This window comes from Lissotriton helveticus, chromosome 3_1 (assembly GCF_964261635.1).
Source record: "Lissotriton helveticus chromosome 3_1, aLisHel1.1, whole genome shotgun sequence".
Classification (NCBI taxonomy): Eukaryota; Metazoa; Chordata; class Amphibia; order Caudata; family Salamandridae; genus Lissotriton; species Lissotriton helveticus.
In genome coordinates this window covers 1954810268-1954882356 of record NC_136061.1, presented here as the reverse complement: position 1 = coordinate 1954882356, position 72089 = coordinate 1954810268, and the positions used below count along the sequence as shown (strand labels likewise).

General features: G+C 43.8%; 1 protein-coding gene across 1 annotated transcript; it reads right to left on the bottom strand.

The window, feature by feature from the left end:
- Positions 1–34060: 34060 nt before the first annotated feature.
- C3_1H15orf61 (chromosome 3_1 C15orf61 homolog) lies at positions 34061–64396 on the bottom strand. The gene is made up of 3 exons (XM_078683052.1): positions 64261–64396; positions 51256–51591; positions 34061–35835 (listed from the first exon to the last, which is right to left on the bottom strand). Exons 2-3 carry the CDS (start codon positions 51587–51589, stop codon positions 35708–35710), a joined length of 462 nt encoding a protein of 153 aa, XP_078539178.1. The 5' UTR covers positions 51590–51591; positions 64261–64396; the 3' UTR covers positions 34061–35707.
- Between the last annotated feature and the right edge of the window lie 7693 nt (positions 64397–72089).

The following is a 72089-nucleotide window of genomic DNA, read 5'->3' as shown; positions in this document are numbered from 1 at the left end:
CCTCTTTAGTACTATTCTTCCAGTCTTCTTCTGAAATGATAGTACTAATTTCATTGACAGCATCTATCAATGTAACACACTCTACATCTTCCTCAACAGAATCTTCTTCATCATTATTGGATATAGCCATTCTGGATAAGCAATCAGCCCGGAATTTTTTTCCACCTGCTATATGCTTAATTGTAAAGTTGAACTCTTGTAATTTTGATACTAGTCTCATAAGTCGAGCTGATAAAGATGGGCTAGGTTTGGTAAAAATGTAAATCAAAGGCTTGTGATCGGTCACTAGCTCGAATTTCCTCCCCCAAATATACATTTTAAATTTATGAACAGCCCAAGAACAAGCTAATGCTTCTCTTTCTATCGTACTGTATCTTTGCTCAAACTCTTTCAATGCTCTTGAAGCGAATGCGACGGTTTGTTCCTGACCGTTCACTTTCTGGGTAAGAATTGCCCCTAAACCAGAAATACTGGCATCCACTGTAATAGTAGATACAGCATCTTCTCTAAATGCATGAATGGCTTTTGCAGAAATAATCATTTTCTTAACCTCACTAAAGACTTTATTTAACTCCTCAGTCTAAATAAAAGTCACTCCTTTTCTTAAAAGCTGTCTCAGTGGTTCTACTAACTGCGAATAAGATTGTACAAACCTGGCGTAATATTCCGCTAGCCCAAGAAACGATCTCAGAGCGTCTTTATCTGGGGGTGGTTTTGCATCTTCAATAGCCTTAACTACAGAAACTTTGGGAGTGATACCTTTATCTGAGACAGTATGCCCCAAGTATTCAATCTCATTTACTGCAATTTTACACTTTTCTTTATTAACTGTCATATTTCTAGACATTAGAATTGATAAAACTTTTTTAAGTATTTTGTTATGTTCATGTAAGGTTTCTGCAAAAATTAAAATGTCATCCAAGTAAGCTTGGACCCCTTCAATTCCCTGGAATAGCTCATCCATCAACTTTTGAAACACACTACCTGCAGACGCCAACCCAAAAGGTAGGCGCATAAATTTGAACGCTCCGAAAGGAGTAATAAAAGAAGTAAGTTCTTGTGACTCCTTTGACAAAGTCACCTGGTGATACGCTGACCTCAAATCTATCAATGAGAACCATTTTGCTCGACCAATGTTAGCCAGTAATTCGTGAATTCTCGGTAAAGGATGGCAGTCGATAATAATGTTCTTATTCAAAGAGCGTAAATCCGCACACATCCTAATTTTATTTGTCTTTTTTTGAATGACTACGATGGGTGCGACCCATTGTGAAGAATTAACAGGGGAAATGACACATTGTTTACATAAATCATCTAACATTGTTTTTAATTCCGTTCTAACACTTAATGGAACAGCCCTGACTTTGTGTGTGACTGGTTGAGCCCCTGGAATTAACCTGATTTTATGTTCAAATCCTTTCACGCTTCCAATTTTCTCTTCAAACACAGGTTTAAATTCTGATACAATGTCCTGAATATTTACATTAGAACTCTCTATGTTTGCTATAGTTGTTTTATCAGAATTTGTTTTAAATTTAGGCAAATCTCCCACTTTGATGGGATTTTCATCACCAGGAACTAAATAAAGACCCATCAAGGCTAAATCTTTCCAACCTACAATGTTTTTACCTTTTTCAGCTACGTAAATTTTTGTAACTGTTTCCCTTCCCAAACACTGAACTAAACCTTCAAAATAACCTAGCATGTTAATATCCTTTTCTCCGAATGCTCTTGGATTAACATCAGATTCTATTAGTACAACTCTTTTGTCCCATTTCTCATAAAAGGTGGAATCTCTGAGAATGGTGTAAGGTGACCCGAATCCGCCATCACCTGTAATTGAACATTATCAATAATGGCTGAACATAAAGGGCCCTTAATAGATTCTACATCACCATTAGCATCAAGAGTTACAATAATGTTTTTAAAAGAATTAGCACAATCATCCACCTCAATGTAATTAACATTAGAATTGTTCTTTGCAAATCTACAAACACCTTGAAAGTGTCCTATTTTTTTGCAAATTGAACAACGTTTTTTAACAGCCGGACAATTTATAGCATTTGCTAAATGGTCCCTTGAACCACACCTGTAACATATAGTGCTTTTTTTTTTTTTTTAATTCTTGTTGTAACTTTTGTTTTTAGGATTAATAGCACAAACAGCGCTTTCCTGGTCTGAATCTGAATAGTCCAAAGCATTGATTCCTTGTTTAGGTGGTTCCATTACTACCTTACTGGTTGAAGTAGATCGTTCAATGCTGAGGGCCAGGTCGATGACTTCATTCAAAGATGGGTTTTTACAACCCAGGATCCTTTGCTTAATTTTCCTAGAATTACAATTGAACACAAACTGATCCCTTATAAATTTATCCGGAGAAGGTTCAAAATCGCAAGTAATAGCTAGAACCCTGAGTGCAGCAATATATTCCTCCACCTTTTCTTCCTCTTTCTGTTTCCTAGAATAAAAATTGTGTCTCTCAAGCATAACATTAGGTTCATCGCAAAATTGTTTTTTTAGTCTGGCAATAGCTTCAATATATACATTCCATATATTATCTCCACTTTCATCTTGAGAAACAGGAGGAGCGATGGGAACCACACTTTTAAAGATTCGTTGACCAGCCTGGCCCAAGCAACCAAACAGTAATGCAAATTTTCGTTGCGCAGAGTAACTATTTGCGTCGATGGCCACCAAATGGTTCTCAAACAAGTCGAACCACTCTGACCAAATGATGTTAGGTGTGCCTGGTTTGTTCAGGAAAGGAGGTGGTTGTGTGATTTGATGCCATTGATTGTCAGACATGTTGAAAAGTAATTACTTGTATAAATATAAATAACTCTAAATTTTTAGCAATAACCAGAAAATAATAACTTTGTAAATACCAAGTCTAAATAAACCTGTAATGGATATTATTATTTCTGAAAAGAATAATATATCGTAGTTTGTAGCCTTAGTTTTGAAATGAAGAGTATGTACCACTTTATAGCAATGCCACGCAGTGTGTGAGTCACAGCGCTGATCTGTAGAATTTAAATAGTATGAGCGTGCGTATCGCTGTAGAAATACGCCGTTTGAAATGTTCACTTATGCGCGATGAGAGAAAGCATTCATGTGCGCGTTGAAACGGGTGCACTGTTCGAATGATGTCGGTGCACAGTAAAGTAGTAAATGTATTTATAGCGTGCGTATCGCTGAAAGGGTACGCGTGTCAAATTTAAAGTAACGTTGTTTTAAAACAAGGACCCACCAAATGAAATATAAACAGTACCTTGTTCTGGTAAAACGTCTACCTCTTAGTTTGTTTTGATGAGCGCTTGTCCAATGAAATGGCGCTTTTGTATTTGTCCAATGGGTGAGATTCGTTTTAAAGAAAATGAATGAGTAGCGAATCCATGAAGTCGTTTGAATCTCAGCGTCCCTATTGGATAATTATGCGTGTTGAAAGCTTATCATGCTGAAGGGCTCCGTCATGTAACCAATGGGAAGCCGGTATATCCGAATAAATTAATGAAATTTCCTCTTCGCGTGGGAAAAAAGGGTGGAGTTAAATCCCCAGCGTCGCGTGGTACTCTCCATGCACGAGATGTTCCACGCGGCGTATGACGCTGAACTAGAATATACATTACATTACACCCTCATTCTCCCCAGTCAGTCAGTTATCTGTAGCTCCTATCAAGCTACTAAGGGACGTCAGGGGATTCTCTATGGGTCTGCCTCTTCAGAACGGAATAGTCTATCTGGTTTGAAAAGGAAATCTTTGTGGAACTGGTGGGCCAAACACGGTGCATGCATAAATAAATCTGGTTTCCAGATCTTTCAGAAAAGTCACACCCCTTCCAGGCAACCAGATACTTCAACTACCCATGACTTATTCTGGAACCTACAAGACTCAGCCTCATACTCTGGAGTCCCATCCAAAAAGGCAGATGTTGAATAAGTCACTGCCTCTGCATTAGCATGTTTAACCTGAGAGTTGTGTACAAGATATGTTGACCATTTCAGTAGCAAATATTAATCTGACTTCTGATATCCCTACTAATCCTGAGATCTTAAAATCTCACATCTGGGTGATGTGATTATTTTGGAAGAGATCCTCGTTTAAAAAGAAACACAGTGAAGAGCCATACAGTATCCCCGGATGATATGAAAGAGTGCTGACGATGTAGATCAGCATGTTTGTAATCTGCTTCACTTTCACTAGATGTGGCTGCACTATCTTTCTGATGCCTTTCAGCAGATGCAGAAGACAGATGTGGAGGGTATCTTGGAGGGGGAAGTGTAGATGGGAAGCATGTGGGATGAGTGCCATATGTGCAAAACAAAGGGATGGTCCTTTAGAGCTAGGCAAGGAGTTTTTGTACACATATTCCACAACAGCAATCCACCTAAACCATTTGGACAGATAGTTCATTAGGAAGTGTAAGAGCTCGTGTTATTGGTTGAGGGGGGTGGAAGCCACTCTCTGGCAACAACAACATTCCTAGTCAGGGTAACCACAAAGGTCACTAAATTAACCTGTGCTTAACCCTCTGGTAGATTGGCACAAAGCAGTGAGGCTTAACTGAGAGGCAATGTGTAAAGTATTTACACAGCACACAAACAGCAATAAAATGAGACCATAATACAACAAAATTCCACACCAATTTTGAAAAAGAGTACATTTAAATAAATAAAATAATACCACAACAACAAAAATTCAATCAGTAGAACCGAAAATATGCCAAAATCAAAGTTTTAAGTGACAATATTTCTGGGAAGCACAAAGCGCTAACTGCGGTTATCTGTTTGCAGTGGACAAAGTCACCACAAGTTCAGGCCGACCACGATAAGGCATGGGCCAGTTACAGGGACCAGATCAGTCCACAGCTGAGAGCTGTACCTAATGTGTTTGATGTGTGGCGTTGTTTTGGTTCCAATGAGGAGCTGCAATTCCCTGTATCGAGTTGCATTGCACTGCGTAGTGTCCAATCAAGCTGATCAGGAGTGGTGATGAGAGGTTATGTGTTAAGTTGCGTTGCTCTGCATCAGTTCTGATGAGGCTGCCTATCAGGAGGTGCGAGGCAAGGTCCTGCAATGAGTTGCGTAGCCCTACGTCAGTTCTGATGTAGTTCACAATTAGCCTGAGAGGAGTAAACTCAGATGTCGTCCAAGGCTCCTGGACTTGGGGTCACCTCTTGGGATCAGGACTCACTCCAGCAGAGGCAAGCAATAGGGCTCAGTGAGGTCCAGTTGCAAGACCAGGCAGGTCTAGTTGCAGCAGGTCAGCTGGGAAGTTGCAGTGAGGAATCTGGAGCTTGTTCTGTCCCTGTCGTTCACACAAGCCAGCTAACTGACCCTTGGAATCAATAAGGTTAGACTGGGATGAAGGTAAGCAGATACAGTCTTCCTCCTCAGATAGTAAGGTAGTCCTCAAGCAGCAAAGCAGCCTTCTGGTAGCAGCAGGACCATCCTCTGGTGGCAGGACAGTCCTTCTTCTTTAATATCCACAGGTCCAGGAGTGTACTGAGTGGCTCTGGAGTCCAATATTTATACCTGGTGCCAGCCTTTAAAGTGGGGGTATTCCCTATACTACCCCCACATCTGGTTCTGGAAGTTTCTTCCATTCCCCGATCAAGGCTCCAAGAAGTCCAGGTTGACAATAGACATGGCAGGTTAAGTGTCAGATACCTGCGTATGAGCTAGAGTCCTTTGAAGTGCAAATGGGGCAGATGCAACCCTTCTAAGTCATCCTGCCAAGATGGTCCATCCAATTCACATCTAAGCCCCCTTTGTGTTACTATCTGAAATCAATATCCAAACCCCAACAGCTGAGTCAGTTACAGTCATGTGACCCAGTACACTGACAGAATTCCCAAATGGTGAGGTCAAGAAATGGCAACGTTTTAAAAGTGGCATTTTTAGTATTGTAACTGAAACTCCGATTTTACCATAAAGGAAGATAATAAATTACAGTTCATTTGTTTAACAAGTATATTTCTATCTGCTCCCAAACTAATGTTATCACTTATTAAATGTAAAAAGGTAACCCAAAGTTGGTCAATGGGAGAAGGGTCTAGTGATGAAGGAGAAATCCTGGATACGGTGTTGATAGAAAAAGACAAATCCAACTTCCATATATCTTTGGCACTACCAAGACGAGGACACTCCACTATGTGCTGTCCTTTTGAGCTGTCCATTCCAAGACTTTTCTCTAAAATGTGAAAACCTAGAACTAAGGTTTCTGACACTTCAAAAAGACATTTCTTCGACTTAGCATATCGGGAATATGTTAATAATTTGGCGAGCGATAATGTTATACGTTCTCTGAATAGATCATTATATTGTCTAAATACACCATCATGAAGGTATCCAACAAGCTCCACAATGTCAGGCAGGAAGTGTTGAAAAGCCGCTGGTGTAATAGATAAACAGAATGGCATAGTGAAGTATTTATAGTGCCATATCACGTACCAAATGTGGTTTTGCATTCATCTGCCTCTCTGCTTTGGAAGATATTCTTAGCTTCCCTTAAGCCAGGTTTAGAGAATATCTTGGCGCATTTCACTTGATCCTGTAATACAGAGATGAGAGGAGGAAGCCAGCGATTACAGATAATGATAGCATTCAACTCACAGTAGTCTATACAAATGAAATGAAAAAGATGGCACACGATATGGAATCCCTTGTATACGTTTTTCTTTAAATATTGTTTAAGCATTTCATCTTCTCTAACTACCAAGGCATATATCCTTTCTTGTGGAATCTTTGCTCCAGTGACAAGATGAATAGTACAGTCATATTCTCAATAGGGTTGAAGGCTGTCTGCCCCTCTTTTACTGAGGACAGCTACAGAGTCAATATATGATGCAGGAACCCAATCTTTAGTCTTTCTCCTTCTTCCCTTTCTAATGAAAGTTGTTTTGGAGTGCCAAACATTTAGTGTAGGATAGCACTTCTTTAAGCATTATGATGCTGAAAATGTAACGGACCAAGTCTATCAATCTGTTATTGAATTATGGACCCTCAGCCATGTGATTCTAAATATAATGGTAAAAGTTGCAGATTATATATCAAACTAAATTCTTTTCACATGCCCAAAACGGTACTGATGCCTAGAAGTCCTGTTTCTTCTCATATCACCTCACAAGGGAGCAATTCAACAAAACACTCTTTCCTTACAAGCGATCAGAAGGTCAGCCTGTATCTTCGTGATGGTTGGAGACTACCTTGCAAGAGAAAGAAGGGAGAGAGAATATACAGTGGTGCTTGCTGTGGCAAGACTGCATCGGCAAAACTCAGGATGGTATAGTGTCTACTTGTGAATTAGGCAGACACTACTTAAATATGTCAGATGTAGCCACAACAAAGTCAGCGTGCTTGATCGGAAACAAGGGTTGATGATAAGGTCACGATATGTTGAGCCAGATACTGAGGCTGATCCCATGAAGTAGAGTCCAACAGAATAGCAGAAGATTAAAGCGCTCCAACATGAAAGAACACAAAGACAAGACAAAAGGGTTTATAGGGCGGGACTAATGCAAGTGAACTAAGAAGGGTCAAAACGACAAAGGTTTAGTGGGTGAGCTAAGTGAAAGTGGAGAGCCTATGAAAGTATCAATCATTGCCAGGAAAGAACTATGGGTACACAACCGCTAATAACCAAAGAGTGAATTCATGGTCTGGAAGTTCTCATCCCTGCTGTTGTTTGTGGTCTAACCATTCCACTTGTCATTGGTTAGTCTTACAGTTTCCACTTTCTTCCATATCTGAATCTGTTATGTGGGAATCTAGGACCCTAGTGTAATTTTTCCCGATTCATGGCCTTATATAGGTGTAAACCATCCAGTCCTTATATAGGCATAAAGAATCATTGCCTTATTTAGTTATAGCCTGCACAGCCCTAATACGGCATTGCTACTTCCATTAAACTCCGAGAATCCACATTGATTTTGTGGCAAAACCAGCCTTCAGCAGCCAGGAACCTCCCCCTGCTTGAATACTAATTTATCCAAGAAATCCGGGAGTTTTCAAGGAACTAAGGCACTAGTGACGATATTATGTCCAATCTTACGTCAGACTCGGCACCTTCAGGGGTATAAATATGCCTACATTTGCCCAGTCAAACACACGGTGGTTCCGGAGCAGATCGACTAACTACTTGCCCGACGCCCTGCTGCTGCAAGTGCTGAAGGAAGCCGACCCTCCAACTGACGCACTGAAAAGACGCTGTCTTTTCTCCTGCCGAGAAATCCAGCTCCAGTGTTTCCAGGCTACCCTTGCGGGTGGCTGGGAGATAGAGTCCCGAGAGAGAGATACAAGCCTCTATCATTCTAGAAACCAAGGTACGGAGCTTATTAGATCCCTAGAGAATTCTTCAACAGATTCTTGGCAGAGAAATACTAAAATTTAAACTACTCCTCACTTATTCCTCCCTCATACTAGGCTTAAGTTAGGTACACCGGGGTAGGCGTATGTTAGAAGCACCAGTTGAGTACTTTTAGCCACTATTTTATCATTGTATGTATTTTATGCATTCTATGTATTTTATATATATGGCTCAGAAACCATATAATGCTTTTACAGTACTATTTTATAATACTATTCGTATTATATGCAGTGTACTTCTTAACTAGCATTTCAATTGTAGCAGTGCATTTCTTAAGCTTCAGAAATAAGACTGATCAATAAATACTTTTATTGAAAACGCCCGTGTCTCTATTTCTAAGCAACTCTGGTGAAACGAAGCATGCACATCTGACTGAGTGAAATAGCCATCTATTGTTTCCGCGACTCTAGAGATACGGTTCAGTCTGGGGAAACAAAGTTGTCATGTTATATGGTTGTCAGAGACTAATCCCTTCTTGTTTATCCGAGAAAGTTTCTAGTGACCTTTGAGCTAGCTGGCACCACAATTAAGTCTAATCTATTCGGCAGAGACCTAGTCGACTTCAGTCCTACGTCTAAGCTGCAGGATAGATTATTGGGAATATAGGAACTACACTACATGGCGCCCAACGTTTGGTAATGCGATAATTTAACGCTAGATACTAGAGTAATTCAGTCGTGCTTTTCACACAGACCCCTTTTTCCGGTAAAAACTCCAAAAGACGTCTGGAGTGGGTAAAAGGATAATATCCGCCAAAACTGAGTAGGACGAAAAATCCTATGTATTAGTTTTTTGGTTTATTCAACGTTGAAGCATACAGTGTTCCAAAATATTGTGCACCTAATCTTTGTTTCCTTGAAACTTATTCTGCAAACTCTCAGCCGACAAAAAAATGCCGGATAGTGATATCGAATTAGAGAGAGCTGCAGGAGCAGCTCAAGCAGCTTTGGATGACGCTGCTACCATAGAAAATGACAGGGATGCTATACTGCTCCCGGTAAATGTAAGAAAAAGTATAACTTACAGACTCATAAATAATGGAGTATCATCAAAAGGTGGCAGAGTAATCTTTGTCATACAGGCTCACGAATATCGCCAGACAGAGGTATTCTATTCATGGATTCAGCAGAAGTAACCATAGTTCGCAGGATCCTGAAGGATCGTCTGGAGACAGTGGACTTGAATGAAAACATTCAGGTAAAAACTGCTGACACCAGGGTTAGTGACCCCATAAGTTATATGAAGTAACACTCCGGATGGAGGGGGACATAACTAGAAAAATAAAAGCTCTCTTTTGGGACAAGCTTTCCAAGGGATATGACATACTTCTAGCTGAAAAAGACTGGCCACCTGCAGTTGTTAGGGAGTGCCCACACGGCGAAGAGATAATTATGCCAGCCTTCTCAAATCACATTCCAATTCATAAAAAATATACATATGCCAGGAAATGGACAGTGGCCCAAGCCCCAGCATTATATAAAAACCATGTAGGATGGGATGAGGACTCGCCTCATCACAAAATCCAGTTAAAACAACAACCTGCTGCTCAGAGGCAGTATCCAGTAAAGCAAGAAGCTAAAAAACAAGTCAGAGAGATATTAGATCAACTTGAATATCAAGGGGTGATTGAAATATGCACCTCATCTATGAACAATCCTTGTTTCCTGTCTCCAAACCAGACAATACATATCGTCTAGTTTTGGATTACAGACACCTAAACTCTTGTTGCAAAACTTTTGCAGTACAAAATGCACGTAGTGCAGCACTGATGAATAACATTGTGCGCAAAAAATATAAAACCACATTAGACATTTCAGTCAAAACATTGCAGCAGAAAGCAGGCATTTGACCGCTTTCTCAATCTTGGGGTCACAGTGGCAATTTTGCCGTCTCCCCCAGGGATTTAAGAATAGTCCGTGGTTATTTTCAGCCAAAGTAGCAGAAATACTACAAATGTACGATGATGAGGCATTATCTTATGTCGATGACATCTATCTTACAGATGATGATTTGGACGTGCACTTGAAAAGAGTGAACACCATAATATTTGGGTTTGCTTCTGAAGGGTATAAATTAAATTTTAAGAAATCACGAATTGCACACGTCAACGTCCTATTTTTAGGATACAAGTTGTCAAGTGAAGGCAAAAGCCTGGCAGCAAACTTTCTTGAGAAATGTGCGCTGCTCCAACCTCCAAAAACGCTGAAAAACATACAGTCAATTCTAGGTTTCTTGAATTTTGGAAGAACTTATGTTCTAAACTACGCAGAAAGGGTTCCAGCTCTCTACGAATTAATCAAACCTGATTTCAAACCAACTATTTGGACACAAACACATACAGAAATGTTATGTTCAGTACAAACAGACATGTTGACTAAAACAAAATTAGATACACGCAATGATGTGTGAAATCTCGTGATCAGTGTCATCCCAGGGAGATGCGGATTCACATACCTGACCTTTAATGAAGGAGAAAAGGTACCAATTGCATTCAAATCACACTTGTACACACAAGCTGAAATGAAGTTCACTTCAACAGAAAAAATTCTGACAGCGGTTCAAACTGCAGTAGCAAAAGAAAGAACTCTGGCGGAGGGTAAACGCATATTGATTGTTACACCTGTACCTGCCTTAGCAGTAACAAAGGCAAGCATTCCTAATGCTAAGGCTGTACATCCAAGATGGATACAATGGGTTAATTCTCTTGCTGCGACAGACGTTGAATATGTCTTTCACCCTAATTTAAAGACACAAGAATTCCTACAATACGAATACGAATGTCCTATGCTGACCGAAATTCTGCCTCTAGAACATTACGGATGTATAATATATACAGAGGGATTGGTGTCACTACAACGCGGGTTTTTACAACGCATTCCGTTACATCGGAATTTTTACAACGCAGGATCCATTACATCGGATGCCATTACAACGCATGGCATTACATAGCAGATGCTATTACAACGCATGGCATTACATCGTAAGTATAGGTAAGTATATCTTTTAAAAAAAAAAGTAATTAAGTTAATTTAATTAATTTAATTTAATTAATTTAATTAAAATACATTTTAAAATAGTAATTAATTTAATTTAATACATTTAAATCTATTTATTTAATTTAATTTTAATAAAAATTGTAATTAATTGTAATTAATTAATATAATGAAATTAATTTAATTTAAATATTTTTAAAAATTATAATTAAAATAAATTAATTTAAATATTTTATTTAATTTAATTAATTTAATTAAAAATGTAATTAATATAATATAATTAATTTGATTTAATAAATATATTTTAATTAATTTATAAATGGTAAATATAATTTAATTAGCCCTAAGCACAAACCCAACCCTGAACCCTAAAACACCCCTGTACCCCAAAACCCAAACCCTACCCTGAAACCTAAAAACACCCCTGTACCCCAAAACCCAAACCCTGCCCTGAAACCTAAAAACACCCCTGTACACCCCTGTACCCCAAAACCCAAACCCTGCCCTGAAACCTAAAAACACCCCTGTACCCCAAAACCCAAACCCTACCCTGAAACCTAAAAACACCCCTGTACCCCAAAACCCAAACCCTGCCCTGAAACCTAAAAACACCCTTGTACCCCAAAACCCAAACCCTACCCTGAAACCTAAAAACACCCCTGTATCCCAAAACCCAAACCCTACCCTGAAACCTAAAAACACCCCTGTACCCCAAAACCCAAACCCTACCCTGAAACCTAAAAACACCCCTGTACCCCAAAACCCAAACCCTACCCTGAAACCTAAAAACACCCCTGTACCCCAAAACCCAAACCCTACCCTGAAACCTAAAAACACCCTTGTACCCCAAAACCCAAACCCTACCCTGAAACCTAAAAACACCCCTGTACCCCAAAACCCAAACCCTACCCTGAAACCTAAAAACACCCCTGTACACCTGTACTTATTTTAAAAATTACTTTAATTAATATAATAAATTAATAATATTAAAAAACATAAATAAATATATTTAATTATAATTAATATTAATAAAATTAAAAAAAATTAAATACTTACCTATACTTACGATGTAATGCCATGCGTTGTAATAGCATCTGCTATGTAATGCCATGCGTTGTAATGGCATCCGATGTAATGGATCCTGCGTTGTAAAAGTTCCGTTGTAAAAGCCTCCCGTTGTAAAAGTTGCGATGTAACGGTGCATCACCATACAGACGGATCAGCACAGCCCGCAATTGGGGGTAAACAAACCTATAGTGCTGCATGCGCGATCGTTAAAGGTCGTTGGCGTGAAGGTAAATTCCGACCGATGGTCACTAAAACTCAATCACTCGGGGACTGTACAGCTCAGCGAGCTGAACTACAGGCTTTCAAGATGGCGCTTGAAAATACCGATCACGGACTCCCCACACTAATAGTGTGCGATTCGTATTACTGCGTTCAATCTTACAATGCGTATCTACAGAACTGGGTTCAAAATGGTTTCAAAGACGCAAAAGGTGGCACAATCAAGCATAAAACGCTTTGGGAACAAGTAGTTCTATTACAGAAAGAACTACAAAAGACTCACGTGATTCATACACTGAGTCATCAGCGTGATGGCGTTCATGTTGCAGGGAATTCATTGGCTGATGAAGCCGCGAAGGCAGCTGTACAAACGGCTTCCGTAGCGGCGATCACAAGGTCAAAAACAAAAATAGACAGCGAAATAATGCAAGCTGTCACTGCTTCAGTTAAAGACAGTGGTTAGACACTCCCGAAAGGCTTTCTAATAAAGTACTCATATATAACTGATGCGAATAATGTTCCTTTTGCTCGAATCCCTGGAGTGGGGGATAGGGCAATTCCAAACATGGAACACAGGTTAGGACTCATCTTAGCAGCACATGAAGGGCTCACCTCTGCACACACAGGAGTTTCTGCCACAGTATCTTTATTAAAACAGAGATATTGGTGGACACGCATGAGGAAACAAACTAGAAACTATGTTCTAGAATGTAAAATCTGCCAGAAAATAAAAGTATCAACAGTGAAACATCCTGCACAAACGCCCCTCATGATTTCAGATAAACCACTAGCGTTTGTTTATCTGGACCACTGTGGTCCCTTACAAAGGGATGGTAACTATAAATATATCATGGTCGCAGTGGATTCCTGCACAATATTTATTTGGATGTGGCCACAGCGCACGGCTGATGCCAGAACTGTTATAAAGGATTTGCGAGTCTTTATCGGCACATATGCAATTGGCACGCTACATTCTGACCAGGGTCCTGCGTTTAGCTCTCGAGCTTACAAGGAGGCAATGGCTAGCTTGGGCATTGCATTGCGGTACTCTAGTCCCTTCCATCCTGAGGGAAATGCGGTAGTGGAAAGAAAAAACTGTGACATAAAGCAATCCATAACAGCTAAGGTATTAGGTTCGGGTGATGGGTGACGGGTGAGTCAAACATCTAACAAGTATCCAACGTAGTCCTAATAATCTGCCAAGAAATTCTCTGGGTGGAGTCACTCCGTATGAATTAATGTTTGGTACTAGAATGATAATCGAAGACCTCGATAGTCAGACGTCAGTGGTGGAACAAAAACCCTTTGATGTCAAAGATCGTTTGGCTATTTTACAGGACTTAAATGAAACAAGAAAAAGTCTGAGTAATACAATACAGAAGCAAACGCCCACTGAAGAGAAACCACCTGTCCCAGCAAGGCCTGTCTGGATTCCAAAGATTGGGGATCTGGTCAGGGAGAAGATCGCGGTGAAGGAGGAATTTGGGCCTTCTTACAGAAAAGCAGTGCCTGTCTTGGCCATCCAAGGAACAAGATCAGTAGTACTACCGCCCCTTGCTGGTAAAACGGAGAACAGAGTTGTATCTATCGATCTGGTTACACCACAATGAGTAGGCCCAGTGGATTCCCGAGAAGTAGCAGACAACAAAACCTTGCTACAATCCAAGAGGTTCAGACTGAAAGACTTATCACCTTTGATAAACCTGCAGTACGAACAGAAGGACTATGTAACAAAGCCATGGAACTTGTGCCTCTTGAGACCCAAATAACAGTTCGTCAAGAAACACCTGTCTACAGTGATGTACCGTCTGAGTATACAAATATGACAAAGAAAGAGACAGCTCCAGTGATTTTGAGTAATCCTGATGCGATCCCAACAATTGACAGAACTGCTTCTGTAACTTTTCTGAGGATCCCAGTGAACCTGAAAACGAGCCAGCAAAGACAAACTTCAAGAAAAAAGTAACAGAACTCCTTCATCTACTAGAAAAAACATATCCGGTTTCACCATGGGTGAATTTTGGATTGGATTGGGTGTTCTTTTCCTCCTGCTCTGGCTCGTGCTAGTATTGAGCTTGAGAAGGATGATTGATGGAAAATACAGTACTATGGACACAGCAAGTAAGAAAATCAACTTGGTCCTGAAACCTTACAAATCATCTCATCGTGAAAAAAGAGGACTGTCAGCAGGGAACATCACAGCTGTTCCTATACCTGGTGGTATAACATGGGATAAAACTGATTATGACATCTATGGTCCGGTTGAGCTTTCGAAGCTTCCACACCAATTTAAGGTTTCTTTGAGTGACTTTGCCGCACCCAGTGAATTTTCTGATGATTGGGACTTTGAGACTATTAACAACATGATGAAAGATTTAGAAATATCAGCTAAATTTACAGAACATGACTACTTAGAAGGGTCATCAGATTATGAACAAATGTATTGTTTTAATCATTATGGTCACCATTATTTGCATAAATCTGAAAGCCCTAGAAATATATTTTATTACAATCAATGGGAACATTGTCCTACACCGCAAAAAGGCAGTTCGAGAAAATTCGTTGAGAAATGTCCATACTTTACAGGGTTCAATGTTACAAATCCAGAAATGTTTTATTTTAAAAATATAAATAACACAGGAATGAAAACAATGTTGACCAATACTAAACAAATTTATTCTGCAACATTTTATGCTCAACTGTCTACTTTAGGATTTGACTATTGAAAAGACAAGATAGAGACAAAAACTGTCTGGGGCACGAAAGATTGGCAGGTACAAGGTTTAGAAGCACTATTCAGAGCCTACATTATACCAGAACAAATTTTGTTTTTAAATGACACTGTTCAACAGACTACTTGTCTTGGCTTAGCTAAGATAAAAGATTTAAATAAACCATCTTTACCTAAACCTGCACCGGACAGTAATAACGCTTCAGGTGAGGAGGTAGACATAACATATATATTAAAACAGAACAGAACTGATCCTAACTGGAAAAAACGGTTAATCTGGCAAACAAACACTAATAACTGTCATAAAGGATTCCTGAACAAATCACAAGGATTCAGATGGAATAGGCCAGATCCAAGATATTCCCAGAGACAACATCCAGGGATGGTAACTACTTACAGTGTATGGAAGCATTGCCTTCAATGGCTTCAAAAATCTACACTTCCAGAAATAAAACAACACTTGTCTTTACTTAAAGAAAGCAATGATTTGCGAGATTTCTTTTTGGGACCTCGCAATCCAAGGCCAAAACATTTCATATACGCCGGTATATATGTGGCTTACAACGAAACTTGGAAAGTGATGCAAATAGAAACTGCAGAAAAAATACGAGAAATTGATCGTATTAATTTGGAGAAAGCACTTTCAGTAGTGGACAATGTGTTAACGACTCTGTCCTCCAGAATATATTCTATGGACAGCATCGTGTCATCTGTTATAGACATCATAGAACAAGACTTACTAAAATTACAACATGGTTAGTCTCAATTGCGTTCTATCATGCTGTTAGGCTGGACGTTGCAAAATCTGCGTTCTGGCTATGTGCCATGGCATCTAATCAATACAACGTCATTGTTTGCTGTATTTAACCTTACAGATAAACAAATCTCTTTGGCACAAAAAGGAGCAGACTATACGGTGCTGAGCATTGAAAAACTAGAAAGATTACAATTGACAGTTTCCGAGAAACCTGTGATTGAGTGGATAATTTATGGCTCCATTTCAATTCCAGTCACAACATTCCAGTTTCAGTATTGTCTAGAGCATGTACCAGCGGGCCTGTATGAAAGGTTGATTAAGAATACATTAAGTCGACTTGGGTTTTACCATATACACACAAATGTTCGAATAGGGGACATGAAGTTTTCCTTAGTGGCAATAATTGCAAAAAGTCACTAAGTGGGACACTTCTGTGTGATGAAGTTATTTTGCATAGAACTTGTGATGGTTCTGCAAATAACCTTTCATGCCACCTGCATGCTTCGCCCTCTCCTACAATAATATCGGTTTTCAGGCAGCTATCCAATGGCAGTTACGTTATGTTGAATGATCACAGCTGTTATGGCATGTTGCCAGGAAAAAGTTATCTCGTAACTGTGTCGTCCACGGTCACTTGTTGTATGCAAGTATTGTATCCAAAAACAGAGACAGAAAGGGAGACGGTTATATGGCCTTCACTGAATATCTCTTCTATACAAATTGATACTTTAAGCAGAATGAAAGCAATTCTTTTACAAAAAAATGTGCCACTGACCTCGTCTAGAGAAACGTATGATCTGCAAGTAGCAAGGTCTTTAGCAGAGATACATGCATTATTATCAACAAACTGCCCAGTGCATTTCGCAGGAATGTTAAGCCAAATCTTAAACATGTCTGATACCAGCGGTATCACACATGTATTTAAGACGATTTTTTCGGGACTGTTAGCACCAGTTGAAGCAGTCCTCGGCATTTTTCCAAATTTCGTGCACTCTGTGTTCGGCGGCCTGCCTCTCATCTTGGGACTAGTAGTAGGAATTCTATTTTTATTCCTTCTGCTCCGATATGGCAAGTCCGGTCACCAGCAACACCGAAACAACCATGGAACAATGCCTCCTTGCAATGAGATATCGTGAAAGGATTTCACAGATTCTTGGCTTGGCTCGTTTAAGAGATCTGAACACGACCTGGTTTCTTTCGTTCAGACCAATCTGGCAAGATTGCATCTTACCTGTTCTTCTACGCCTGCTTTGCGGACAGGAATGCGTGTTGGACATTTGTCTTACACTTCCATCAGTACTGCCATCGGATGTCGACCCTTGCTAGGTCCTGTAACGGCTCATGCATCGTGTTGCCCCCAACGGCTGCCAATTCTGATGACGGCATTCATTGAGGTCTCACCGGCAAGTCTAACTAAGGGTGAGATACGAGAAACTACATGCACACAGGTACCATCCGCTACGGACATTGCTAATGCATCAAACGCTGACAGTGATGATCCCCACTTCTGCACTTTTGATCTGCTAACTGGAGTGGTTCCACTTTCACCTAATACGGTGGACGGTTTCCTTGCGAGCCTTGACAATATGATGTTTTCTCCTGACTCTACTGACACTCCTGAGAATAATTTTTGATTATTTCACACAGTGTTCCCAGAACTCTGCAATTCGGCCTTAGTTTTTTCAAAACATTCCACTAATTTGAACTTTTTCCGAATAAGAACTTTGGCACAGAGTAATCTGCTTGAAGTAGAACTATTCTTAGAGAACAAGATTTCGTGTTTGAACTTCCCAAAAATATTAATATTTGGCTTCAACCTCAGGTACAAGGATAGTTAAACAATTATGCTATGGGATTGATCTCAGGTATCGATTAATGACTGTACTTTCGTTTATATGATGAAAAGATATATGCTCATAGTTTATATTTGATTTCATAATGCCTACGATTTTTACATGATGTATGCTCCCTTCATGCGAACAAGCCTATTCACAAATGCATTTTGTATTTTGGGGTGGGATTGTACACACTTTTGCTTTGCAATATGTTCAGTGCTTATGTCTTATTGAACTTAACATTTGTGGAGTGGGTGTTATGTGGGAAACTAGGACCCTAGTGTAATTTTTCCCGATTCATGCCCCTATATAGGTGTAAACCATCCAGTCCATATATAGGCATAAAGAATCATTGCCTTATTTAGTTATAGCCTGGGCAGCCCTAATACGGCATGGCTACTTCCACTAAACTACAAGAATCCACATTGATTTCGTGCTAAAACCAGCCTTCCGCAGTCAGGAACCTCCCCCTGCTTGAATACTAATTTATCCAAGAAATCCGGGAGTTTTCAAGGAACTAAGGCACTAGTGACGATATTATGTCCAATCTTACGTCAGACTCAGCACCTTCAGGGGTATAAATATGCCTACATTTGCCCAGTCAAATACACGGTGGTTCCGGAGCAGATCAACTAACTACTTGCCCGACACCCTGCTGCTGCAAGTGCTGAAGGAAGCCGACCCTCCAACTGTCGCACTGAAAAGACGCTGTCTTTTCTCCTGCCGAGAAATCCAGCTCCAGTGTTTCCAGGCTACCCTTGCGGGTTGCTGGGAGATCGAGTCCCGAGAGAGAGATACAAGACCTCTATCATTCTAGAAACCAAGGTACGGAGCTTATTAGATCCCTAGAGAATTCTTAAACAGATTCTTGGCAGAGAAATACTAAAACTTAAACTACTCCTCACTTATTCCTCCCTCGTACTAGGCTTAGGTTGGGTACACCGGGGTAGGCGTATGTTAGAAGCACCAGTTGAGTACTTTTAGCCACTATTTTATCATTGTATGTATTTTATGCATTCTATGTATTTTATATATATGGCTCAGAAACCATATAATGCTTTTACAGTACTATTTTATAATACTATTCATATTATTTGCAGTGTACTTCTTAACTAGCATTTCAATTGTAGCAGTGCATTTCTTATGCTTCAGAAATAAGACTGATCAATAAATACTTTTATTGAAAACGTCCGTCTCTATTTCTATTTCTAAGCAACTCTGGTGAAACGAAGCACGCACATCTGACTGAATGAAATAGCCATCTATTGTTTCCGCGAGTCTAGAGATACGTTTCATTCTGAGGAAACAAAGTTGTCATGTTATATGGTTGTCAGAGACTAATCCCTTCTTGTTTATTCGAGAAAGTTTCTAGTGACCTCTGAGCTAGCTGGCACTCACAATTAAGTCTAATCTATTCGTCAGAGACCTAGTCGACTTCAGTCCAAGGTCTAAGCTGCAGGATAGATTATTCCAATGCGCAGAGCCTATTGGGAATATAGGAACTACACTACAAATCAGGTAATTAATTCAGAGATGTACGGAAGGGCAAACAGAATCATAATGTGACTGTCAATACACAATTTGGGCGTGTCTCGGTTTAAACATCAGCCTCTGTGACCCCTTCCTTCTTAGACAGAAATCCAGAAATTGACATCCATTCAACTATGAAGAAGAAGCCCAAGTTAAACATCCTGTCCGCATCAATTTGGAGTCTCGCTACAACCCTTTGCACACTTGCAAAACTCCACTTGAGTGCAGAGCGACCAAGGTGACAAGGAAGCTTTGTGTTGGTCTGAGTGCAACATTTGACAATATGCCATTGAAAAGCACACAATAAACGTTTTCCCCCTCGGAACACAGGAGCTCTCAGGTGAGCACATGGTACTGCCTCCAGCATCAATTCCAGCACAAATGTAACAGTACTGTATGCCCCCCTTCAATCTTCTGAGAAATTAACTGATCAGGGTGACACTGAAAGAAATGGAAAACGAGTACATGGGCAAGAAATTAAATGAACGAGCATTTTCCCAAGAATTCGCATAAGGTGGGTAATCCTTCCACTGGATCAATAACAGAAGCTAAATTGGAAACATTCAGCAATCACACATTTCTTGAATGTCATATTCACACTGTCCTTGTACCATAACGGGCGAAGATTCAGGTGTAAGTCGATAATTAGAATCGTTAATACAGTTTAGTTGAGATGAATTAAAAACAGAATGAATATCTAAGTATAAGACAACTTCGACCAGAATGCCACAAGATAGATTTGATGAGTTATCAGAAGAGGAGCAAAATAATGTGGCTGAAATTATTGGCAATGAATGACTGGTAGAAAACTAGAAGAAAACCACACTTTCTCTGTGGGTAAAATAGAAACAGAATTTGATCTCAATTTATGAGAATATTTATTTTGCCTTTAGAATGATCTAAACGTTTTGAAATAAGTTTTCTGTGCTTCCGCAACTGATTCATTCAAGCACTCTGTAGCTGCAGATATAGAACCCAAAGTTACTTCTTAAGTCTTTCAAGACTGTTATTCAAAGTGGCACCATCCAGATCAATAAACATACCACAGCAAAAGCTATCCCAACAATGCAGAGGTATTAATAATGTTTCTGTATTTATTACAGATGGTGAGAGGGACACTGATTATCAGCATTATTCAGAAAAGACCCACTATAAGGGAGCTAGCGCACGTCTGCCTTCTTTCCAGAAGAAGATTGAAAACTTTCAGCATTGCTTAATGGCAGTTTAGGACAGGGCTAAATCATTTTTAGCATCTTTACAACAAAAATATAACTAGCCTTACGCCAGGGTGTTTCTCTGTCTCAGACTCAAAGGACCTCTCACTGTTCCATCCGGCCTTTGCTCTTCTTTACACACTGGGTCCACAGAAATCTCATGTCGACAAGATGAAAGTACTCTAGTGATATTTGAATTACTTTCTTGGAACTTCCTTCTTTCCCTTCTTCTCTCTTGTAATCAATACTCAATCAAAACTGCTAATAAGTTCATGAACAGATTTGGAATGGTGTGATTGATTCCGTTTATCCTTATTTTTCTCTTTTAAGCCTCACTTAAACGTCATTTGAGTTCTTTCAACCCAGATAGTTTAATCGACAAATTGATAAAAATGAGTCACAAGTCAATATAGCCATTACTTATTGCAGAATATCACGCAAGGCCTATTCAGCTGAATACACCAAATTAAAATGTTTAAACTTCTACTTAACAGGGTATAGGAAGACATCATAAGACCTAAACAAGTATCTGAGTTAGTTACTAATAGAGTTTCACAAGCCAATGCTGTCCCAGAAGGGCAACTAATCAGGCAATTCACATTGACTTTGTCTTGATTTGACCTTGACTTACATTTTACACAAAAGGGCAGACCTTCAAACTGCAGCCTGCTTCGAATCTGCGTGCCTGTATGTCTGCAGTATTCCTGCCACCCCCTGTGATGTGATGGGAGGAGGAAGCCCTGCTGATTGCGGCTCGCTGCCCCCTGGATTCTCAGCTGACCGATCTGGACCCGACCAGCGGCATGGGTTCCCTACTGGCATGGCCGCACTGCGACTCCTGATCGTGGGGAGCGCTGAAGCGGGCATTGTGTGTGAACCTGTGTCTCCTTCCTTGTGGCCCGGACACCACCCATGCTCTTGGAGACAAGCATAGCCAGTATAAGCATTCACCCTCGATGAGCTTGCGCGGGAGCCGCCATGTAGCCCTGGGGAGGAGGAGATCACACTCCCAGGCAACTCTTGCACTGTAACATTGCTGTCAGGTGCTGGAGTGCCATAAGAGGTTCTGAGGGACGCGCGCTTGAGCAGGCCTGTCTGCGCCCGTCAGTGCCAGGAAGAGCAGGGGCAGGGCCACCCCTTTACATCTGAAACCAAAGGTACTGATTTTGCTTTGTTTTACTGTTCCATCCAAGTCTTAGATTTATTGGTTTTATTGGCCGTATTGGATTTATTGGCTCCTCAGACCCTTTACACCCTGATTTTTTATCAAGTGCCAATGGGGAAACGGAAGGCTACACCAGCCCCTACTAACCTCCTCCGGTTTCTACCCTGGATGGCTTTTTGCAACGAGCTGTGGGGGGTTATTAGCAGGGAAATTGACTTGGCAGAACGACATTTGTCCCTGACATCCTTGCCTGATACCTCTACAGATCTTGCAAAATCTTCCTTATTCTCATGTGTGCTGGACCGTCTTCCCTTACTCTAGCCGGAGAAATATGTCAAATGTATTATCTTCACTTACTGCATCTTTGGATCCTATCATGGATAGATAGGCAAGGTAGAGGAAGCCTTGGCTAAGTTGAGGTATACTATACTGGTGCCACACTCTGTAAGTCCTCCTTTGCCCAGTTCTCTAGGGTGCACCACTGGCAAGGTTCATTCAACTTACCTCCCATCATAACCCATGGTTTCTGGTGGAGCGACCACAAGGGGCACTGTTGGTAGCTCTCGTCTGGTCATGCCCACTCATATACCAGGGATTTGCCTACTGAACTCTTTGGAGGGCACTAGTGGAGACCAGGCACAGCAAGCTAGTTTGGGTGTCTTTGGTAGTGCGTTTGAGGGTTCCAGTCAGCGCTCTGGCCCTTCTAAAAGCCATACATTGCAACTGCCCCCTCAGGCCACCCCCTTTGGTCTTATCCTAAGAAACGCAACTCCAGAAAACAAGAGCTCAAATGAAGATCACTTGCAATTGATAAATACAGTCATACATTGGATAAATAGACAAGCGGGTGGTCGCTTTTTAGGTCAAAACCAGATAAATCTCGTGAGCAGAGTCCCTTGGGTGGGCAACACGCCAAAACCTGATGGAAACAATTGTATTGTTATCAGTTTTAAGGACAGAAGCGTGGCTAATGATACCTGATCTAAGCTAAGCTTCACTTGCCTTGTGCCAACTGCCATTGAGGCTCTTCAGCTGGGTTATTCCTATAGACCCCAGGGGCGTTTGCCCACCCTACCATTATCTGAGCCCAATCTGTTCACCTCTAACAGGTTTTCTCCTCTTTCCCAACTGGACCTACAGGACTGACTTCCTGATGCAGTGACTCCCTCTGGTCCAAGTGATCCACCGCCTCAGCCTGTGTTACCCATGACTTAAATTGAATCTAGGCCTCATGTGCCTATCGTGTGTAGTCCTGCCCCCTTTAAGGCCACTGTAAGTAATTCCATTCAACCACTGTCCATAGCTTACTGGAATGTTGCTGGTTTAGCCAGTAAGCGTGACAGGACATTTTGGCTTAATTTCATCAAACGCCATGCTATTATCGGTTTACAAGAGGCGTTGCTTATTGACCATATCTATGTGGATGGGTACTCTACATAGCACACTTCAGCATTTGCTAGCAACATGGGCAGGGACAAGGGTGGTTTGATCAAACTTGTTTCTCTCTCCTTCCCTTCGAAGATGCTATGGACAAAGTGTGACTCGGTTTACTACCAGATGATTTTGTTTCAATGTTCGGCCACAAGCCTACTGCTGATAAATGTATACAATAACATTTCTGACCATTCCAAGGCCGACATAGCATGCTCTTTACTTAAGAACATCGAGAAATGTACTTGCAACAAACAAGGTGATTGTGATTTGGTATTGTGGGGGGATTTTAACCTGAAAATTGGTCAATTCTCCCATGAAAACAATTGCGGGCTGGAGGATGAGGCTGGGCTTCCTATCACCCATTATGAACATTGGCCTCTTGGTGCTTAACTAAACCTGCGCCTTGAGACCCTCACGGGTGAGTAGCGCGCTTTATAAATCTCTGACTGATTGATTGATTGATTAAACCTGCTGTTGGACAAACTCAATCTTAGTGTCTCTTCTGATACATATGTTTAACAGCTAAACCTACACCCACTTTTGTGGGGTGAGGTACACAGAGTCTAACTGACTTCATTCTCTTTTCTAAATCACTAAGAGATTGGGTTTTGGGTTACAGTCTGGCTGTTTCCCCCCTAAGTGTCCACAGGCTCCTGTCTCTCTCTTTTCATGGTTCACTAATTACCAGGGTTCCTCAGGTGGTTCATCCTGCACGTTCATCATCTTCTAAGAATCATGGGGTATTAAAAGTATGGTGCAATGTTGACAAACCCTCTCGTTTAGCACAACTAGTGGTTTCCACTTAACCTGATTTTTTTGCCTGATTGTCCACAGGGTTGGGGCCTTGTGTTCCTCAATAGCTTTGATCAGATCTGTAGAGCAGCATTTGATCTCCTCTTGGTTTCACACAATAGGGGACGCAAGCCCCCTGTAAAGTGGTTTGATGCCAATTGTACCTGGGCATACAATCCGTTACTCGCTATTCTGAGACAATCTCCCAGAGAAGAGGGCACTGTGCAGAAATGTAGACCCCTGTATAGAGATACCCTTAAAATCAGGATGAATTCTATCACAGATGCAGCAGTTTCTTCACTGGTTCAAGTAACTGAACTCAGGGACTTTAAGAACTTTTGGGAAACATTAAATTGCAGTTTTTTATGCCAAAAAAGAGCCTGGCATTGACACTGTTATTCCATCTGAAACGTGGGTTGCCCATTTTACAAAGATTTATGCTGATCCTTATCCAGGGAACCTAGAGATCGCCGATCTTGTTCCTTTCGTTCCTTCTGATCTGCAGACCAGCACCCTAGATATGCTCCAGTGTCCTGCTAAGTATCCTGCTGGTCCGGTTATTGAACTGGAAGAGGTTATGCGGGCTGTGGCTAGGTGTCATGTTGGCCATGCTCCGAGTCCAGACGGGCTTCCCTCTGATATGTTTAAAGCTAATATCGCACTGTGTGCCCCTTTACTGACAAATGTCCTTAATGCTGCCTTAGTAAATGTCCCTCTTAAAACCTGGACCTATGCGACCATTGTTCCTATTTTTAAAAACGATCGAGAAATGACCCCCACTGCTATTGTCCCATTACATTGATTAATTCCACCGTGAAGATTATGGGACTAATACCATTGGATCGTTTGGAGCTTTGGGTCCAGAAACAGAACATTCTCTTGGATCTCCAATTTGGCTTCTGTACCGGCCTTGGTACAGTCCAGCAGTCCTTAAATCTATATCTGTTAATTGCCAAATAGACTCTGACCAAGTATGGCAAGTTCTATTTGGCTTTTATGTATTTGAGTTCTGCTTTTGACTCTGTAAATAGGTTTAAAGTGTGGGACATCATGAGGGATATTGGGGTCAATCTCTATATTGTAAACTTCCTGTGGTGTTCTGCATATTACTAGTTTGCATGTTACAATGTCACCTATTATTGTTATTTGTGGTATGGAATGTTAATATTGTCGAGAACCTCTACCTGGTGTGATTCGACATTGGAATGTGAGAGCACAGAGGTTTAGAACACCTTATCTGTCAGTTGGTGCCAATCGTCTGGGCCCGTTTGACCTGCTTACAAGTCTTGCCAAATAAAGCTTCTCTTAAGACTACATGCTGTGGACCCCATCTTTTCATTTGGCGACAATCTTGGGACCTAGAGCCAGCTTTCATGGGGCGGGCTGATTCTCCATTTCGAGCGAGCTGAAGCAAGCAGAATTTTCCTGGCAAGTTTTCGTTCATCCTGTCCTCAGTTCATCAAGGTACTGTCTCCTGGTTCTGTATCTCAGGCCCAGAAGCGTTTTTTTTTGTGGTGTACATTTTTGTCTAGGTTTCCTGTGGACGTTTCCCATTCTTACCCTGATATTCCAGATGGTATTGAAGAATGTATCATTGCTATTGTTGATGACACTGTCATTTGCCCTGACATGTCACTTTGGCAAAATGCCCTCACCAATGACACCATCTTGAGACAAGTTATGGATTTTGTCATTGAAGGTTGGCCTAAGGAAAGATCTCTTCCCGTTGATTTACAACCATACTGTAAAATCTCTGATGAACTTTCTATTGAGCATGATTTATTGGTTAGAGATAGCAAATTTATTCCTCCTGCCATTTGTAGAGTGAGAATAATGGAGACTATTCACTCTGGTCACTTGGGTATGAGGGCCACAAAGCGTAGGATCAGAAATGATTTTCGGTGGCCGAGCATGGACCGAGATATTGATAATTTAGTCAGAAATTGTGTCCGGTGCTGTTACAGTGACAAACATCTCACCACCAGGTCTCCTACTCCCAAACCTGTGTTGTGCCCTTTAGAGTCTGGCAAAGAGTTGCAGTTGATCTTCTTGGTCCTTTTCACGTTTTGCCTAACTGCACAAGGTATTGTTCTTATTGATCATCTTTCCAGGTGGGTGGAGGTAAGAGGTGTCTCTAATCCCAACTCCAAGGCTGTCACTCGTTTTTTACAGGACGTTTTTTCTAGAGAGGGCGTCCCAGAGGAACTACTTACCGACAATGGGATACAGTTGCGATTCTCATATTAACATGACTAGAGAACCTGGATTTCATTAAAGACTCATAGAGAGTCTAGGTTTCATCATAAACAGGGAAAAATCCTCCCTGACTCCTCGAGATCTCTAGAATGCCTGGGCTTCCCGGTCGACACAGTTCGTTGCCTCCTCCTTCTTCCCTCAAAGAAAATGTCAAAAATAAAGAAAGAAATAAGATATGTTCGCAGTCATCAAGACCTATCCCTCAGGGATTTGGCCAGACTCCTAGGTCTTCTGTCGTCCTCCATCCAAGCCATCTTTTCCAGTCCCCTAAATTATCGAGCTATTCAGAGAAACAAAGCGAGGGCCCTGAGATCGGGGCTTTGGTACGGCGATCGTATCTCCCTAGACTAAGATTCTCGTTCAGAATTGACTTGGTGGTTAAACAACCTGGATGTAGATCTTTTCGCAAGCAGGCGGACCTCCCATCTCCAGAATTATTTCAGCTGGATTCCCGACCCGGGTGCTCTGGCAGTCAACGCCTTCCTTCAGTCCTGGAAAGAAATCCGAGGATATGCTTTTTCCCCTTTTGCAATGATTCAGAGGTCCTTCAGAAAGTGAGACGAGAACAATGTCTCCTTCTCTTGATAACTCCCTTCTGGCCTTCACAGGCGTGGTTCCCGACCGTCCTAGAACTGACTTGCAGTCTTCCTTTTTTGATCCCTTCCATAGGGAAACTCCTCACAGACGTAAACGGTCTAATTCATCCTCTAATCCAGAACGGGAGTTTATCCCTTCTTGCCTGGAGAGTGTCAGGAGATCTAACGAAATCTCAGGCCTTTCGGAATCGGCTTCAACTCTCCTCAAGGAGTCTTGGGCACCAGGCACACATTACCAATACATTAGAATCTGGAAACTTTGGGTTCGTTGGTGCTTGGAAAGGGACCTGGATCCCTTGGAGGCCCCTATCGTTGACATAACCAACTTCCTTGTTGAACAATTTGAAAGGGGACTTAGTTACAGATCCATCAACTGTTTTAGATCTGCTATCTCTGCCGGTCGTACCCTTGTCAACGGTAAGACTATTGGTAAAAATGTCATCATCTGTAGAGTTATGAAAAGTATTCGCCTAAGGAGATCTCCTAAAGCCAGATCCAAAACGCTTTGGGATGTTAATTTGATTCTCAACCTCTTCAACAATTGGCCTTCCAATTCTTTACTTAACAGGAAAAATCTCTCTATTAAACTAGCTACACTCTTATGCCTCGTCTCTTGCAGAAGAGCTTCTGATATCAAGGCTCTAGATATTACCAATCGTTCTTACTGTAAGTTTGGCGTCAAATTTGACATCCATAAAAGAACGAAGACGATGTCTGATTCTATATTTTATCCTCGCTTTGATCTTTTTCCCAATCTCTGCGTTGTTAGATGCATGAATGAGTATGATCTCAGAATGTCTGATCTCCGTCCTCAAGGAGTTAATCAATTACTTTTTTCCTTTGTTAAACCCCACAAAGGAATTAGATCCTCTTCTGTTGCTATTTGGATTAAGACTGCTATGAGCTTAGCTGGTATTGACTTGAATATCTTTCAAGCTCATTCCCTTAGAGGTGCTATGGCCAGTAAATCCCTCTGGTCTGGAGGTAAGTTAGATGACATCCTGAAACCTGCAGACTGGTCTAATGCCAGTACTTTTGCTCGTCACTATTGTAAACCAATTCAACATATGTCTGATGTTCTTCTAGATAGCTTCCAACATGCATAATGTAGCCTCCGGTCTTGTAATGAAATTGTGATTCTCATATTAACATGACTAGAGAATCTGGATTTCATTAAAGACTCGGAGGCTGACATTATCCCTCCCGTCCCACCTCTGGTAGCATTCAATTGACAATGCATTGTATAATACATTTTTATTTTAATGCTCTTTATACTATGTCCTTTATCTTATTTAAAAATACTTTTTAAGATTATCCTTCCTTTGGACTAATTGTCTTATCTTTTCAGATAATTCCTGACTGCGGTTGTCTTTGGCAAATAATCTTGGTTGCAACCCTTTCCATGGATTCCTTCATCTCCCTCGTTGTTGTGTTCTACTTATGAAGAGTTTTTCCAAAGTTGGACATCTCAAGTTTCTTCGCAAGATCTTATCTGTTGTTCATTTAAAAGAGGCTGATTGTTGTTGCCTCTTGACCTCTATCTGTTGCCTTTGTTCTATATGGAACCTTTTATTGTGATGTATGCGGCTGCTTGGGGTCTGCATTAAAGGTATACTGCATAATGTAGCCTCCGGTCTTGTAATGAAATTCACCTCAATCTCCATGCAGGAATTTCTTGTCAATATGGGTGTTGAGCATCTGGCACACCTAACACCCTCAATCGAATGGTAAAGTTGAGAGGTTTAATAGGGTTTTGGTTGAATGTGTGCAGTGTTCTCTCAATAGCAATGATGATTGTGAAACTGCTGTAAGAAATATGATATAGGTCGTATAGAACTACTCCCCACTCTGTTTTTGGTGTTATTCCTTTTGAATTGATGAGGGGCAGAAAAGTTTCTTCTTCCCTGTGTCCCTTCTGGAAACTGAATGCCATCAAAGCTGACTGCAATGTATCTGTTGAGGCTTCGAAAGCTAAAATTACTTCTGATACTTTCAATCGCTCTAGATTTGAGAAGCTCTGTCACTCTGGTAAGAGGAAAGTGATTCATTTTGTTGTAGGAGACTTAGTCAGGGTCAAATACCCTTTACTTTTGCAAAAAGGGAAATCAAAATTCAGAGAACCTCATCATATTGTCGAAATAAGAAACCATGCTGTTTGTCTTGATAATTGTCAATGGTGGAATGTTTCACGTTTAGCCAAGTTTTCACAATGTGGTAATTTGTCTAAATCAAGTTCCTCTTCTGTTCCTACTTTAAGGGGAAGTTGCAGAGCTAGAAAAGTTCCTTGTAAACTGTGTGATTAGTTGTTTTTGTTCTTTTTATTTATTTTCATTTTTTTATAAAAGGGGGGAGATATCTAGTGTTCTGCATATTACTAGTTTGCATGTTACGATGTCCCCTCATTGTTATTTATGGTATGGAATGTTAATATTGTCATGAACCTCTACCTGGTGTAAATCTGCATTAGAATGTGAGAGCACAGATGATTAGAACACCTTATCTGTCAGTTGGTGCCAATCCTCTGGGCCCATTTGACCTGCTTACAAGTCTTGCCAAATAAAGCTTCTCTTCAAGACTACATGCTGTGGACCCCACCGTTTTATTTGGCGACGATCTTGGGAGCTAGAGCCAGCTGTCTTGGGGTGAGCTGATTCTCCATTTCGAGCAAGCTGAATTTTCCTGGCAAGTTTCCCTATAGATCTGCAATGCGATGTCACTGCCAGTGTAAGGTACGGTGCAGGTGGAAAAACTACACCATCATTCAACCTGGCTAGGGGGATATGCCAGGGCTGAGTACTGACTCCCTTTTTGTTTTCCATTTATATAAACAGCTTGGAGGATAAATTGGCTACACTTAGGGCACACTGCCCCCATGTAGGCGCTCGGGGTATCCCCACATTATTCTATGCAGACAATACTGTCCTAATTGCTAGGACTGCAAATGGCCTACAACGTCTGCTGGACGTTGTTTTCGAGTTTATGGTCAGGCTAGATCTTAAGGTCTACCAAAACAAGACCCACATAATGGTTTTTGGGGGAAAGAATAAGGACAATTTCTCCTTTGTAGTGAACAGAAAGAAGGTTGTTTCTGTCCCTACTTTTACCTATCTTGGTATCCCCCTTGCTACAAGTCTTTCGTTGGGGACCTCTGAAAACCAGCAGAGCTGTTGCCTTCTCTAGATCAGTGGAGCCCGTTCTCAATTGTGCCCAAAAACTTGGTCAGAACCCAAAAAGGGAACTCTTGACAGTCTACAAAGCCAAATGCTGTGCTATTGCCTCATAGGGGGCTGAGGTGTAGGGCATTGAAGATCAGGGGGCTCTTGAAAAAATTGAGAACAGCTTTATCAAGAGACTGTTGGCTGTACCCCGAAGCACTAGTGCCTTTGTTTGCCACACTGAGGTAGGGGTTGGTGATATTAGTGAGCCTAACACTCAACCGCTGTTTGAGTATTCCATGGTTGCCGTATATAAAGAACTTATGTTGCAGCATGGTTTTTGTTTACCTAAACTAGCACTGCACTTTCCAGCTCTTATAGGACCCTGAAGAATGCGTTTTTAGAGGAATGCCGGGAGAACAGAATGTGGAGTGCTGTAGACAAACCAAGAGTCCAGGCTTATATGGAGATTTTTCCGGTTGTAAGCCCTGCACCATATTTAGTATGGGTGGGCAATCTACACCACACAGTTTTGTTGATGAGACTCAGGCTATGCAGTGCACTTTCATGTTGCTTTTCCATCACAACGCATGTATTTTTCACAACTTCCTTTATTTCCTTGTGACAACCAATCCCCACAAACTACTTTGTTTATTTTACTCTGCAAATTGTACTCACTGTTGAGGAAATGTTGTGTTGCCTATTTTTAGGGATGCCAATATTCGTTATTGTAGAGCCGCTTTTACCTACCTGCAAACTTTACCCACAGTCAAGTTCGGTTTTTGTGCTGCTACATATATTGAACGTGCCATTAAGCATAGGACTACTGTTCTTATGTGATGTTTTATGAATTGTAGTTGTTTTTTAATGGATCTCAGTATTTTGATTGCTGTACTTTTATTGTTGAATTGATTGTCCTCAGCACGTCGGCTCTCCTGCTTAGATATTCCAGGGGGACATGGCGGACCCCTAATGAGTTTCTTTTAGGGACTTCTTCTGAGGTTTTTGTTCTATCTGTTTTATTCGAGCATTGCAGCAATTGATTTGACAACTGATGCTGTACTATTATTTATTTTTTACTCCCATGAACTGATACTTGTATTTATAATGTTCTTTCACTATATATATTGTTTTGTATTGTGCACTTTTATGTTTCAACTGAGCCTAAATAAAGTTGATTTATGAGTCGATTAAAGGGTGTAGGGTTTCAAACAGGAACTGATATCACAGGAAGAAATGCTGCAACGCAACATCTTGGATTGGGAAACTCCAACATCCTGCTGTGGACAGACCACCATCTTGGAAATGGCTATGCATACAATCTGGTTCCGCAGCATTCCAAGAGCTCATGTGGTCAGTTAAACTATGAAGAAGCCAGACACCCGTTACACTGTGCAGAACTCTGGAGTCCCATTGCTGCCCTTCTCAGTACTCGCAAACACCCCTCTGGGTTCAGCGAGCACAGAAGCGCCAGAAGGGCTAGATGCCAGGATACTCACCATTGGTGTAACAATGTGCCAATAGCAAGTGACACACTTTATCCTTTTTTTCAACTCAGGTAGTTTCAGATGACTCCGTAGTACTGTCTTCTCTGCAGATCCTAGCACAAATGTAATAACTTGTTTTTTGACTGAACAAGCGTATTGCAATTCGCGTGTGTCTTCTTTTACCATCATGTTAAGAGGTGCATATATAAAGCAGTACGGCTGGTGCCCATTTTGGTCCTATTAGTCTGTAAGGATATTGGTCAGATTTGAAAATGTTATTAAGTGATATCAATGAGTTCAGTCGATGTTTTGGTGTACATGATATATTTGGTCTGCACAAGTGGTTATGGTTTGTGTTACATTAGTATCTAGGGATACTAATTTATAGTGATGCCCCTTGGTATGATGTCAAGCTTGTTTAGGATAAGGATTGTTTAGGGAGGTGGTGTTTCTATCATGAGATTATGAAAGTCAATGTACTCTGAATCAAATTCACTTGAAGATGCCTTTTTGCATATTTTGTATACAAGGTAAAAAGCAGTCATTTAGGGTTTAGTTAGCAGATATCTCAAAGTGTAGCCCTCCAAAAGTTCTAGTTCTAGTCAAATTTGTAATTTTCTGTTGGTAGGGAAATGCCCCCTACAAGGTAAAGGGGAAAGTACTACTTCCTTGATTGCCAGAATGTGACAGCCAGATTGGCCTCCCTACTTTCTTTTTGGTCCTAGAGCCATGATAATGGATCACAGACCCATCCATGTTAATGCAAAGTCAAGAACCTTTTCTGATTCCTAGAGGGGAAACAACAAGTGTGCCGTCATAGTGGTCATAGGACTAATCTCAATGCGACGGGTTAGAAAAATATAGTGGTGAAAGCAGTGTACCATATTTTACGACTCTTTAATGTGAACATATCTTTTCTCTGTGTCAGCGAGTGTGGTCTACTGATCCATCTTGTGACAAGTTCTACTATTATGTGAACCCAAAGAACCTTGCACTGACATCACATGTGTGAACATAGTGCATGTACGAACGTAGGAAGTAAGTTTGAGCACTAGGACCAATATTATACATTTTGGGTACCTCCAAATTAGAATGGGACAGCTTTCCTAGATAGAGAATGTATACTGCACACATTTGTGTAGCTGGTGGGTGGAGAACAAGACACTGAAGGGAAGAGGATGAAAACAGGCTTCCCTTCGAAATTCAATAACAACTTTGTTAGGAAAAGACTGCCGATTAGTTTCTCTTGAGCACCTCCAGCTGGTAAGTAGCAGGTGAGGGGTGGAGCTGCGGTTTCTTCTGTTCAAAGTAATAAAGTTTCTAGGCAGGGCCTACCCATTCATCTTCTACTCGAGAGGTTGATGGCAGTCAAGTGCAAAGATCTCACACTTCATTGGGCCCCCGTTTCGGAGTCCAGCTTGGAGCCAGAACAATTGCTACCTGCTGTGACAGCCATCACTTTGAATAAGGGCTGTGTTTGAGGAACAGCCAGAAAACGATTTTTGATGGAGAGCCAACCCAAGTCCATTATGAAGCAACAGACAGTAGATCCACATCCCCCATCTGGAGAAAGAAAAGTGTCCAAACCACCCCACTCTGTTCTAGTTCCAGTTTCTCTTGTCCAGGTAAGGGGATGTTCTACAGAGCAAGAGCTGCAGTGTAACCAGGACTGGTGTTAACCATACAGCCAGTCTCTCACAAGTGAGTGTACATCATATTACGTCTGCTCTTTCTGCTGGAGAAGCTGAGGGTCTGCCTAAAGTGTCCAGATGCCTGTTTGCCTGCTGAGAGAGGGAAGGAAAAGCCCAGCATGCTCCAGTCATAGGGAGCACCCAGAACATGCACACTACCAGAGAGTGAAGCCAGAAGCAACCCATCATGTGACAAGGTCCTCTAGTGTCCCTGAGCAGTTACCATGTGAACTATGGAAAGACTTTTTCAAGACCAAGTCCTATGGTGTTCCTAGGTGTGCCCAAACGACTGGCGCTGCCGACGTCAGGAAGGGGAGGCATAGCCTGCCACTGGAACAAGAGACTATAACACACTGAAGGGTCCGCCATATGGACTTGAGACTTAGTTGCCTGAGAGAACACAAAGATTAAAAAGACTTCAAAATTCAATTGCACAATTGATCTGGGGTGGTAGGTAAATAATCTTCCCCCCTTTCCTAATCAATGCCTATGCCTACAGTACACTGGGGACTGGAGCCATGAGATATCTCCTATAGCGAAGAGAGAAAATACTGGCAGGGGAGTTTAGTGCCTTAAGGAGAATGTTAGCAATGTAACACAATGGCAACCCAGTACACTTATTAAGAACAAGTGAAGGTTGTAGCGATACAAAATAATTCTTCCCTGCAGACTTATTTAAATCATAGTTTCAGCAATATGTGGATACATAATTTGCCCAAAAAAACACATTCAATCCTTAGAACATAGTGTCCATTCAATCAGAAACAGATTAGTTTAAATACATTTATTAGCACATATGCTACCTTACTGACAAATAAGTGATCACACAATGCAAGAAAAATTGTTTAAATAAGTCCACAGTGAACAACTGTTTCACTGATAATCCTTACTTCAGATGCAACCCTTGTAATTGCATTCCGAAGGAAGTGTATAGTATTTAGTTATACTGTAAGATTATTATACTTTCTTTTATATTGTGTCTTGTGAATGGCTAGTATGTTCAGATCTCTTGTCCCCCCACACTTCCTCCCTTGAAGCCTTGGACTGATTACCCTCCCTGCCCTGAGTGTCACATGCAAACGAACTCCCCCGCCACAGTCCCTGTCTGCAACGTGCTTCCTCTATGCCCCACAAACCCCCCAAAAAGGGTCAGATAATTGAGTTCTATTATTTTTTAATTTCCTTATGAAGGTTCTGATGTGATTATTAGTTTGGATTGACACAATGTCATAGATTAATGACTCTATTATGTTCTTGTTCATAGAGAGTGAAGGTGTTGTGTGCATTTTATAACTTTGCTGTTTAGCCCTGATGGTTTGTGAGTTGGGTATGTAAGTCTATAGCTAGTTCCATGAAATTTCGAGCACTACCTGTTCAGGGGCGCCTTGAGCCTTTGCACAGATACAACAAACACTGCGGCAGAAGATCTTATCCATATTTTTCTCTATGTAGATACAAATGACAGATTGTTCCACTTCACTTTTCAAAAATGTCTTTGTAGATATGGCAACTGGGAGACAAAATCTTTTCACTTTCCCCTGTAATGTCGTCAAGAAAAATCTCCCTTTTGGAGGCATTCATGGGCTTCTTAGTGCTCCCATGTACTTCTCAAACACTTTCTGATTGCTGTTCTTAGGCTATACAGATTCGTGTTGCAATTTGGTTGCTCTTACATGATTTCCATGGGGCTCAGATGGTCTCCGCAGAAGATTCAGAGGTTTCATAGGGCCTGCTCGGGGGTTTTCACAGAGGCTGATGAAGGTATTCTCAGTAGTTCTTTAATTATTTTAAGAGGAGTTTTGGAAACTGCCCAAGTTTTCTCAAGAGTTCTCCAGATACTACTCAGGGACGTCCCTTGGATTCCATATATTTTCTTGAGGGCTTTTCGGTTGTTCCTCATGTGCTTTTCTGGTGCTCCTCCTTGGGCTTTTAAAAGGACTCTTCATTATTTCTCTTTCACACTTTGAGGGCTCCGAGGATGCTAATCAGATGAATCTCGGGAACTCTACTTAATGCTTCTACCCAGGTAAGTGTGCCTTTTCTGAAAGCTTCTAATGGGTTTCTGCTGAGACTCTGAGGAACTTGAGGTACAATGCTAGCCATGGGCTGCAACAGTGCTTTTCTCTGAAGGTGTAACTGAGGACATTTTAATCTGACAGGACGCAAATGGGACAGGAAGACGAAAAAAACAGGATAACAGTTTTGTTCCATTTTAGCTTTTCATTTAAAAATAAATATACTGTCTCAACAAACAATAAGAGTGTAGTTTCCCAGAAGAGCACACATAGTAGACATTGGTGAACTCAAATTAAACATGCAAGAACCAAAAACACAGGATCACGTGCTCTCGCTCTTTCCAAGAGAGCGGAAATGAGTTCTCTAACTCTCTACAAGACGTCTGCGCAGAAATCTCTTCTCAGAACATGGCCTCCTCATTCTCTTTGTAAGCAAAGTAAATGGTGACTGAGCCACTGTTGGTATGGACAGTCTCTGTGATTCTAGCAAAGAACCAGGAGCTGATCCCATACAGTAAAGTTGGAATGCCTGTAAAAAAAGATAAATGTATATTATACATATGTATATATAAATAAATAAATGACCCACAATTACACAGTACACTGTTGTAGTTGCATTTGTGTAGGACGTCTGGGGTTGTGGCTTGCACGGGTAGAGTTTTGATGCACGTGAGCACCAAAGTTGTCGTATTGAAGTGAAAATGAGTATGAGAAGATGTTCAAGCACATCGGGCGAAAGCACAAGAAAGATGTGCTCCCATGGATATTATCATATGCTGGGTGCTTTCAGCTCACTGTGAATTAAAAACCTCATTCTAGAATCATCTGCCAGGCAAGCCGAGGTATTCTGCTACTTAGGTTACTGTGGCACTCTTTGCAAATGGCATTTATGAGGTCGACATCAGAAGGTCAATTAACCCGTTGTGTGCTCATGACAAGCTCAGCTCGTCATGAGGCACGGTCGTGCTGTGCTCATGACGAGCCGAGCTCGTCATGACCGTTGCGTTGCGCCGCGCCCACGCGCGGATAATTCCTCTGCTGTGCTGGGCGTTCCATTGGAACGGGCGTGGTCATGATGAGCTCAGCTCGTCATGAGCACAGCGCCACCGTGCTGCATGACGAGCCAAGCTCGTCATGAGCACCGGGGCGTGCGCACGCCCCCCTATCCCCCCAGCACAGCGGGGGAATTAGCCCCGCAGGGGAGGGGTTAATTGTACAGAACTCGTCCCAAAACACATCTTAGTTGGAGCTTGAAAGCACATCATCACCAACTACATAGTGCCCTCACTCAATGAAGTACTGGTTAAATGTTTTGCAAATACAGTTTCTCTCAGCTATTCAGGTGCTTTGAATCACACTTAGTGCAAATCAGCACAATGCCGTAAATAAAACTAAACACACAGGGGCGTATTCACAAAGGCAAATGTATGTGTGTACACATACTCATATTTATATTTACTACTAAACCTAGGTGAAAGTCTATACTTTTTTCCCCTTTCACCATTTCAGAGTGTAGTTTTGCACCTAGGCGAAATCTTAAAAGTCTCCTCTCCTCCATAGAGGGGTTGGAGCCTCCGCCTAAGGTATTTACAACCGTAAAGCTACAACAAATAACTTTATGATTATAGTTTATGTTCTGCCTACTTGGTGAACATGTCTGTCACCAAGGTGCAGACCTCAGTAAGTGGCGTGGGACTCCACAATAGAGATGGTGAGTCCTACCAAAGGAATGGAGACCTCTGAATGCAATGGCATTAGGCAAATACTATAAGATTGACCCAAATCTCACACACACAACATACTTTCGCTTCAAATCACATAAATATAGCCCACATTCTAGGCTCAGCACGTTTGCCATTCTAATACATGACTCAGCAGTCACTGGGAACTGCATTCAGCCCCCAAGATGCAGACAACACTCAAGAGGAAAATGACTTTTACTGAGAAGAAGGCCATTGCAGTGAAATTTGTGGTAAAACACCACAAACAACTGCATGGTCTGCCTTCATTCACCCTAAGTGGACCACACAAGACAGCCTTGCGGTATGTCACAAGCTCTGTTAATGCACAGGCGGAGGAGGCATGCACCACGGGGGACATTAAGAAGAAATGGCTTGTGAAAGAAGTTCTCCAGGATTCAGCAGGAAAATCTATTTCTGGATGAGCACCTTGATATAGGCTGTCTCATCACCCTCAAAGTCTATCCTCTCCATGATGCACCCTTGCCCTTTATATGGATTGCCTTTTGCAGACAAACCAGATGTTAAGCCAGATAAGAACTACACGCTCCACTCTAGCCCTAAAATGTATCCTACCACCACTCACTTATGTCTAACCTCCCAACCAAACACTGTTTTGCAGATATATATATCTATATATATATACATACACACACACACATCTATATATCTATCCCGCACACACTACCTCTGACACACACCCTTTGACCCCGATGTTTTAATTTACTTGTATTCTTCCTTCTCTCATATAGTCACCATTACAAGTAAATGCGTTGCTACAATTGGGGCAGGAGTACTTCCAAATATGGCAGGGCAACACAGTTTTCTCAACTCTAATTTATATATTCATTGCCTTAACACTATTTTACTAATACACTTTTTATTTTAATCCACTCTTAAGAGTCTGAGATGCCGACTAATCCCCCACCTCTACTTCTGCTCCGAACGTTGCACCAAAAACCAGACTGGTTACGCACTGCACACACGGTAGAGACTGGTATTTATACATATAAGTGACAAGTTAGTAGTACGAATACTGTCCAAGATCCCTAAATCAAACCATGTTCATATTTACTCAATTGCGGTGATGTCATCTGTTAATTTATTTTATCTTTAGGCTTGCATTGTAAGGGTAGCACATAAATATTTCTTGTGTTACTTAAATTGGTTATAATTTCAAAACTGTTTTGTTAACCGTGTCTGTAGAAGTACTGAATAAATCTTTATTTTATGTATTTCAACTGTTTTTATCTTCCTCGGGAATGGAACTGGGAACACTGAGCCCGACAATGGTGCTGCACAATCCACAAGTGGAGCAAAGTGGACAATCACAGGGGGGCTAATCAAAGTTCCTCTGGCAGTCAACATTGCACACAAAGAAGAGGAGCACGAGATGGTTGAGGATGAGAAAGGGAATAAGCAGAAGGACATTGTTACCCCACCACAAAAAACCATAGACTAGGACCACATTAAAAAAACACAAGTGTCTTTGTTGCAGTTGATGCCAGTTATGCTCCCCCCCATCTCCTCAAACCCTTCAGATCTCTAACCCCACTACTTCAGCAGAGGTACAAATAGGGCACACACATACCCAAGCCATCACTGAACGAACTTTTTTAGCATCCTTAAGTCACAATTCAGATATCTTCACCGTAAAGGGAAGGGGTAAAATATTACCCAGAGGTTGTGTGTAGGACAATAGTGGACTGTTTAATGAGATCCTATCCTAAATGCATCATTTATATATACATGCAGCGGTGATGAGTGAAATTCAATTAACGGAGGCTGCAGGACCCACAGCGGGCATGCCAAAGGCAAGCTCCTCTGCACGCAAAACACCTTAGCCCAGGGCCAGGACCTCGTGTCCTCTTTTTTTCAAACTCTTTTTGAGTTATTTTTGTTACAGCTGGGTGATAATCACAGGCAGAAGTAGAGAACAATTAACAAGTGACAGGAGTTGTTCGTTGGGACTGCTGTCTCTTTCCATTCAAAGTAACTGGATCAACGTTCGAAAATACATGTTGAGAAATGTAGGCGAAGCCTGCTGTAAAATACAGCATATGTGGTAATATTGTTCATGCACTATGTAGCCATGTCCGGTATGTCTCGGGCTCCTGTACTAAGTAGTAAGATTAGTGAACGTCTGGGTGATAGGGAAGGAGGGATGAGAGAGAAATAAAGAAAGGGAGAAAAAAGGTGGGTGGGCGTGGTGGGGGACATCTGAGCATCAGCAAGGGCTGAAAGGGTGACCGCAGGGGGATCATGGGTAGGTGGGGTTCTTCCCAGCATGGTAACACCCATGGCTCTTGCGCGGCTAGGGAGACTGATCGCTGCACATGGTGTGTGCGTAAGTGGGGCTGCGGGCCTAATGTATAGTAAAGTATCTGTAAAGCCTTGGGGTTTAAGAGGGCCGGACATCAAGTATCAATTCCCGAAACTGTGTACTCAAAGTGTCCCAGGCTGCAGCTATGGTTAGTTTAAGGAGACAACGGGATTTCTCCTAATGTAGAGTGGTACTCTCTGATTCTATCCATCAGGGCAGCGCCCTGTGCTATTGTGAGACCCTCTTGTGCAGCGTGTGTGCAGCAGAAGGACCATGTTTGCAAATGTGCTTGCACTTTGTGGTTCATCCTTTGTCTGTAACTTCTAAGGGCAGTCACTTCCCACGTGTTCAGTGTAGGTAGTTCCGTAACGGCACACAGGGCGTCATGCACTGCGCTCCCATAGTGGGCTATGGTGGGGCGTACCATAATGTATTGGAGATTGGGTGCTGGAGACTGACATGTTGGGCACGCACAGAGTGCCGTGGGGAATATGCCGTTCAGTTTGGACGGTGTGAGATAGGTTCTGAGAATTACCATGTATTGAGTATTTTTAAAGGGCGTGTTACAAGGGACGCTTTGGGGGGCTCTAGAGCCTTGTTCCATTCGGAGTCATGTAAGGGACGCCCAATGACATCCTCCCACATTTTATGAAGGGATGTCAGGGATATCCCAGAGTGTTCTTTGGTGGCCTTAAAAATTAGGGTATTAGATGGTGTCCGGTGCCTATGGTGTGTACGGTGTGTATAACAGCACGGGTAAAAGGCTCTTCGTCCACCGTGTGCCACATGAGCCGGCACACTGCCAGCAATTGCCCATGTAAAAGGAACTGGCCTGAGGATATGTCGTCTTGACGCAGCAGCTCAAATGTGAGTAGCTGGTAGTCTTGGAACAAACTACCCACAGTCTTTATGGACTGAGCATGTAGTTTTCGAATGTAAAGGACCCAGGAAATCTCAGGAGTTCTTGAAGAGGAGTTGTGGGGGCATACAGGGGCACATGGCATATCAATTGAAAGATCCGTCCTGGGCACTTCCGGGCCACCAAGACATGCAAGGACCAAGAACGATGCAGTTTAACAGTGTGGAGTAGGAACTTGGAAGGAATGTCAGGGGTCCGTACTATCAAGCCATTGGGACATCCCTTAGAGTTGAGCCGCAAGGTAGTTTGGTTCGAATGAGGGAGCACCCAGTCTGCCTTGGCCCACCGGTAATTGCAATTTGCTTAGGGCTATTAAACGCAGTTAGTCATCCCAAAGTAGTTCCCCGAGTATTGAATCTAGTTTCCAGAAAAATTGTCTGAGTGAATAGACTGGCACATTGACAAAATAGTACAGTAGTCGATGAAGGACTACCATTTTAGAGAGGGCTATTTTGCCCGTGAAGGCAAGGGATAGGCATTTCCAGAACCGAATTTAAAGCCGTTAGTGTTCGCTTCAAGCTGCCCTCGAACAGATCTGGCTGTGAGTGGTATAAGCAGCTGCCTAAGTAACAACCCGTTTTATTTGCCCAGGCCAGTTGAACAGCTTCGAGCTGGATATCTTGTAGGGGTCTGTTGCGACATAGGTGAAAGATGCAAGAATTTACCCAGTTTTCCCTGCGGCCGCCTCAAACCCCTGGAGGGTAGCGTATCAAACACAAGGCACAGGGAAAGCGCAACGAGGCCTGATACATCCTGTGGAACAGCCTCGTGAGGTTCTTCGAAATGCTGCAGCCCTGTACATACCCGTTTTGGTTGGGATATATAATATTTGGTAGGAGTTAGACATAATGGTCTGTGAGAATCTTCCCAAGTATTTTATAGTCCACACACAGGAAAGCAATGATCGGAGGATAGGAGTCTCTGTCTGACTTAAGTAGGAAGAGAGGAAGACTCTCGTGCTGGTAGTTCTCCTGTAGTAGGTACCTGGTTGTACATATCTACCAGCTTAGATGCTAGGTGGGTGAAGAAATGGTCACATTACTCCAAAGGGAGACCGTCTAGTCCTTCTGTTTTGTTGACAGTCAAGTCATGGATTGCCTTTTTCACCTCGGCCACTGTAATCAAGTCATTGAGTTCTTCGTGGTCAATGGCACTGATGCTAGGTAACGGCAGGGCGGTCAAGAACTCCCGTACCCCATAGGGGGGTGGGGCTGGTGGTGCTCGATATAGCGTCGAGTAGTAGTTGTAGAACGCTTGTACCATGGCATGCTGGGAGGAGGCCTATGTCTGAGGCTATTTCAGTTATGGGGGAGCGCAGGTCTCCTGGCGGGCTGATTTGTCCCCTGCGGAGTCGTCCCCCCCATTACTCCTACCAGCCACCTCCTGTAGTTACTACTCCTCCACAACCCTATGCTCCCTGAAACCTGGCCACTTCTCCCACTGCTGTTGCCGTGCATCGCCGTACAACAGCGAAGGTGCGTTCTCATGCGCCACCTGCCTTTTCACATGCCCTCTCCTGCCCCAGCTCCCTATCCCAATAACCTCATACACCCAACACACTTGACCACACGCACCTGACCCCCACTACACCACACCCCTCCTGTCCTGCACACTTCTACACACTCCCTCCCTCACTGAACACGTCACTCAAATTTGGAACCTGCTCTTCCTGACCGAAACCTGACTGACTCCCTCATTGGCCCCAATTATCACCACAGCAATCCCTCCTGGATACAAAATCGCACAAACAGACCTGGAGGTGGAATCACTATCAACTTCAAAGAACTCATCCAATGCCCAAAACATCGGAAAGCACTCCCAGCAACATGGAACACTTGACCTTCAAACTCTTCATTTCCAACTACATCCTGAGCGTCACCCTCGTTTACCATTTTCACAGACTATACGTTAACTCCAACCTCAGACTCACCCAGTGAATGGGAGGCCCTACACACGCTTCTGGACACCTACTGGATCCCAGGTTCACCAGCGTCATCAACATCATAGTAGACAATCCCAAATCGATCACCTGGTCTCACCCACACCCTCAACAACTGCGGCATATCCATCCCACACCACTGCAGAAACACCAACACCAACACCAAATCTTCACAATGGGACTGGACTAAGATCTCAGGAGCATCCTGATTTTCCAAACTCCTACACCACCGGCCTCAATACACGAACAACCTCCCTGATTCCATCTCTACCTTCAACACCTGTATCACCGCCTGCGCAGGACCCTGGCTCCTCACAAAGCTAAACAAAGCCACAAGAACCAGATTGCAAGCAAGTTGGTACATGGAAAAGCTCAGGCTCACCAAACACCACTGCAAACCACTTGAATGCAGATGGAGACAAAGTCAGAAAAACACCAACAAAAGGACCTATAAATCCGATCGCAGACACTACGATCGGCAAATCAGAGCAACCAAATGATCTGCGCTCACCAATTGCATGGAAAGCAGCATCAACAGCGACAAGGAAATCTTTGACATGGTGAAAGACTACAACTCTGTGGCAGAAAGTTCCAGCAGTGTAACCCTATCTCAAGACCTCTGCACCCGGCTGTCACTATTCTTCAGCACCAGAGTCACCAGCATCTACAAAAACGTTGAGCCCCAACCAGACACTTCAACCCTCATAGCCCTCCTGCCCATCACCAACAACACCCAGAGGACCACCCCGATTGCCTGGCCCACCATTACCACTCAAGAAATCGCAACAACCGTACAGTTCATGCACTCCGGAGCACCCTTGGATCCCTGCCATCATCACTTCTTCATCAAAGGACTGGACCCAATCAGCACAGCCCTCACCCTGATCCTGAACGACCCAATCATCACAGCCAGCTGCCCTAGATGCCTGGAACCATGCCACAGGACTCCCCCGCCTCAAGAAATCCTACGCAACTTGAAGACGCTAGCCAACGACCGCCTATCTCCCTGCTGCTCTACCCAGCAAAAACAAAATGAAAAAGATGATAAACAAATGCCTACGCACCCACCTCACTGACAACCACCTCCTTGACACCACTTAATCAAGATTCAGGTCCAACCAGAGTAAAGAGACCGCCCTCAACACAGTCACAGATAACATTCAAATGATCATGGATCACAATTTCCCACCCAATATTTACCCAATGACCACACACGGTCAACATCCAAGGTTCTCCACTTCGCTTTATTTGCTCTTTACCAATAGGCTGCATCCACTGGGTCAGCCATTCCCCCTTCACCTTGGAAGCAGTTGACCTCAGCCGAGAAGTTCCACAAGGATCCTCACTCAGCCTCACTGTTTTCAAAGCCGACTTGATCTCAGTCACCAGCATCAACGTGCCCATGGAATCAACATCATATCCTAGACAGAGGACACCCAACTCATACTCTCCCTCTCCAAGATCCCTAATACCTGGACCAATGTCTCTGCCTGCATGACTGATGTCAGCAGATGGTTGAAAATCATTTGCCTCGAGCTGAACACAGACAAGATGGAAGTAGTAATCTTTGGCAAAGACGCCTCACTCTAGGATTCCACCTGCTGAGGTGGACCCACACCCCTCCTGGCAATCCATGCAAAGAACATCCGAATAGTAATTGATAACCAACTCACTATGACTGGCCAAGTGAACGCAGTCTCCATCTACTGCTTCCACACACTATACATACTCAAGAATATCTTCAATTGGCTCCCCACTAATACTTGCAGAACTGTCACCCAAGCTCTCATCACCAGCAAGCTGGACCACGGCAACATACTCTATGCTGGAATCAACACAACTGACTAAAAGACTCCAGACCATACAAATCTCAGCAGCCAGACTCAACCTCCCACCCTCAGGGATGTGGAATTCCTATAGCACGACGCCCTGGACATATTGCTTGGGGTCAAGGACAACACGTTTTCTTGTTTATTTTGTCCTTGTGACAAGTAGGCCCAACCCACTACATCATAAACCCTTTGACTGCCAGATTACAGTACCACATTATGGATCAGGGAAAGGCATTGCCTGCAGCTAAGGTGATATTTTTGTCTATGTGTTAATGCTGTTCAAACTTGTATTTATGGGTCATTAATGCAAAACCTTTATTATGGTGAGCGATTTAAGTACATGTTGTTAGCTCAGACTGTACTACTGACAGTGGTTCCAGTATAAAAATGTGTACACATGTTTTCAATGTTTAGCAATATGAGGCTATGTATGCTGCTCCCAGAATGCTCTCTGATTAGATGCAAATATATGCAGAAGCTTGATAGCAAGATTGATTATTCTTTGCTTTCAAAATAAAATGTTCACAAGAAATTGCAAAAACATTTCGCTAAACTACTGTAACATTTTAGGTACCTTTTTTTGCAGCATTATTTAGTAAAATGTGTTGATGTATGCTAGTATTTCTCAATAATATTCATAATGATAAATCAGTGTAACCAAAGATTATGGAACATAAAAATAAACAAGTATTGGTAAAGTCAATTGGTCCGAAATTGTTGGTCAGCCTTTTGGTTTTGTCAATGCGTGACTTGTTGTGGCATGGGTTTAGTAAAACCTTATTGGTGTGGTAGCTGTCGGGCCCTCATCATTATAACAAACATTGACAAAAGCAAAAATAGTTTTGGTCTCAGAAAGCACACATTGCTACAGCAGTTCCTGGCACTGAACAAAATGAATGTCAACTATGCTCCTTGTGAAAGAACAGAATGCCGTCACTCACAATGAAGCTAGCTAATAGACAGAATTTTAATAAACACAAAGTTCATGGTTAACAGCAAACCTAATTAGGGGCCCACTGATTAAATAAAGTCATAAAAGTGCACTCATGTCCCTGCATTAAGTGCAGATATACAACATTCGTGAATTCACAAGACTTTACAGAATTAGGCCAAGAAATAGTACTCCTAGAAAATACTTTTTAACAGCATTTTATCATGAGCAAATTTGCAGGGGTAGATTTGCTCATGAGAAAATCTGAGTGTTTGCAAGTTCACTTTCCCTCCAACCACTTTTTCCCAACCCATGAAGAAGTTTTGTCTGCCATTGTCAGGAGTACATTTCCAACCTTTCTCAGTATGGGAAAAGATTACAGAAGAGTTGGTGAAAACCCTTAAAACATGCAAGTTAGTAGGTTTGCACAGATTCAAAAGGGCATTCCAACCCTGGAACTGTTACTTACCATTAATTTCAGTGCCAGTATTTAAATCTGCAGAAACGTGGCAGATTGCTAGTAATCAAACCCTACTATGGAAGGAGCCTTGGCATATTCAGAGAGGCTATTCCGGAGCTCTTATATTATGAGATTGCTGCCATAATTCGTTACAGCATTACATGGCACAAAAGGGACAAGTAGATTTTGTTACAGGACAAGTAGATTTATGAAGCAACCTACCCCATGGACAAGTAGATATTTTATTAAATTCCACACCCCTGTATATTACTAAAGCATGATGTGGTAGCACACTGTCATTTACAGTCAGCACATTTTCCATTGAAATAACCACAAAATGTCCTAGTGATATGCAGTTCAACTATACAGCGTACAAACGATGTTTCGAAATTGGGGTTCTGCAAATAATTATCCTTTGCACTGCAAAGTAAAGTGTTCTGATTATTTTTGGTGCTATTAAAATTTTTATTACAAATGTGCTTTCCGAATTGCTGATATATTTTAAAATAGCTGTACTATTCATTTACAATCTATTTAAATGTGTGTCAGAAAAAAACTGACGTTCTACAGCCTTTAGTTTCACAAGGATTGTCAGATAATTCACTTTACAAACTCTTCTAACTTTGCAGTCAGAAGTTCACTTTATAAAATCCTCTAACTTTGCAGTTAGAGAAAAATAAGCTAAACAACCATCCCCAAGATAAAATAAGCAGCAATTTGTAAGAAGACATAGGCTGATATTTGACCTATGTCTTTGGACACACAACAAATGAGACAAAATAAAAAGATTCAAAGGTGTCTGTTTTGCTCTTCAGTTTCTGAATAAACAGAACACCTGTTCTTTGACAGCTCGAGCTCTCGTGGCAGAACGGGCCAGTAACCTGCAAAAATAGCTCCTGATAAAATCTTACTCCTAAAGAATGGGCAAGTAGATTTTTCGAGGCGTGCAAAACCATTTGTAGGGTTTAGTCACAAGTCAGCTGTACAAAACCTCTTCGGGCAAGGAATACCTATAGGAAATTTGCTGACACACAGAATTCCTGCTCCTGTGTACATGAGAGGTGATTTGGTGTGGTCATTCACAGCAAATCTAGTAATCCTGGTACACGCTCCAAGATTTCTACCCGTTTTGTGGGGCCTTCTCCTGTGGAAGGTCTAGTATGAAGGGGTGCGCGAAAGTGGAAACTACATGATTGCTGGAAGGTTCACCCAGTGTTCAGTGAGATCCAGTGTTCCAGTTAAGAAAGAAAAGGGGTCCGGAAATGCTAAGCCGCCTCTTATTATATCTGCAGGTCACCCTGTATTAGAGGATGAGGTGATCTTAGGCTTCTGATGTAGACATGGGGCATTACAGTAACCGATTACCCGGAAGGAGTATGATGCAGGGGGCAGATAATGGGAACTAGTGTTCTTTTTGTATGCACCTTGACTAGTAAGGCAGTTTCATACAAACCTCCAGCAGAACATCTCACCTAAGACGAGGGAGGGATGGGGGACTGGGATGGGAGGGTACGATAAGGATTAGAGGTCTTCGGAGGCACAAGATCAACAAGGAAAGGAGCTGGAGAAAGATTAGGGAGAAGAGACATTGGAGGATTTGGCGGCTGGTCAGTGGCGGCTTGGGCACAAAGGTACCAGGCAAGCTTTCCTGGTCAAGGTCAATAAGAGACCAATCAGAGGAAAACTTCAGAAGAAAGCGCTAAAGTTTCCTTCCCTCCTCCAGTGTCTACCTTGTTTGGGTTGCTTGCTCCTCTATCAGCTGTCTCACCATAACAGTTACGCTCTGAACTTACCTGGCTGCTGTGCTTCTCCAGTGTGTCCTCTCGTAATATTCTATTGTCTTCCTCACAGAGTCATATGGACCCCTCTGTTTCCTAGTCCTCGGGTTCTCCAGGTTCTGCTTACTGCAACCCCTTTACTTTGAACCGGATGCTACGGGAAGGACGTGTACCCATAAGCATTGAACAACCATTAGTCCATAAGAAGCTGATATCAAACTTCTGTTGGGTCAGTTGGGGATAGAAAAAAGGCGGACACCAAATTAAAATTGTCCCCCATCAGCAAATTAGATAGCTAAAAGAACAGCCACTTTTGCAAATAAGGGCGGTTTTAAAACTTGTGAAGACAAGCTGTAGAAGTGTTTTGCAAGATATGTAAGAATGCACGCATTCATGCTTACGGCAATATTTGAGGTAATATCAGAGAAATCAGCAGTAAAAACCAGCCCATTAGATCATAAAACAGGCCCATAAACAGCTAAAAAAACAACCCATACACTGATTTTTGAGACCAGTCCTTCAGTTATTGCCAGATTCCCCTACATGCCAGTCTGACCCCAACTACTGAAGACTCCTACGGTGTTTCTCTAGCCCTCACACCTATTTTTCCCATATCAAGAGCATGTGCTCCGAGTTCCTGCGACTCGGAACTACATCACATTCTACGGGCAGAATCTTGAGAATTAGCATTGGAATCTACCAACCATATCGTTTTGTAACTCAAAACACACACCATCACCTTCAATAAAGACTGTATCTGCTCTGCAGAAAGTAAAGGCACTTTTGAGGAGAGAGTGTTCTTCAGAGCACTAGAACTACTAAGATCTAGGACTAGTATCCTTGGCAGCCAGATTCCCATAGGTGAGGAGACATCACATGAAGACTGTGTGTCATCTTGCTAGAAGAGCTGCAGGTCTGGCGGGTGCCAGGGAGCCTGCCAAACCTGCTGAGAAAAGGGAAGGAGTACATTACCCTACAAGGAGATGACTGCCCGAGCAGACGCCCAGCAGCAAAGTACAGGTCAGAGAAGACGGAATAAATGGAGTGTAACTGGTGGCAACCCAAGTCTAGGAGTGAGTCTCCCAGCTGTCACTAAGTTTCCTGAACAAGCATTGTGTGTCTGCATAGTCTTGACAATCATCGTGACCACAACGTTGTAGCCTGCCGTCAGGAGCTGACTGCCGTGTGGTGACTCTGCCAGTAGCTGAAACAGTGGTCAGAGGACAAAAGACAGGGGATCCCTGTTGTTTTGGGTAGTGTGACCAACTGGGCATAAGCTGTTGTTTTGCTGGAGCCTCTGCATTCTTAGACCGACACCAGGAAAAGCAGGCTAGTCAGTTTGCCTACACCGCAGCTGTGAACTGCAAGCAGGACCGCTCTGGATGCTGTTGCCTGTGGCCCATAGGCTAAAGATATCCGAGCACCCGGTAATTCAGGTTCACTAACCATGAACTCGAACATCAGCTATGCCTCTACCACCAAACTGAATGTGTAGCTTGTTCTTTTTGCATTGCAACCCTGACAAAGCTTTTAAGTAGTTGAACACAATTGAACTAACCTACGGGTGCAGAACCTGAAAAGCTTGCCTCTGTTCCATATCACCTGGTCACTTAGGACTATAATCCTGTAGCACCAGTATAAAAACCATGTGCCTTATTGATCTCACTTTGAGAAGCATTACATTTTGGTGTGTAATAAAATTACTTCTCTTTTTCTATAATAGAGTAAACATTCATTGTATCTGTTGCGTGACTGCTTGAGTTACGGGTCACAACCCCCACACTACGTCTCTGAGAAGCTTTTGACTACCTGCCCACGCTACCCTGAAACTCATCAGCAGATAGTGTACACTTGGCAGCCAGTTTGGGAGTGCAATAGTATGATAGTATGCAAGGCCATGGGACATAAGTGGTAAAAGATCCCAATATCCACATTTAAGGCCCAATAAACCGCCTGTCCTTTGCCCCCCCCAAAGGGTTCTGACACCATGCAAGACCACAGCTCCTAAAGAGGAGAGCCGAAGACACATGGATGGGCTGTTGCAAACTGAAGGAATTGAGCTACCTCAATTTCTGATCAGTATGTGGACTTATGTGCTATGAGCTTAACAACCCGAGTTTCACTAGGCAGAGGCACTAGAAGCCTCGGTCAGGGATTCCTAATTGGATTTCCCTGGACATGACATAGTTCTTCTCAGCTTAACTCTTCCATAAAACAGACCCGGACAGCCCATTTTTGCAACTGTTCCTACATGGAGTTAGGTAAATCTCCACATTCTTGTTTGTTTAAACACCTTAAATATAAGATTAGGAGATCTACAACACATATAGGAACCATTATCGCTGTTCACCGTCTTTCCTGAACTACCTCTAGCCTGCAGTGTTTTTGATCTAGAAGAAAAGAACAAATCACATGTAATGTTGCATATCTGCTAGCCACTAGGCCTGAATGCATGGTTTAAGTTCCAAATAAGACGTTTCAGTTTAAAATGATTAAAGAAAACAGCTGGACAAAATAATTATTACTGCATGGGCAAAAGTTGGAGATCAAAATAGAGCTGCGATTACCAAAGTAATGTTGGGGACATGGGCAGTTTCAACTTTAATAAACAAAGAAATCCAGGTCTTCTTATTATAGGATGACTCCATGTCCCCATGACAAAATTATTCCAGTCAAGGGCTTTCTTTTTATGTCCAGTCTCACTACAATTGGTTCAAATGAACAAATCATTACCCCCTTCTTACTGAATACACAGAATTGTTAAGTCAGGGTCCAGGATTGAGTACGGGGAATCTCAGTGACAGGCTCATCTGGTAATCCTATATTATCTGTGTAACTTGGCCCCCTCCTGTTGCCCATTTATAGCTTAGGGTTCTACTGGAAACTAAAACAAACAACTCATGGGGTAATGGTAACTCCCTCGGAAAAGGGAATGTAAAGGACTAGAATGATCTGTCCTTGGAGATTTCCAGCAACAAAATTAGCCTAGCTGTGTGTAATACGTGTGGTAATACCTATATTGTGTACTGCTTTGTAAGAATGAACTCTTTCCTGTATTCGAAGATTTAAATTTCGAGTCCCATCTTTTGCCTTCCAAATCACGTTCTTATTCTATCTGTGGCGATGTACTTGTTGAGCTTCCTACACCCTGGTGTGCGGGCTCCACAAATTAAAGCTAATTCTTCATTTTGTAGGTCTTACCACACTGTGATTATCCCGATGTCACTACCAGATGATTCCATATAACCAAGACACTTTGTTTTAAGTCCTGTGTTTTCATCTAACAAACCAGTACATTCTAAAAGGTGAAGTTGTAATTCATGCTAAAGTGACCCAACTGGCTTAACAAACTTCAAAATAATTTGTGATAGGAAAATCCTGGACAGGAAAGTTGTGTCCCGGGTGTACATGTTAATTGGCACCCATAGGTTCTGCCTGCCTTGGTGCAAACAAAAGCATGGTGTTTCTGGGGCCATCCCAGGTAGGACAGCAGGCACCCTCACTGCATACACGCCACAATGTGTGCCTACTGTCCTTCTACCTCGGCGCACTCAAAGCACTTTCCGTGGCTGGGGTCTTCCCAACTCACTGTGCCTACCCTAGAGCAAAATCTGCGTCAATTTCCGATTTTATCTGGCCTCTATGTTTGCAAGATAAGGATGGTCACTGTAGTATGCTCATCTTGGTGAGCCCTCTACAAGGCACTCTGCTGAGTCTGGCCTCGCAGCACCAGGGGCGTAACAAACCCCTACAGTGCAGTGGGGGGGGGGGGGGGGGCAACCCTTCCGCTCATGGCTAATGAGTTATTGTGAGATAAGGGAGACTTGGGAACCTCTTCACATTTTACTGGGAGGAGGGGGGCATCACTTTGTTACACCACTGCACTGCAACCAATAACAGAGTTTGCACCCGGGGTGGTCCTGCATCAGTACACCCAAAGCAGTCAATCTCCCTGTGGCCTTCTGTGGGGCCCTGCAAACCATAGAGCCCTGGTGTTGTCCTCCATCTCAGGTGACCTTCTTACTCACCAAGGTTGATGAGTTTAAGAGCAGTGAAGAGCTGGTTCGCCAGTCGCAGATCTTGCCACGGCGCCTTGGAGCAGTGGTATTTAACAAAGGGGAAACAGCCTGTCCTTAGGATGTGGTAGTTGGCCCCCTGCACTTGCCAGTTGAAGTAGGAGAGGCCAAACTGGTCATTACACACAGCGCTGTACTTGACACAGAAGGAGGTCCAGTAAGGTAGTTTCCGCTGAAGCAGGTGCTGGGTAAGCACTTCTGAGGCCTTTGGCCTAGGCCCGATGGCATGGCCTCGGAAGAGGATAACCTGCAAGCAGAGTTTGTGGGTCTTCCTCAGGAACGTCATCACTGGAAAAGAATAAAAGACTGATTTCAGGGACTAGGGCATCCGCAGACCTAAAAACAATCGCGACACTAGAAGCAAGGAGTCGCTCTGGAGAATGTGCACTTCAACCACACACATTTTACAAATATATCCTATGCTAATATTAATAATGTATGAAATGCCATTATGCAACGCTCCTTTGTGTGAGCCAACATCATACTTATGTTCTCATGGTTGCCCGTTAAAATTACTGAAGAACTTGGTGACATTACAAGTGATGACCAACAGTCTAAGATCTCACAAAACTCATAGCTAACACTCGAACTCCTGAGACATCTTTTAGTGATACTTTGTTACTTTTTTTTTAATCTTTTTTTTTTGCGGTTTGCTGGAATTGCCTAGTCACGTTTTTGTTCTGTAAAATGTGCTGCATGTAACTGTTGGTTGTTTGTTTTAGTTTCCAGTAGAAGTCCGTGTGCTTTAGTTTCCAGTTTCGGTCTCTCCTTTTTGCAATTTAATAAGTAAGTTGGTCAAATGGTGCGAATCAAGAATACAATATCCAGTTTTGCAAAAGAAGTCTGGCACTGGAATATGGTATTCCATGACATGGAATCTATGATTCCTCCTTTCGATGTGATCCCGCTGTAGGAAGGGCATGGTGTCACTTTGTTTCGTTTATTTATAAAATCTCATTATGAAGGCCCATTAGTTGCATTAAAAGGAAGACCAGCCACTGCTGTTAGCTGAGTCAAAAGAGAGGCAATGTCAGTTAGAGAGAACCTTACAATAGCTGCGAAGTAGACATGTCAAACCTGACATCCTAAGTCAGTTGTTTTCACCATTGGCATACCGTATTTTGGAACTTGCCGTTTTGTTTACCTCTTGCCTAGGCAGTGCTTGCACTGCCTCCACGAGACATGCTGTATTCAGGTATAGATTTTAAGCTTCACCCATCTTTGCAATTGTTCCTATTACTGTCCTTTGTAAATGGTGGCTTTTGATTTGTGAATAGGCTTAGTAGTCCCTCCTTACTACCTCCCTCTCTTCAGATAGTGAGCACTATATAGTTAATTAATGTCTTGCTGAAACAGGCACAACACGCTGTCCGGCTTTTGCAACCCGTCCTGGTTTGTAGTTGCTGTACCAGGAACAGCATGTTATCCCACTTCTGCAATCCATGATGCTGCAGAGGAGGTTATTTGTTTAAAGTGTGTTTTACTGTTATATGGACAAAGTTATCATTTTTTTTTACTTCACACATTTAAAGCTAAAGCGGGGCGTGCCACGATTGCTTCAAAAGTAAATAAATAGTAAAAAATATCATGCAGCGCCGCGTTTGTTTTCCATTTATTTATTGTTATAGCAATCGCAGCACAACGTGCTTTAGCTTTAAACATTTCAAGCTAAAGCGTGGCATGATGTGATTGCTACAAAAGTAAACAAATAGAAAAAAATGCTGCAGCTGCCTGCCTTTTTTTTCTATTTACTTTTGTTCCAATCGCGGAAGGCCACGTTTTAGCTTTAAACATCTTAAGCTAAAGCACGGCATGCCACCATTGGTGCTAAAGTAAATAAATAGATTTTTAAAAAAGCAGGTGGCTGCCGCATTTTTTTTTTACATTTATTTACTTTTGTATCAATCGCGGCACGTTGTGCTTTAGCTTCAAACATTTGAAGTTAAAGCGCGCATGCCATGAATGACAGAAAAAAAATGCAACAGTCGCACTTTTTAATCCTTTTTTTGGGGGGATCCGTGCTTTCATGAAGCTTGTTTTTTGGGTTCCTCAGTGTCGCCTTTACATTCTGTGACTCTGGGGAAATCACTTAGGCACAGGGAGAGCCAATGTCGAGACTTGTAAACCTTCAGGGGCAGATTTACAATAACTGGCGCATCCCTGCATATCAGCAGGGATGCGCCAGTTATTGTGCGTCACGGAAGACACCTCTTGCGCCACCATGGATGCGCCGCATTTACAGTGCGGCGCACCATGGGGCAGGAATAGAAAGATGTGTGACGCATCTGCTGCCGTAAAGGTGACGCATTGCTGGAGTTGCGTCGCATGCGCGACGCAGCTCCAGCAAGGCTCGGGGTGCCCCTATGCCTAACATGCTGCGTCAATCCTTATGCCTGCTTCAAGCAGGCGCAGGGTTTTAAAGCAGCATGGCCGTAAAAGTGACTGAGTGAAATCTTGTAGATTTCACTCACTTTTAGGAGGGGTTCCTGCGCCGGAACGCCACCCCACCGCGCTGGAACGCCCACATGTGGCGCAGGGCTTCACAACATGACACAACTCCCTAGATGCGTCACGTTGTAAATACCCTGCAGCATGGCGTTGGCTTTGCTCGCCGCTGCATCACAAAAGTGACGCAACGGCGGCGCAAATGTGGCATACGAGTTTGTAAATCTGACCCTCAGTGTTTAGTGCAATTTATTAAATCAGTCCTCCTCTGTACATTCAGACATTTAGATTAATGTTGATTTCTACAATTTACAGCAACGCAATATTGTGGCATTTAAAATTGTTGTTTAACCCGCTACAAATCAACGAGCAGGCGACATATGCTGCGTAGAAGCAACTCGATAGGTCAGCACAGTCAATGCACTAAGCTAAGATGGCTCCTTTGTTCGGCCTCTATCTCTTTGTCATCACTATGATAGCAAACGTGAAGAGAGAAGACAGACTACTTTCACCCCTTTGGAATATAGCTATCATGTATATCACGCTTCTGAAAGCGCAATGACGTGTTAAAGCACTTGTATACAGGAAAATTACATATCAGCACAAGATGATGTCTGGGATGAGTTCTTGCCTATTAAGATCTAAGTGTTTTTTTTACTGTATGGAATCTTCACTGTGCTGTTAACGAATCTTTGAAAAAAGGTCGGTGTAAACCTTCATAGTGTTTAGTGCGACTTATTCAATATGAAGTCCCCTTTTGTTGTTGCAGAACTACTACGGAGTAATAAAAGGATTCTCAGACCTGTTGGCATTGCTTCTTTTTGACTCTTCATGCATCATCTTTAAGGTATTCATTACAGTCAAGTATGTTGAATGCATGGCTTTCAACACAGCTGTAGTTGTAACTTTAAGCATATGTTTAAGAACATTGCAGGACTTCCCTTACACGTATGTCGGCTTTATTTAATTGCTTCCTGAAATAGTTTGTTTCTGGTTATTTTCACCCTCTGTAAAACTCAGGAAAATGTAAATATTTTCCTGGGCAGAGAAGCCTTCACCGTCACTTGGCACAGCGTGAAAGAAAATGCAGCAGGTTTACAGCACAATTAACTTGCCATTTTAGATTTGTCTTACCAGATGTTAAATCTAATTGACTTTTTCAAGTGAAAAAAAGGTTAAACTTTTTAACTCCACGTTTTTACAATGTTATTGTATTTTGTAATTTCAGTTTTTTGTTTTTCTCATTGTCTATATTGTTTACTTGCCGTGCACAAATAGAAAGAACTGTCCATTTGTTCTTCTGTCTTCATGGTAATGGACCTTTTACATCATCCGACTTAACGTGCAGTGCAGGATAATGGAGTAATATCTTTTCGTCCTTTGCTTCAAATGAGTCACTCGTTCTACCTCCTGACACTAATGTTTTATTGTGAATTCGCTAATATTCTACTCCTGATTGTCTTTGAACTATGCTCTTACCCCAATGGATAAGTCAGTGCTGCCGAAACAATACTCGATGTCACTGCACTCTAAGCCACTCTACTCGACACCACTGAATTCTATGTCGTCCACGGAGGCTCAAATAATGCTTCTCTAACTTTACTGACAATACAACAGCAAAAGAGTTAACTTTAAACAAGCATAACCCGGAAGAACAGCCCCCTCCAGGTATGCACCAATAGCATGACAATAATCAGTATATAAGGTCCCAGTGACATAAGCACTTCCTCTTTCTTTGCTGCTGGAGCAGCGAGATAAGTGTTGTTTCATTCTTATTAATAATTAATTGCTTGTTTATGTTTAAAACTTTGCCGCGCTGCGCTCTTCATGTTCGACGCGACCTTCGCGTCTTCTTTTGCTTGCATGGGTAGTCTTTTGACTGCCCGTATTTTCTATGTGCGTATTTCATATTTCTACTGCGCATTTGCATGGGAGCGTGTCGCGCTCTCTCGCGCTTATGAAATTATTGTGCCTTTCTTGAAGTTGAGGCTTTGGTGCCCCTTCGGTTTCTTTCTTCTTGTGGGCTGTGGCGAGGGAGCGGAGCTATGCACTTCGGTGCGCTCAGGGAGCAGGCTCTGTTTAGCCCCGACTTCGCGTGTCTGCGCATGCGCGAACAGCCGGTGACAGGATTTCTAGCCCGGCTCTTCACGCTGCATTAACACACGCATTGCCTGATAAATCCCTGGCTCCAATTTTACGCTGACTGGAGCGTTTTTCCAGACTGAGTGCTTGGCATTAGGGGAGTTATTTCAGGGCTTGCTCCTGCCACTTCAAATTTGTTTGTTTAGACCCAGTCTTTTTACGTTTGACTGTCTGTGGTCTGTTGGCCCTTGGGTTCTCCCCCCTCTTTTGAACTCCTTCAAAATCTCCTATTATAATTATGGCATACTACGCTGAGGAGGAAGATAAGTGGGTGGAATTCAATGAATATGAAGAGTATATGGAACCATACAGTGAAACTTTGGAGGAGCATTCTGTTGAAACCCGGGATACCCACGACCGGAGTTCTATGAATAAGGGGCTTCTTAAGGCGCTGAAGCCTTTGGCGAAGTCTCTGAATTCGAAGAAAAGAAAGTCTAAATCTAAAGGCACATCTTCATCTTCTTCTCGTGCTTCGGCTGAAGCCTTGTTAAATGTTGCTAAGACTGTGTTTTTAGACCATGGTTCCTTGGCGGTATACAACCATTACAACGCAACTTTTACAACGACCTACCATTACCACGCATTTTTTACAACGCAGGATCCATTACAACGCAATACCATTACAACGCATGTATTTACAACGCAGGTACCTTTACAACGCATACAATTACAACGTAAGTATTGGTAAGTATATAATTTTTTACAAAATATTATAAGTTTGGGTTTTTGGGTAAAGGGGTATTTTTAGGGTTCAGGGTCAGTTTTGGGTTTTTGGGTAAAGGGGTATTTTTAGGGTTCAGGGTCAGTTTTGGGTAAAGGGGTATTTTTAGGGTTTAGGGTCAGTTTTGGGTTTTTGGGTAAAGGGGTATTTTTAGGGTTCAGGGTCAGTTTGGGGTTTTTGGGTAAAGGGGTATTTTTAGGGTTCAGGGTCAGTTTTGGGTTTTTGGGTAAAGGGGTATTTTTAGGGTTCAGGGTCAGTTTTTAGTTTTTGGGTAAAGGGGTATTTTTAGGGTTCAGGGTCAGTTTTTAGTTTTTGGGTAAAGGGGTATTTTTAGGGTTCAGGGTCAGTTTTTGGGTAAAGGGGTATTTTTAGGGTTCAGGGTCAGTTTTGGGTTTTTGGGTAAAGGGGTATTTTTAGGGTTCAGGGTCAGTTTTGGGTTTTTGGGTAAAGGGGTATTTTTAGGGTTAAGGGTCAGTTTGGGGTTTTGGGGTAAAGGGGTATTTTTAGGGTTTAGGGTCAGTTTTGGGTTTTTGGGTAAAGGGGTATTTTTAGGGTTCAGGGTCAGTTTTGGGTTTTTGGGTAAAGGGGTATTTTTAGGGTTCAGGGTCAGTTTTGGGTTTTTGGGTAAAGGGGTATTTTTAGGGTTCAGGGTCAGTTTTGGGTTTATGGGTAAAGGGGTACAGGGAAAAAATTAAATACAATTAAATTTAAATTACATTAAAATAAAATGATTAAATTAAATTAAATTAATTACATTAAAAAAAATTAAATTAAATTAAATTATATTAATTTTAATTAATTTACATTAAAAAAAATATTTTAAACTTACCAATACTTACGTTGTAATTGTATGCGTTGCAAAGGTACCTGCGTTGTAAATACATGCGTTGTAATGGTACTGCGTTGTAATGGATCCTGCGTTGTAAAAATTGCGTGGTAATGGTAGTCGTTGTAAAAGTATGCGTTGTAACGTCATACATCCTTCCTTGGCAGATAAAGATGCTCAGGACGATTCTATGCCCAGTGCCACTACTTCTTCTGATTCGGATGACTCGGATAAACCTCAAAAGAAAGTCAAGAAAACAAAACACACCTTCTATGATGCTTAGGATGTGGTACAACCTAAAAATGTATTATTCAATCCTCAAAATTTAATTCATCCTTGGTCCACAGAATGGCAACCTTGTGTGGAAGTTGCGCATTATGTCTAAAATAATATCCGCCAAGGTTTTGAAAGCCAGGTCAGAGCTACGCTTCGGTCTGAGTGCCCTCGACCCTCTTAACTTGGCAAGGTCACTGATACGCCAGATTTAGACCCAAATATGGCTACTTTTATGCGCAAATTTGCTAAGGACCCTAGGAAGGGTTTAGATAGAGCCTGGAAAGGATGCCAGGATAAACTTTTGGATATTTCTGGTCCTTTAACAAAAATTTTGGATGCCGCAGTGGTGGCTAAAGATAAGGGTACCCCTCTGGACCCTTCGGACATCATGGAATGGGCGCAACGTGTCATGTGTTTTTTGGGAAACGCAAATGTTGCTTTGTCTACTGAAAGGAGATGTTCATTTTTAATGCGGATTGATCCACAATTAGCTGAGATGGCTACCGCAGAGCCAGGTTCCCTGGCCAATGGAATGCTTTTTGGAGAGGACTTAGTTAAAAAGATAGGGAAATATGTTGCAACATTCTCAGCTTTGGACAAAGGGCAGGCTAACATAAAAAAAAGTATTTCATACTGGTGTTTTTAATAGGGCCGGCCGCTTTAGAGGTCGCGGTTCCGGCCGTGGAGGACAACAGACCTCTAGAGGTTCAGAGCAAAGGAGCAGAGGAGGCGCCCAGAGGTCCAAATTCTACCCCACCAAGGCTAGAGGCGACAGAGGCCGAGGTCAGCGAGGCAATTATCGAGGACAGCAGTACCAGTCTGGAGACTCCTCGTATTCAGGTACCCATTTTGCATTACGGGGATCACATGGTGGGAGGTCGTCTGTCTCAGTTCCTTCCCAGGTGGGAGGCTCTGTCTTCGGATCCTTGGATCCTACAAACTGTTGAGGGTTTTCGGATAGAGTTTTATTCCACTCCTATTCAGACCTCTACGTTTTTCCCCCGTAGAGATGAGTTTCATCGACGAAGAGATTCAGTCTTTGTTGCTCAGAGGGGCTATTGTGCAGACGGACCTGCATCCACACAGGTTTGTGAGCACAATTTTCCTTGTGCTCAAGAAAGATCTGGGTTTCCGTCTTGTTCTCAATTTGAAACATTTCAACGTGAGCGTAGTGTATCGCCATTTCAAAATGGAGGGCATTCATCTCTTACGAGACAGGTTGTTGAGCCACGATTGGATGGTTCGGTTAGACCTAAAAGATGCTTATCTGACGGTTGCCATTTTTCCTCCTCATCGTCGTTTTCTCCAGTTTCAGTGGCGCACTCAATGGTTCGAATTTACGGCCATGCCCTTCGGTCTGTCGTCCGCTCCATGGTGTTTCACAAAACTCATGCGGCCGGTGGTTCAGTGGTTAAGGGAGAGAGGAGTGAGACTCATTATTTATCTGGACGACATTCTGATAATGGGTCAGTCTGTCGAGATAGTTCGGTTGCATCTCTCTTGGACTATCAGTCTTCTTCAGGAGTTAGGTTTTCTCCTCAATGTTCCCAAGTCTCTCCTGATTCCATCTCAGAGGATCAAATTCTTGGGTTTTCAGGTAGATTCGGTGAAGTCTCAACTTCTCTTACCTCTCAAGAAGAGGTCCGCCATCAAGAAGAAATTGAGGAGAGCGCTTGCCTCTCCGACAATATCATTGAGGACCTTAGCCCGCCTTGTAGGGTTGTTGGCAGCGTCCATTCAAGCGATTTTTCCAGGTCCCCTTCATTACAGGGCTTTACAGAGGTTCAAGATTTTACACCTTCGCAAGGGTCTGCATTATGCAGAACATATTGCGCTCTCTCAGGAGGCGCGTCTGGAGATGAATTGGTGGTTACAACACATGGATGCTCGGAATGGCAAGGCCATTTTTGCGGCAATCCCGGATGCCATCATCGAGTCTGACGCCAGTCGTTGGGGCTGGGGGGCTCGTTGCGGGACTTTGGAGACCGGTGGTCGTTGGTCCCAGGAGGAATTATGTCTTCACATCAACTGCCTAGAGCTGTTAGCGGGCTCTTTTGCTATTCGGACTCTTTCTCCTCAGAAAGCAAGTTGTTGTATACTTCTGCGCGTGGACAATGTGTCCGCAGTGCGCTACATCAATCGTCTGGGAGGTACCAGATCCCGACTTTTGGTGGAAATCGCCAAGGATTTTTGGCATTATTGTCTGGACCATCACATATCTGTGACGGCAGAGTACATTCCGGGTTCCTTGAATGTGGTGGCAGACTGGAATTCCAGATTCCTACGGGACTCCAGCGATTGGAAACTGCATCCCTCTGTGTTCCAAGCGTTGAACTCCAAATGTGGCCCGTGTGTTCTAGATCTCTTTGCCTCTCGACTCAACAGGCAAATTCCCCTATTTTACAGTTGGCGTCCGGATCCGTTAGCGATCAGCTCGGATGCCTTCCTTCAATCATGGACGACGGGCATTCTATATGCATTTCCACCGTTCGTAATGATTCCGAGATTGTTGGCCCACACTCGTCGACAGAGGGCGGAAATAATCCTAGTGTCACCTTGTTGGAAAGCTCAAGCGTGGTTTCCAGGAGCAATTACGTGGTCATGTGCTCCTCCAGTTCAAATCAGGTCCTTCCCGGAATTGTCGACCAACCCTGTCGGTCTTCTTCATCCGTAGATCCTGCAGGGTCAATTGCCTCTCATGGCGTGGAGACTTTCCGGCGACGCTGGCAAGTGCCGGGAGTTTCGCAAGACGCTCTCTTTTTCCTCTCTCAATCTTGGGCACCCTCCACTCACAAACGTTATGAGTCCGCTTGGCGGCGATGGGTGCGTTGGTGTGGTCAACAACAGAGTGATCCCTTGGGATCCTGAATCTATGCAATTGTGAATTTCTTATCCGAATTGGCCAAGTCTGGTATGGCTTTCAGGACAGTCAATAATTTTCGATCAGCCCTTTCAGCGGGTCATTCTCATATTGACGGTAAACCAGTAGGTGAACACCCTTTGGTTTGTAAGGTTCTACGAGGTATCAGGTTAGTAAATCCTCCTCAACCCAAATATCATACCTTATGGGATGTTTCCATTGTTCTAAGATTCTTGCAGTCTTGGCCGGCTAATGAGGGTTTGTCGCGCAAACAATTATCGGCCAAATTGACTCTGTTACTTTGTCTTATATCATGTAGACGTGTGTCTGATGTACGTGCACTGGACTTAGCAGGTAGAGTATTCACTCCCTCTGGAGTTTCTTTTACCATTTCTCGTCGTACAAAGACAAATTCAAAATGTGTTTCTTACCCTGCTTTTCCACATCATAGCAAACTTTGTGTTTTGCAATGTTTGAAGGTATATAAAGACTGTACTAGAGAATTCCGAAATGATGTGGCAGGCCAACTTTTAATTTCTCTTCAGAGACCTTTCCGCCCAGTCTCTTCAGCTACACTCGCCAGGTGGGTTACTTGGCTTTTCACCTTGGCTGGCATCCTCCGTTTTTGGTGCACACTCTGTTAGAGGTTCTATGGCTTCTAAGGCCCTTCTCACTGGGTCTAGGTTACAAGACATCATGACTACAGCGGACTGGTCATCTGAGTCCACTTTCAAGACCTTTTACCACAAACCTATTGTGGATATTGCGTCGGTGGTGGTGGAGCAACTTTAAACTAGCATTATTTGAGCCTCCGTGGACTGACATAGAATGAAAAATTGTCTAGCATTCGCGACAAAGAATTTTCAATTCTATTAAGGACACGGAGGCGAGAATAATCCCACCCAGGATGTTACATATTATTTACTGTATATTGTTAAAGACTGCTTTATATTGAATGCATTTCTGATGCTATGCTTAAACTCTTGTTTCTTCCCTACCCAATTATCTTTGTGACTGTTTTTCCTTTCAGTCCGACATGGGTATTATGGCTATGTTTCTTTTTCAGGTGATCAAAACACCCAATCCTGAAGATTCAGCTATCCTGATGTTCTTCACCAGTCCTCTGCGTTCCTGGAGGTTTCCTGATATGTTCCATTCAAGTTCCTTTGGATTCGAATTTTGTTACTTATAAACTTAGCAAAGAAAGAGGAGGTGCTTACGTGACTGGGACATTATATACTGATTACTGTCATGCTATTGGTGCATACCTGGAGGGGGCTGTTCTTCCGGGTTATGCTTGTTTAAAGTTAACTCTTTTGCTGCTGTATTGTCAGTAAAGTTAGAGAAGCATTATTCTCGCCTCCGTGTCCTTAATAGAATTGAAAATTCTTTGTCGCAAATGCTAGACAATTTTTCACTCTATGCCACTCTACCCTACACCACTACATGCTGTAACACTGCACTGTACTCTGCACCATTCCACTCTACTGCACTCCATGCAATTCACTCTATGCCAATGCACCCTATGCCACTACATTCTACTCGTCTCCACTCTATGCCAATACACTCTACGCCAATACACTCCATGCTACTCTAATCTACTGTGCACCACTGCACATTATTACACTACATTCAACACCACTCTATTCTACAACTCTGCACTCCAACATACACCACCCCACTCTATACCTCTCTACTCTACTATGCCCCACTCTACTTTATGCTAATGCACTCTATCCCACTCTACTATACCCAACTACACTATTTACCACTACACTCAACACAACTCCAGTAAAAGCAATTCCACTGTACTTTACATCACTCCACTCTATGCCACTCCATGCTACTCTAGTCTGCAAAACTGCACTCTATGGCAATGCACTCTACGACAATCCACTCTACTCTTATCACTCTACCCTATACTACTTCACTCTACTCTAAAACAATCTACTGTACTCCACTCCACTCTACACTACAGTACTCTAAGAGACTCTTTTACAATCTATGCCACTCCACTCTACTGCACTCTATTACACTCCAATACACGAAGCACCACTCTATGCCACTATACTCTACATAACTTTACAGCACTGTACTCTAAATCACATAATTACTATACACATAATTCCACTACACACCATGCCACATATTTACACTACACATCACACAATGCAATGCCACACAATTCCACAACTAACATTTCAAAACCAACTCACAGAGTTCCACTCAAAACATATACATCCACTTCCATAACACAAGGGTAAAAGACATTGCCATTTACAGAACCAATAACTCTAACTCAAATAAATGCGAGACCCTTTGCATTTCTAATGGTTGTTTTTTAACATTGTTTAAATCTCCAGTATGCAAAGTGCTGCAGGCTAAAACGCTAGGACCAGATGAATATCATACGATAGGGGTCACTTGGTAGTCTAATGTGTGAGACTCAGGAGTGACAATTGAGAAGAAATGTGTGTGTGTGGTGCGGGGTAATGTGTGGTGGAGTGGAGCCCTAGATCGCAGTCAAGAGCTATTGCTTTTTCTCGGCCGGTCGTTCCAAGAGTGCCTCCATCTCCTCGCCGTAACTCCCTGTGGTGCTGGACGGGAACTAAGGCGACAGTCCTACTTTTACTACTGCGACACCACGTACCTGTTAAGTACCCTATCCACCATTCATCTAAAGGTCACCAGAAGACGCCTTATCACGTAAGCACACCAAGTGCAAAACGGTTCCGTTCGGGCCCTGGACTTTCAATTAATAACACAATTCATCCTGTGAGTGTTCAATTTTCGTTCGCCCCAAGCAACTAGACGAAAGCAGTAGATTGCAATGACTGGTAGCAATAAAATAAAGCACTAGAATGTTGTTTGGCCATCCTCAGTGCTTTAAATGGGCCGGTACTCACCGGCACTGAGTACATGCACTTCCGATTTTTTTTTGTTTTGTTTTTTGCCGTCAGTGTCGGCACTTTCTGTAGCCAGGGAGAGTACTCGTACCCTGATTCACGGCAGGCGCAGGTTACTTTTCTCCTTCAGTCAAGGGCAGAGACCACTCTGCTTCCGAGGAGCTTGTAATTAACTCGCTGAAGCAGCCATTTGCAGAGTTGCTGGTAAAGATTCCCGCTGCGCCCATTTGAAAGGCCCCAAACTGCAGGGGGTTGACAGGGCTTATGTCACGCTGTGATTAACAGGACAGGGTCTCTAGACAGACCCTGCACTGTCAATCAGGTGCGCAGCGACCATTCAGGTGAAAGTATCATCATCATGACTTTCATTTTGTGTAGTTAATCTTTTTTTTTTTTTTAACATAAAAGCATTTCTCATGTGTTTCTAATATGTGCTGCAACTGGTACAGAAGTCATTATGTATGATTATATTTAGGCCTTAGCCCCACCCCTAACCCCGCCCACTTGCGCGCGCACACACACACATACATACATACACACACACAGACACATAACCCCCCCACCCACACGAACTTGGCCCAAGGTCATAGAGCGCTTTACACCAGCACCAGATTACATAACACGAAGTCAGATTCATGTTTTAAGGCAGGAGGAGTGTTTTCCCAGCATCAACGGATTTTGACCTAAAGCAGGGTCTCGAGTCAGATTACCCAGTTTAAACGTCGGCAACTCTGGCCGAGTGGCCGTTAAATTACATCTCCTCACACCAGCCCCCACTAACCTTCAGAGCAAATGCATCTTTTACTCCGAAAACAGATTTCTTCTGTGGTAGAAGCACCGCACTGCACAGCCAATGGAAAGACAGCAAGAAACTATCCGACAGCTAATAGAAGCATGGGGATCAGGCCAGCCATTCAGAACGTAAGGATACAGTAACCGACAGCACGAAAAGGCGGGCAAACTATCCTCCATTTGCCTATCAAACGGCAGGGTAAAACAACTTCATTGACAATTGCATCGACCAACCCACGAAGCGGTGAGAAGCCGAGTGCTGCGCAGTGTCCAATCAGGACAGCAAGGGCTTGGCGAATGATTGTAAGCTATAAAAAGAACCTGGTTTAGCATGGCAGAGCAGAACAGTCTACAAAGCAGCAGACTTAAAAGTGCTTTTCTTATCCATATCCAGAGAATCTCATAAAAAAAAACATTTACCACAAACTGTCAGATGACCCGGTGTCAAGTATGACACTTTCAGCCAGTCCTGCGTGTTAGTTCAGAACGTGATGCATGGTCAGTTATTGAACACTTAATTAAAATTTTAAGCGTCCATCCAAGTTCCAGAATGTAATATGTTGTATTATATAAACAAAAAAAACCAAAACAGGTTACTCTGTGGGTTAACATTGTCATATGAACGCTCGGCAACTATGAAAATTGCACAACAGAGAGCCAGTGCAATTTGAATCATGGCTTTGCAATTTCCCTACTCCATGAGCCAATAGCTCATTCAGTCCATGGGGTTAACACTTGTCTGATTGTCTACCGGCATGACAGGTATTCCAAAGTACCGACGGAACAAACATTTGAAAAATCACATAAAACCGGCCTCCCCCACCCTCTCAAACTGAAAATATAAATGGAAGGCACTCTAAAATGTTCTCTAGAGCTGCCTTAAGGATCCCTAGTTAATAAGTAAAGTAAACAAAAACAGAAAAGTCTGTTACAAATGAATGCTGATGATTTTATGTTAAGCATATTCACCCCAGTGCTGAGTCTAGGGATGCCACCTTTCCAAGAAAATAACAGTCATTTGTTGGTTTAAGAGTCTGCAAAGGTCCGGACGTGATACAAAATAGGATTTTAAACAAAATCGTTTGTATTAATTTCTAATATGACTTTTCTGTCTTTGTTTACTTTACTTCTAGTCGTGGATCATTAATGAAGCTCCAGAACATATTTAAAAGTGCTTTCTGTTTATATTAGCTGTTTGAGTTATGTATGGATAAAGGCTAAAAATAATGGCTTTAAGTGATTTTAAATATTTTGGTACTGGCCGGGACATCAAAATAACAATGGTGCCGTTAGAAAACCTGTCAGGTCCAAGGTGGTGCGACTTGTGTGCTTCTAACAACCACAACCAGTTTTACCCAGACCTCAAACTGTGCCTAAAAACACACATTTCCTTCACATTTCTGTGAGGGAAAGTTATAGAATCTTTGGGTGTACATATATTTCCTACCACCCTGAGTTCCCCCACGTCTCCCTAAAAAATGGTACTGCACTTGTGTGAGCAGGCCTTGCACCTGCAACAGGAAAAGGCCCAAAACGCAACCTGGACCGATCAATTTTTTCCACCCAAAAATGGATCCTTTTCTGCAATGGTAGTAGCTCAGCCGGCTTTTAGGGAAACCTATCAAACCTACACATTTCAGAAATGTAGACATGCAGGGAAGTCTAGAGTGGTCTGATTTGTGTGGCTCTCACAAGGTTATTTTATCCAAAATCCCTTGCAAACCTCTAACTGTGCCTACAAATACACATTTTCCTCACAATTTAGTGATGGAAAGTTCTGTAATCTACAGGGAGGCATATTTTTCCTACCACCCAGAAATTCCCCAAGACTCTCGATAAAAATGGTACCTCACTTGTATGTGGGAGCTTTGCGCCCACAATAAAAAGGGCCTAAAACGCAACATGGACACATCAGCTTTTTCCACTGAAAACCAGCTCTTTTTAGGTCTCGTCCAAAGCATTGCTTTTGCAATGCTTTGGCCGAGATATTAAGTAGGGGTCTCAGAAATGCTCCCAAAGGCAGATTGCCTACAGTGCATGTGTGTGGGCTCGTGCACATGCACACTATTTCGTTTGCTTGCAGCCAGCATCAGACTTCAAACACTTCAAAGGAATCCGTTGGGCACTCCTACTAACATAAATTAACATGTCGTTGTCACAAAGCTTCACAGGAAAGACCAGCGACGCCATATGGACAGCAGGCAGCCACAACACATCTTCCCCACTACTCTTTTCCTACTCATTTTGTCGCTTTTCAGCCGCTCGAATGGCTTCCAAGAAAATCAAGATTCCCAAGTGAACTGTAATCTTATTTATTATTCTAAAAAAAAAAGATAGATAGAAACATATCTTGGAAATCGCAATGGGAATAATTTGAGTTTTAGTAACTGTTGGACAGGCCCCACGAAGGGCTCGCTCCCTCCCCGCATGACAGGGCCCAGACACCGGCTCTCCGGGGGCTACCCGCAGAAGCAACCCGCAACCCGTCCCCTCCGGGACGCCTGCTCCCGGATATCTCTGTGTCACGGGCCCGGGCCCCCGGCAGCCCCATTGCCCGGCCCAGCCGCCATCTTGGACACTGCACCACGCGGCCGCGTGGCCTCAGCTCGACCCCAACCCTGGGCCCAGCCAGGCCCCGCCATCCCGGCACCACCATCCATCCAGGAGGTGAACGGACCACTTGGCAGGCTAATGGGAGGAAGAAGTGTCGATGGCTCTCCCCCGCCAGGTGCCGATCGCCCCCAGCCTCCCCGGGTGCTGGCTCCACCCCCCTGCTGGGTGTCTGGACTCCCTCATCCCGGACCTCCCGACCTCCCAGTGCGAGGGTCCGGACATCAAAGGGCGCCAGACCTATAACTGAGGCAGCCCCAGAGCAGGAAGGCAGTTGTATCCTGGAGTCGAGAGACACCGAGAAGAACTCAACCTTGACGGACTGCTGGCGCTGCCGCAGCCCTGCCTTGTGAACTATTGTCCTGCCTGCTGGCGCTGCCGCGGCCTTCTGCAACCTTCATCCTCGTGGGACCTGCTGGCGCTGCCGCGGCCCGTTGCCCCCTACGACCTTTTCGGGACCTGCTGGCGCTGCCGCGGTCTGACCCGTCCGAACGCCGAGCTCGAGGATTGTGAGCTACCACCGTTTCACCTCAGTACCTGTAGGTACCAAGACTGTCCCGCTACCCCCTTTCCCTAATAGAGACTAGAATTGAGAGGATCATCGTGTCCTAATCTCCTTGTATCGTACCACCTTACTCAAAGAATTGCCTATAAAAGGTGTTAAGCTGATCTTCGTGTGGCGTCCATCTGTGGGGGGGAAGTTACTCGTCCGTACGATCGCTGGAGACGGCCCTCACCGGAGGCCTCTCCCCTTGTGCTCGGCCGACCCTCTAGGTCCCCGTCTAACATTGGTGGCCAGCGGCGCGATCCGAACCAACGCGTAACCGTACAGAGAGTAACTCACCCTACGACTAATCCACAATGACGACCAGAGAGAGCGGATCTGCAGAGAAATTCCAGATGGAAAAACTGGAAGAGTACAACCACCGAGAGCTAAAACAATTTTGCATAGAACTAGGCATTGCTACCACCGGTCTGAGCACGAAAGAGGACTTCAAACACGCCCTAGAATCCTGGGCAGAGACGAATACCGCCGAAGCCCCGGAACCAAACACCACTCTGACAGAAGAAAGGAGAACGGATCTCTCCCGGGAAGAGATCCGAGAACGAGAGAAAAATAGACTTCACGAGTTAGAGCTGGCACGGCTCAAATTAGACGGAGAATTGAAACTGGCAGAACAAAAAATGAACTTAGAACACTTACGGCTCCAAGAAGAGCGAGAGGAGAAGCAGAGACAGAGAGAACTCGAAGAAAAAAGACTGGCATACGAACACGAGTGCAAGCTAGCGGAGATAGAGATGCGCAAACAGAACAAAGACATAGGGGTGCCCGAACAACCGCGCCCCCCAGGTACTACCGAACAGAAGGTCCACATCCCCAAAGATGTGGTCCGGGAATATTTTCGGAACGACGACATACAGCAGTGGTTCAAGGCCTACGAGATCGCCATGACTGCCCACCGGATCGCTCGAAGTGACTGGGGAGCCGGTCTATGGGGGAGATTCGTCAATGAAGGCCGTGATGCCCTGCTGCAGCTTCCGGACCATCAAATGACGTCCTATGACCACATGAAGGCCGCCCTCCTCAGTCGATATGGGCTGACGCCCGAGATGTACCGCCAGAGGTTCCGCAACTGCACCCGCATCCCGGGTACAACCTGGATAGAATATGTGAACTATTTCAGCCGAGCCTTCGAGGGATGGATCAAGGGTAGCAACGTAATAACCTACAAACAGCTCTTCAACCTCATTGTGTGGGAGCACCTCTCCAACAACTGCTTCGTCGAGCTCAGGCAGCACCTCCTCGACAGTAAATTGACTGACCCACGGCAGCTCGCCGCCGAGGCTGACCGATGGGAGAGCACCCGAGTGGCCCGAAGTGGGCCCAACGAGCAGAACAGAACCAACCAAGGTCATCATCGTCCCCGAGGAGGAGGAGGAGGCCCGGGCCGGGGGAGAGACGCCGTCCCAGCCGCTCCCGCAAACTACACCCCGCCCCCGGCCGGCCGGGGCAACCCCCCGATGCGCCCGGGGTTCCGAGCCAACGTTACGTGTCATCGATGCCAGCGAGTCGGCCACTAGGCCAGTGACCCGACCTGCCCAAAGAACCAGACCCCCGGGCCCCGCCAGGTGGCTGCCGCCGCCCTAGGAGAAGAGCAAGTCTCCGAAGGATCTGAAGAGTACGAGCAGGAGCAGCCCGAGTGGGAACCTGCCGCTATGACCCTGGCCTGCCTAGGGGGGAGAGACCTGATCCCGCGGGCTCCCCTACCAGCCAACACCAGGAAGTACAGCCAGTGGGTGAACATAAATGGGCGTAAGGCCGAAGCCCTGCGTGACACAGGGGCCAGTGTGACGGCCGTCCGTTGTCACCTGGTGACCCCAGAACAAATCCTGCCAAATGTTCTTTGCCCCGTCCGATCGGCCGACAATTCGGAGAGCCTGTGTCGGATGCCCTGCGTCCCCTTCGAATGGGGAGGAGTGTCCGGGATGCTAAAAGTGACTGTCCGCGACGATGCCCCCGTGTACTGCCTCCTGGGGTCGATCTCGAGAGTTCCCCGTGGGCAGCCGTTGAAAGAAGAGAGCACCTGGGGATGTTAGGCCTCCCGGGCTGGGCGTGCGTAACAACCCGGTCCATGGCCGCCGACACCATCCCTAGATCTGAAGAACCCGCATGGCCAGCACCTCCTCCCCCGATCGCTCCGGAGGGAGACTCCATCCCTACCGACAACCCGGAACAATCCCAAGAAGAGCCCGCTCAGCCCCAAGACCTTCCGGACCTGGCTCAGTGGCGTCAGGAAGGGGGGCCCACCCAAGAACAATTCCGGCAAGAGCAAAAGACATGTCCCTCCCTCGAGGGACTGCGACAGCAAGCGCTCGCCCAGAGCGCAGGAGACACCGCAGGGGCCCACTGGATCTATTGGGACAATGACCTACTGTACAGCGAACAAAGAATAGCGGAGCTGGGGGGCAGTCGGGTGCTGGTGGTGCCCCTCCGTTTCAGAGACTTCCTTCTGAACTTGGCCCATGATGTCCCCCTGGCTGGACACTAGGGGCAAGACAAAACATACAACCGCCTGGTGACTCACTTTTACTGGCCGAAAATGAGAAATGACGTCTCCACCCACTGCCGGTCCTGCCCGACCTGCCAGGCCAGCGGGAAGAGCGGCCGCAAACTCAAGGCACCTCTGCAACCATTCCCCGTTGTGACCACCCCGTTCGAAAGGGTGGGAATAGACATTGTGGGGCCCCTGGACCCCCGAACAGCACAAGGGCATCGATTCATCCTGGTCCTGGTGGATCACGCCACCCGCTATCCTGAGGCGGTTCCCCTTCGAACTGCAACAGCACCAGTGGTAGGTCGAGCCTTAATGGGGGTCTTCTCTCGAGTGGGCTTCCCCAGGGAAGTCGTCAGCGACAGGGGCACAAACTTTATTTCAAAATATATGAAATCCCTATGGCAACAGTGCGGAGTCACCTACCAATTCACAACCCCCTATCACCCGCAAGGAAACGGACTGGTCGAGCGATTCAACCGCACTCTCAAGGGGATGATCATGGGGCTGGAAGAACCCCTACGCCGCCAGTGGGACGTGCTACTACCGTGCCTCCTCTTCGCCTACCGAGAAGTCCCCCAGAAGTCCCTCGGCTTCAGCCCTTTCGAACTCCTGTACGGACCCCCTGTTCGCGGGCCTCTCAGCCTAGTTAAAGAAGAGTGGGAAATGGCCCCCCTGAAGACCCCTCCAGACGTCTACAAGTACCTCCTGACCCTCCGTAATCAGACCCGGCGATTCAGAGAGCTCGCCAAAGCCAATCTTGAAGCCAGTCAGGAGGACATGAAGAAGTGGTACGATCAACATGCCTCCTCCATCGAATTCGAGCCTGGCCAGCAGGTATGGGTGATGTCCCCCATCGAACCTTGTGCCTTACAGGACAAATGGACGGGGCCCTTCAAGGTGATCGAGCGTAAGAGCCCCGTCACCTACCTCATCGACATGGAATCCCCCCGGAACCCCCTCCGGGTCCTCCACGCCAACAGACTCAAACCCCACTTCATGCGCTCGGAGCTCAGCCTGCTGATGGCCACAGACAGTGGAGCTGAAGAGGACTCCGAGCCCCTCCCTGACCTACTGGGGGCCGGGGAAAAAGATGGTTCAGTGGACGGGGTCCAACTCTCCAAGGCTCTGACCCCGGAGCAGCGCCAAGACTGTCGGGCCCTCCTGCTGCAATTTGCAAACCTATTCTCCCTCACACCCGGGGTCACCCCCTGGTGTCTGCACGACGTGGACACTGGCGACAGTCCTCCTATCCGACACCGGCCGTACCGAGTACCAGATCGGGTACGCACCTGCATCCAAGAAGAAGTCTCCAAGATGCTCGCACTCGGAGTCATCGAACCCTCGGACAGCCCCTGGGCCAGCCCGGTTGTACTGGTCCCCAAAGCTGCGGCCCCGGGCACCACACCCGAGCTCCGGTCTGCGTCGACTATCGGGGTCTGAACGCTGTCACCCGAACCGACGCTCACCCCATCCCCCGAGCCGACGAACTAGTTGACCGCATGGGGGCGGCCCGCTACCTAAGCATCTTCGACCTGACGGCGGGCTACTGGCAGATCGGCCTCACCCCCAGGGCACAAGAACGATCCGCTTTCTCCACCCCGGATGGACACTACCATTTCAGAGTGATGCCATTCGGCATGAAAAACGCTCCAGCCACGTTTCAACGACTTGTGAACCAGGTATTGGCGGGCCTCGAAGAGTTCAGCGCCGCATACCTGGACGACATCGCGGTGTATAGCCGCCACTGGTCAGACCACCTCCGCCACCTCCGAGGGGTCCTGCAGGCCCTCCAACGGGCCGGCCTCACAATCAAGGCCAGCAAGTGCCAAATCGGCCAGGGGTCCGTGACCTACCTCGGACACCAAGTGGGGAGCGGTCTGGTGGCCCCCCTCCAGCTCAAGATCGCTGCCATCCAGTCCTGGCGCCCCCCCGTAACCCAAACCGAGGTCCGAGCCTTCTTGGGGCTCACCGGATACTATCGGCGGTTCGTAAAGGACTATGGCAGCATTGTGGGGCCCCTCACGGAACTCACATCCAAGACCAACCCAAAAACAGTCAACTGGACTCCCGACTGTCAAGCGGCCTTCGAGAGGCTGAAGGCCGCCATGTGCACCGCTCCTGTGCTCCAGGCCCCCGACTACAGCCGTGAGTT

What these genes read in the sequence shown, in the direction of transcription:
- C3_1H15orf61 (XM_078683052.1), bottom strand. Translation starts at nt 51,589, where the DNA reads ATGACGTTCCTGAGGAAGACCCACAAACTCTGCTTGCAGGTTATCCTC. An exon ending in TCTTAAACTCATCAACCTTG is followed by an intron (nt 35,836 to 51,255) that starts GTGAGTAAGAAG and finishes CTTTTTTTACAG; the next exon opens with GCATTCCAACTTTACTGTAT.